Raw genomic sequence first — 72089 nt, forward strand, 5'->3', positions numbered from 1 at the left:
AAAAAAGAAAAAAACTGATGTGGAACTGAAGTGTAAGAGCAAGAACTAAGCTCAGATTGAAAGGTCACTGGGGGTATTTCAAAACAACTCTTACGTCACTAGCAAGCAAGCAAAGGTAATTTAGATGACCTTCTGGACTTACATGGTGAGACACTAACTCAAGGCTCCCAGTTCTCATCATTATATAATGCTATCTTCATCGGTGGCTTACACATGATAATAAGCATGGAAGATGCATAGAGAATCCCATATTTCCACATACAAATCCAGTTGCTATGAATACATTTGACACCATGCGTTTGGTGCCTGAGGTTGCCTGGGTCTGGATTCTCCCTGCTTATGAATAAAAAGGTAAGACCCTGGAGATTCCCTCACAACAGGGAAATGAAAAATAAATGCAGCAATATGCTGTTTCATTCCCAATTTCCCCCAAATGAAAAAGAAGAAAACCTATTGTTGCCTTCAGTGTTAGGAGTGTTCATGGTTGCAATCTTTTAGGCAGTGTCTTGGTTTCAGAAAGTTTCAGAAAGCAAGCTGGAAGTGATGGGCTAGCCAAGGGATTATGACTGTATAGTGAGACCTTGACTCAACACCCCCCCCTCCACTCTCTGTCTTTTAAAAAATGGCAAATAGAATGACCCACCAGAATGTACATCTATCCATTCAATTTCTCGTTACACAGAGAAACCCCAACTCCCTTCTCCTCCTTTTCACTCTCCTCCCTAAGTTTGGATTGAAGCTACAGAGCTGACGTCCTGGGCCTCCAGCTTGGAGGCAGCAGACTGTGCGATGTCTTACTCTCCACAATTGTGAGAGCTGATGTCTCCTAGCAATTCTCTTTGGAGATTCTCCTATGTCTCCTTTTGGTTGGTTCCCCTGGAGAGCCCCAACACTACTCATTGCAGCATGCTTGCAAAGACAGAAAGAAGCCTGAAACAAAGTTGAATCGATGGAACAGTGATTAACACTGTGATTGCTGAAGAGAACAGGACTGTGCCTGGATCCCCGGTGTACGGGCTTCTGATTTAACATCAAGCCAACTTAAAGAACAGTGTTTTATGTAATCTAATATGTGAGATAAAACATACAAAACAGGGACTGGTGAGATGGCTCAGCAAGGAAAGGCACTTGCTCCGGAGCTTGATGACCTGAGTTCAATTCTCAGATCCCATGTAGAGGAAGGAGAGAACTGACTTTCACAAGTTGTCCTTTGACTGCCATACCTGCTCCCTGGCACTCTCATATCCACATACACATACCCAATAAATAAAATAAAATAGAACAAACAGCATTCAAAACACTTATACAGCTGGGCCATGGTGGCACATGCCTTTGCCCCAGCAGGTGTGGGGGTGGGGTGGGGTAGGGGTGTGGAAGGTGGGACAGGGAGTGGGCCAGAAGCAGGGGGATCTCTGACTTGGAGGCCAGCCTGTTCTACAGAGTGAGTTCCAGGACAGCCATCGTTACACAGAGAAACCCTGTCTCAAAAAAACCAAAACCAAAACCAAACAAAAACCACTTCTGCATGTTCATGTATGCAGAAAATTGTCTGGTAGAATCCACTGTGAGCTGGAAACCATGCTCTCTCCTGATACAGGATGTGGTGAGCCTCACTTCTGTGAGTTCTGAGGACGGTTGAAAAGGGAATTTGTATTTGCATTCTAGATGCCCCTGTAAGGCATTACTTTCTCCCCCCCCAACTCCCTTCTCCTCCTTTTCACTCTCCTCCCTAAGTTTGGATTGAAGCTACAGAGCTGACGTCCTGGGCTTCCAGCTTGGAGGCAGCAGACTGTGCGATGTCTTACTCTCCACAATTGTGAGAGCTGATGTCTCCTAGCAATTCTCTTTGGAGATTCTCCTATGTCTCCTTTTGGTTGGTTCCCCTGGAGAGCCCCAACACTTCCCCTCTCTTCAGAATGCTTGGTCCTGGGCTGGAGAAAGGATGGAAGGCAAAGAAATTCAAGTGATGTAACTGAGACCCAGAAGTACAAGGTCAGAGGCCAGTTGCCCAGTGGACTTCTGTACCTTTGGATTTCTAGTGCCTGGAGAGGCACTACAGTAACCTCAGCCAAAGTCCGGGCAGCTAGCCAAGAGGTAAAGTGAAACTGGACAGGAGACAGGGACATCACCTGGCTAAAGAAAGGGCCTACTGGAGATATCTAGATGGTCACATTATAGGGCTCAGAATGAAGAGGTGGTATGGAGCCTATCCACAAGTATAATGATGCCCATGTCAGGGAACTACAGAGCAGGGATGTAACTTACTATCCCTGTGGCTGAGGGTGCCTGAGGGTTGCTTGGTCTGAGGACCACAGCTGAGCAGACTTGGGACTAAACAGAAATCTCCAAGTTTCTATGAAGGCACTAGAGCCGTATCTAGATACCTGCTCTATAGATAGATGCCTGATGTCCAGGTCTTCTGCTGAGCATATCAGAAACCAGACAACCAATGTTGACTGGCTTGGGCTTCAAGTGAAGCTCTGTGTTGCAGTGTTGCTTAGCTTGTACAAGGCCCTAGGTTCAGTTTTCTCCAAAGGAGGAAAGATCAAAACAAAGCAACAGAGAATTTGAAATTCTCCTCAAGTGGTAGCCCAAAGCCACTCAGGCAGTCAGCTGTGGATGAGACTGACACTCTTGAAAGTGACCAGGGTCTGGGGTCAGCACAGTTATTGCCTCAGACCTTCTCCAAGGTAAAGACAGAACATTTCATTTGTTTCATACACGGAAATGAAACTCCACATCTGCGTCCATTCCTAAGAAATACTTTTTTAAAAATAGCATTTCCCTCCCTCCCTCCCTTCCCTCCTGCCCTGCCCTTCTTTCTTCTTTGCTTTTTCTTCCTTTTTCTTATTTGAGACAGGGCCTTAAGAAGCCAAGATTGGCCTCAGACTTCTCCATAGGTGAGGGTGACCTTGGACTTCTGATCCCCTGCTTCTACCTCTCGAGAGCTGGGTTTACATGTGTGCACCACCACCCTGGTTTATTTATGCTGGGAATGGACCCAGGGCTTTGATCATGCTAGGCAAGCAAGCACTCTCCTGATCCACATCGTAGTCCTAAAATAGTACTTTGAATGATTTCTCCAGAATATTGTTGGTCAGCTTTTAATGTTAAGGTCCTTGTTGCTGCTTAGGCTTTTTTGTAGGTTACAAGCTTCCATTAAGGGAGACAGGCCATTGTCTTGTGAACCTCAGAGTTTTTTGTTCTATAACACTGTAACATTAGTCTCTCTCCTAGCTCAAGCTTCACAACACCCCTCTCTAGGTACGTCTGCTCCCTCGACACTCCATTTCCCCATTTCCCATACATCTAAGGATTCTGGGAGTGAGCTGTGACACCTAGTAGGATCTATTTCTAATCACACAGGGCTGGCAGAGCTGGTGAAATACTGCTAGAACAATATTGAGATATAAATCTCACTCCCTGCACTGTCAAGTACATTGACAGCATTTACTATCGACCAGAGGTCAGTTGGTTCTGTCCAGCCTGGAGCTTTTAGTACTGTATGTGACTTTGGCCTTACTACATTGGCTGCTGGAGGAGGAGGTGTCCTGGGATCTGCAGATACATGGGCCAGGTTATTCATAACTCTTTCTTACTTCAGCACTGGCTGCATTAAGTTTTGTTTGCTTTCTTTACGAAAGTGTCATATTGACCTTTGGCTGGAAGGTGAGTCCTTCCTTTCTGATTGCCGTTGCTCAGTGTTTTCTCATAAGCTCTGTACACAGAACCACTCTGTACACAGTTCGAACTCTACATACACTTGTCAAACTCTGAGTTGCCAGTTCTGAGATTCTGAGTTTCCTCCTTGAAAAGTCCTTGTCTTTTGGGGAGCTGAGGATGTGGCTCAGTTGTTAAAGTCCTTGCTTAGCATGCACAAAAACCTGGGGTTAAAGCTCAGCACTTGGCAAGGCAAGCAGGGGGATCAGAAGTTCAAGGTCACCCTTGGCTTTATTTGGAGTCCTGCATTATAGCATGGGCTACTTGAAACTCGGCCTTAAAGCAAAACTTTGTCTCCTTCACAGGGGAAGAGGGTTTGGGTCCAATTCCCTTCCTTAGAGACAGGAGGGAGGGTGGACTGACATTTGCTTCCTTTTGTGTGCAATTGTGGGCGGCATGAGGTCACCCTCACTGCGGAGTGCTGCTGCTTTCTCTGTGACCAAACCTGTTTTCTTGGGAAGATGGCTTTGGCACATCAGCTGCTTTCTCTTTGGCATTCAAAGCCACAAGAGAAGCCGAGTTAACTTAGGGTGGAAGCTCCTTTGGTTGTATATATATGAATTGCTGAATTCTATTCACTAGAAACAAAACATATCCACATAAAAAAATGTATACTGGACATTCACAGAAGTGTTATTCATAATAGCTCAAAAATAGAAAGAGTTCAAATGTCTGTCAGTTAGTGAATGGAAAATGGGCTTTGTCCTTACAACAGGACATTATTAAGCTGGCCACAAAAACTGATATGCGTTATAATATGAATGAGCCTTGAAAGCATTATGCTAGGTGGAAGAAGTTAGACACGAAAGTCACATATTACACAATTCTATTTATGTGAAATGTCTCAAATCTGCAAATCCATAGAGACAGGAAACAGATTAGTAGTTCTTTAGGATGACAGAACTAAATTACTAGAACAGGTCAGGGGGCAGACCTTTCAAAAACAGTAAGGCAGACATTTCAAAAACAGTGTCTTAAGGTGTGTGTGTGTGTGTGTGTGTGTGTGTGTGTGTGTGTGTGTAGGTGAAAGAATAAAGAGCTTGAGGACTACATAGTGAAACTGTCTCCCCAAAACCGAAGCAGTTTCTGTCTCTGTCTGTCTGTCTGTCTGTCTGTCTGTCTGTCTGTCTGTCTGTCTCTCTCTCTCTCTCTCTCTCTCTCTCTCTCACACACACACACACACACACCTGCTAGCTTGAATGTGCCAAAGTGCAGAAATGTAGATGTTTTTCTTAACTGAATTCAACCAGATTTTGGGTCATCGTTTCTGTGGACAGAAGGAAGCCATTCCTCAGGACAAAGACTCACTGAACTGTAGGGATCTTCCCATTCTTCCCTGTCTTTTTCTTCTGTTCTCATTCTAATCCACCCTGCACACAGTTGGTTTAGAGAGGGTTAGCCTTTATAGAATGCAGATGGTGCTGGACATAGTGGTGCACACCTTTAATCCCAGTACTGGGGAGGCAGAGACAGGTGGATCTCTGTGAGTTTGAGGCCAGCCTGGTCTACATAGAGAGTTCCAGGACAGCCAGGGCTACGTATGGTGACCCTGTATCCTCCCACCCTCAAAGTGCAGATGGTACTGCTAGCTTGATGGAGACAGGGTTGTATATAACCCAGGCTGGCCTCAAATTCAATATGTATCTGAGGATGACTTTTGAACTTTTTAATATTTCTTTGTTGTTGTTTTGTTTTTGAGACAGGATTTCTCTGTATAGCCCTGGCTGTCCTGGAACACTCTCTGTAGATCAGGCTGGCCTTAAACTCTGAGATGCTCCTACCTCTGCCTCCAGAGTGCTAGGATTTTCAGTGCATGGATTAAATGTGATCACCTGGGGAGGGTGTCCCTTGACCCACTTGTACAGGCACCCTTCCTTTAATGGGTTTAACTAGCACTTCCCTCATTCCTCTGTCACACAGAGGCCCTGCGGTGCAGCTGAATCTGTGGCTTTGTTCCCTCTGAGATGGGAAATAACCCAAGCTTGTTCTTTCATGAGTACACTGCCTAGAACATGGAAGATGCAAAGAGCAGTTGAAAAATTAAAGGAAATGATAGCTCTCACCACACAGTTATGAACTGATTAAACAATTCCAGAATAGAAAAGACACAAAGGGAAGTGTGTCTGTTATAGGGTGCTCCTCACAAGTTCACAGTTAAATGACTGTCCCTTTACAATGCCATGTTAATCTGACCTCACATAGACTCTACTGGCAAGAGACCACTACAGCATATCCCACAAAATATGTAAGCCAGGCTGGCCTTGAACCCACAGATATTTGCTTGTCTCTGTCTTCTCAGTGTTAGGATTAAGGGTATGTGTCACCATACCCAGCGATACACATTTATTTTAAATTAAAAGAAAATATGTACAGGGCTGGAGAGACAGCTCAGCTGTAAAGATACCCATGGCAAGTTTGGGGACCTCAGTTTCACACTAAGATCCACACAGAGGAAAGACAGGACTACTGAAAATTCTCTTTCCTACAGGCATTCACACACCAAATAAATGTAAGGAAACTACATGCAGTTAGATCAATGGGTGAATGGATAAACAACTGTGATGTATACATACTAAGGAATTTTACTAAAGATGAAAGGAATTCCAACATATGTTACACCATGGATGAATCTTGGAAATTAACCATCCGGAAAGTAAAGACTGTACATGGTCCCACTCAATAAAGAGCTTCCTAGGGTGGGCAGAGGCAGAGTGGACTAGAATGGTAGTTTCCAGAGCTTAGGGAAGGGGAATGGGGATGGCTAGTGATTAATGTTTGTAGGGTATCAGTTTCACCTTGCATCAGTAGGTATGCAAGGTGAAAAGTTGCAAGTGGATGGCACATACATACTTGAAGGCTGGGTTTGGATTAGAGCCTAGTGCATACTTGATTATTAGTGATGTCTTTATTTTTTCTGCAAAAAGTAACCGTGCCTTCTGTCTCATCGAAGCATATTTTTATCTGTAAGGCTGCAGGAAACAAAACCAAGCCAGGATTTGTGTGTGAATTTACTATTATTTTATTTTAAAGATTTAGTCATTTATTTTAACTATGAATACAAGTGCTCATGGAGGTCAGAGGTCCTGGATCCCATGGAGCTGGAGTTATGGGCAGTTGTGAGGTACACATTGTGGGTGCTGGCCACCAAATTTGGGTCCTCTAGAGGAACAGTGTGTGCTTTTAACCACTGGGCTATCTTTCCAGCCCCTATTATTACTTTTCTTTCTCCCCTAAGACAGGGCTTCTCTGTGTAACATCCCTTACTATCCTGGAACTCACTCTGTAGACCAGGCTGGCCTTGTATTCACAGAGATCCACCTGCCTCTGCCTCTTGAGTGCTGACATTAAAGGTGTGCATCACCCCACCTGGCTATACTTTTTTATTTTAAAGATTTATTTATCATGTATACAGTGCATGCCAGAAAAGGGCACCAGATCATATTACAGATGGTTGTGAGCCACCATGTGGTTGCTGGGAATTGAACTCAGAACCTCTGGAAGAACAGTCAAGTGCTCTTAACCCCTGAGCCACTTCTCCAGCCCCCTGGCTATACTTTTTATACATGTGTCTTTGAGTACTTCCTCAGTAAGACTGGTATGTTTAAATTGGTTGTCAGCCTTTTGGCTATAGGTTAGGAGCAGCAAAAGGAAAAAAAAACCAAAAAAACAAACAAACAAAAAAACAAGAATAAATGATTTTCAGTAAACATCCTTTTGGTAGAAAAAGCAGTGTGGTGTGGTGGGGTGATTAACACATCCCCTCTGGAAAAGGAAGCCAGGGCCTCATGATATTTCTCTTGAACCAGTCCTCCATCTGGGAGCCCTGGGTGAGCCAGGGGACGGCTGGGTGGTGCTGGAGGCAGCAGAGATCAGCACCCAGGGTGCCAGTGAAGGAACCGGCTTCCCTTTTGGCAGCCATAATGGTCGAACATGTGCTTCTATGACCTTGACCTAGACACTAGAAAGTCAGATGCCTGTCTCGTGACAAGGAACCAATCAGAAGTTAGCTGGTGGCGCTATGCTTTATGGCTCTGGGTGTGCTTTACGGACAAGCACACAGCAATGACGTAGAGAGCATAGCAACCGCCCTGGGAGGGCCTATGGGCCATAACAACCAGTTGACCAATCAACACAGGGCAAGCCCTCCAAGCCTGGAGGCACACCAATCGTGAGCCTGTGCGTACCCCTAGACACTCCCCTTACGCTGCCCTATAAGATCTTTTGGGAGACCCAAGGAGCCGTCTTTTTCTAGCCATCTGCCATGGCGGGTGGGTGAAAGACCCGAGCTAACATGGGGTTAGCTCGTAAAACTACAATAAAGCCTCATGCAGTTTGTATCAAGCTTTCGCCTCCATTCTGTGTTTTGGGTGGCCGCCGTCCTGGACTAAGATTCTGAAAGCCTCAGCTTTCTGAGGGTCTAACATTTTGGGGGCTCGTCCTGGATTTGCGACCACCCCTCACCTGAGTGGAGTCGATCTTGGAGGTAAGTGGGTACCCTGTATTGTCTGTGTCTTTGTGTTTTTGTGCCGGCTGAAATCTGGTTCTGTGCTTTGCAGTCGCTCGTGTCTCGGGAAGAGACAAGAGCTCTGGTCTCGGGAGGAGACAGAGTGTGATCAGTAGACGTGCTTGGGAGATCACCGACTGCCACCCTGGAAGACGTTCCAGGAAGTCTGTGGGAACCTCAGGGACGCTTGGGAGATTCCCGTCTGGGAGCCGGTGAGGGTACGGTAGTTCTCCTGGATTGGGGAAGTTATCCGTCCTCCCGGCCGTCTGTATTTCTGGAATGGTTTTGTCTGTCTAGGTGGAGACAGACATCTGATAGTTTTTGTCTGTGTCTTGGGTGTTGTTTTGTCTTATCTGTGACTTTGATGATGGGACTGACTGTAACCAACCCCCCTCAGTCTGACTTTTGACCATTGGATGGACGTTAAGGACCATAGTCAGTCAGTTAAAGTTACAGCACCCTCTTTCGTTGAGTCATGTGGCGCCACACTAGGTAACTTTATCTTCCAGTCTTTGTTTCTGTATGGTTTCTGTACAAGAATTGTTTAGGGCAGAGGTTCGGATGACAGCTTCTGCAGTCTGTAGGAGTGGGACTTGGTAGGACCAAGTTGCTTGGTCCATCTGTAAGGGGACCCAAGCGGGTCGCCCAATTTGTAGGACAGGGGCTTGCTGGGAGCAAGTCGCCTGGTCCGTCTGTAAGGGGACCCAAGCGGGTCGCCCAATCTGTAAGGACAGGGACTTGGTGGGAGCAAGTTGCCTGCTCCATCTGTAAGGGGACCCAAGCGGGTCGCCCAATCTGTAAGGACAGGGACTTGGTGGGAGCAAATTGCCTGCTCCATCTGTAAGGGGATCCAAGCGGGTCGCCCAATCTGTAAAAGAGGTACTTGTTGGAATCAAGTCATCTAAAATTCCGAATAGGACCCTAGTCTGTTACTGTACTGTCTGTCCATGTTTCACATTTGTGTTATATGTTTCTTAAGCATCTCTTTCTGTCCCTGCTCTCCCTACGCACATGGCATGCATGGGTCAGGGGTCTTTTCTTGATTCTCTGAGCACGTGGCGCCACCTCAACTATGATCGGCAGATGCACCCGGAGGACAGACTGCCACTCTGAGGACACCCAGGACCCAGGAGGTACGGACTCGGGCCAAGGACACTTGGCCCGCCACCGAGTTCTGCCGCCGTCTTCCCGGCGCCATTGCCTTATGAGCAGCCCGGGCGGATTGGGTTGGCGTCTGTTCTTTCCTGTCTATTCTGTGTTATCATCATTGGTTTTCAATTCAGGATCCACCACGCCACCCCCTTTCTATCCCCACCTGCGGGTCTGAGGCATGCCCAGTAGGGCTGTTTCTGCCCCAGCTGCCGTTGTGGCTGTTTCCCTGCTCTGAGGGAATATGGCTACAAGGCCGCGATCTGCTACCCGTCTTTCTGTGCTCCACACACATGGTATGCAGGGGGGCCGCAGGAGTCTTTTTCCCACCCCTGGATTGGCCAAGGGTCTGGGTTTACCAGCAGCACCCCCACCCCAGGTCTCTCTGCCTTGAGCACATGGAGCTAGCTCAGGCAGGTGAACCATCTGTCCTGATCCGGATATTCTAAAAAAAAAAAAAAAAGGGGGCCTTAAAGTTATTAAGAATTGTAAAAGGGACTTTGACAATTTTTATGTTGACTGAGAAATGAGGAAAAAAAATGTAGGAGGCGTAAATAATAAAGAGAAAAAAGAAAAAAAATTTGTCTAAGAATGTCTAAGAAAGTCAGAGAAATAAACTAAAAGATTATAGAGGGTTAAAGCGAGGTGTAGGTCAGAGAAAAGTTGTTAAAAAGATTGTTACAGAAAGTTATAGAGGGATAAAGTAAGTTGTAGAAGGTCAGAGAAAAGTTGTCGAAGGTCAGAGAAAAGGTTGTTACAAAGCAAGAAAAAAAAATGTAAACTGCTATGGTTTCTCATGTCTACAAATAATAAAATTTTAAAAATGATAATATAAGTTAAAATTTTGTCATGTTAAGCTGATTTTGTTTTTAAAAAAGTCCTGTTTATTTCTCAAGTAAATTATGTATACTTGTTTTAAAAATGTTCTATTTCCTGGTATAAACTTAAGCATGTTAAGCAAAGCAAGTTACGGCCATTTTGTAACTGGTCACATGACTTGACTGGTCGCCATTTTGCTAAAAGGTGACCGCATGGAAATTAGAGGTACCATCTTAGAAACAAGTTTTTCAGTTAAGATTTAAAATGTTAATGCTTCTATATATTACAGAAAGACCTTAAGGGAATTTAAATTTCTTTTAAAACCAGTTTTCAAATGTTTGTTTTTATTAATGTTTGTACTTAAAGAGCTTCAATTTAGAATTATTTCTAAGCAAAGCCTGACAATGTAAAGTTCTTGTTTTATAAAAGATACTGATCTATATAAGACGGTACAGTTTGTGTTTTCAGAAGTTAAGTTTAGAATGTTGGTGACACACACCTTTAAGCTCAGGGTGTTGATGGCACACGCCTTTAAGTTGAGGGCGTTGGTGGCATACGCCTTTAATCCCACCACTCGGGAGTAAGAGGCAGATGGATCTTTGAGTTCAAGGCCTGCCTGGTCCGGCAGATCGAATTCCAGGACAGGCTCCAAAGTCACAGAAAAACCCTACCTCAAAAAGAAGTTAAGCTACTATTTAAAAAATATAAGGTAGCTCTATATAGTTTTAAGTTCAGCTGTATTACAGAAATAAGACATTACCTAGCCACCTATATGCTTAATGTGTGCTTAAGAAAAGTAACTAAAACAGACAAACAGACCTCTAATGCTTCAGAGATCTTCAGAATATGGCATTTAAATTGTTATCTTTAAAGTTTATAATGTCAGACAGACTGCCAGATCCGGACAGTGACCCAAAGTCTCCAAAGAAGATTACGAGGCACCTCAGTTCCTGCACCTGGACCAGTGAGCGAGATGCTCAGATGTGATACCTGCCGCCTGCCAGAACCTGGCCGAGACTGTGGACAAAGCTGCTGGACACTGGAAAATTGATTGCACCCCTTTGCCTAGACAAAACAAGGTCAGTCTTTTCCATGTCCGTCTTCCACAGAGAGAAAAAAACTCTCACAGTATAGGCTTGGCGAGGATTGCTGGTCTTTGAGACACCTGCCTCCAGCGGTAATGGAGAAACTTGGGTTTGGCTAACTGTATATGGACTTGCTTCTGACTGGCTTCTGTCACTTTTTAGTAGATTTGGATAAAGTATACCCTTCTCAGATCTCTGAAATATTACTGGTTGTCAGCTTGACAGCATCAGGCAGTCAGATCCACTATAGACTAGTAAGTGTGTTAGCTGATAAAATAATAACTACTGTTCAGGCACAAGCTCAAGATTTTTAAGTTTATTTTGGTTGTCATCTAAGTACAAACTTAAAGGACTTTTCATCAGGCCAAAGGCACCTCTGTCCAATCCATACCTGGCTCTCTGGACAGAAGAAAAATGTACATGCTTATAGCCCAAATCTGTAGTTTTTGCTAAATATGTTCCTGCTGTTTAAACAGATATCCAAATATCTGCTTTTTCTACACTGTGGGCTTCAGAAAATAAGTTTTAACCTCTGTTCCTAGTTTAAACATGTCTTAAACAGGTTTCTGCTTCTGGCTGACATCTGAGTATCAGTTGCTGACTACAGGCTGTTCTAAGTAGACTGCGAGCCCTGGACTTGCTGTGGATGTGAACCAGTCAGCTGATGTGGACACCCCCTGTCTCTGCAACAGTGTCTGCTAACCAGAAGCCCCTGATGGATTCCCCATTGCCTAAATTCCTTTTTGCTTTTGACTAGCATTTCAACCTTCTGGGGTCCCTAACTTCGTCCCAAAGTCAGCAGGAAGCAGTTTGGAAAAGAATATCAGCGTCCATTTTCCCTGGTTAAAATGCTAAGTCAAAGGGAACTCCCTTACATGGGGATGCCAGTACCTATCACTCCCTGATGGGGATACTAGAGAGACAGCAATTCCATGATTGGAATTTCCAAAAAAGAAAATGGGGGAATGAAGGAACCGGCTTCCCTTTTGGCAGCCATAATGGTCGAACATGTGCTTCTATGACCTTGACCTAGACACTAGAAAGTCAGATGCCTGTCTCGTGACAAGGAACCAATCAGAAGTTAGCTGGTGGCGCTATGCTTTATGGCTCTGGGTGTGCTTTACGGACAAGCACACAGCAATGACGTAGAGAGCATAGCAACCGCCCTGGGAGGGCCTATGGGCCATAACAACCAGTTGACCAATCAACACAGGGCAAGCCCTCCAAGCCTGGAAGCACACCAATCGTGAGCCTGTGCGTACCCCTAGACACTCCCCTTACGCTGCCCTATAAGATCTTTTGGGAGACCCAAGGAGCCGTCTTTTTCTAGCCATCTGCCATGGCGGGTGGGTGAAAGACCCGAGCTAACATGGGGTTAGCTCGTAAAACTACAATAAAGCCTCATGCAGTTTGTATCAAGCTTTCGCCTCCATTCTGTGTTTGGGGTGGCCGCCGTCCTGGACTAAGATTCTGAAAGCCTCAGCTTTCTGAGGGTCTAACACCAGCAGTTCCCGGTCTTCTGGGCTTATTTTCAGCTGCAGAGAATTCCCCAGAAGATGACCAGCTCAAATATGCAGGGGGGAGTTCCTTCTCAGGATTTCTGGGAAGAGAAGCATTCCATTTTCCTTAACACTGTCTCAGCTGTTGAGCTTCTTCCTCTGACTCACTTAGAATTGCAGCAGCAGCAGCAGATCGGAACTTGATGGCTATTCTTAAAACTGTTTGTGGGTTACATTTATTCTTGGATTCTGTGTAAACTACAAAGCATAGTTTGGAAATGTTGAAAAAGGTCATGATGTAATTTTTATAGAGTTATTTAACCCAAAGACTGTGGCCTGAAGGAAATGGAGCAGAGCGAGGGTGAAATGTTATTGCAGCAGCTGGCTGTTATTTCCACACCCCCTCCCCCCCCAGCTGAGGAAGGAGTATGGCTGACGTTCAGGTCAACATAGACTACATGATATCCTGTCTCAAAACAATAACTACAACCTCCCAAACAATAACAATTAAAAAAAAAAAACTCTACCCTCCTTGGAAAACAAACAAGCAAACAATTTCTATGCCCAGAGTTCTCATGTATACCTGTAATCCCAGCTCTTGTGAGTCTAAGGCAGAAGTATTGCTGTAGAGCCAGCCCAGACCACAGAATGAAGCTTTGTCCCAGTAAGTACAGACAGAAGATAAACAGACAGCAATTAGATCTCATCACCTCTCCCTTCAGTTCCTGTGGGTTGTGGCTGACTGACTCCCTTCACTAATGGGTGAATGATGCAGTTAGAAGGCTGGCCTCCTGCAATCATTGTTTTCTCTGAGTACAGAACCACTGTGTACACATTGAAGGAATCTCACCCACAGAAAAGAATGAAAAAACACGAAGAAGAATGTTCTGCACTTCTACGAGCCAGAAATAATCTTTCTGAAGTTATGGTTGATGTCTAAGTGCGTTTACCTTTAGTGCTTGACAGAGACAGTAATTTTGGTGTGAAACATGTAATTTGGACACTTAGACAGTGTGCTAAATGCTAAGTAGACTCTTTGCATTCAAGAGCATACCATTTAGAGCTGTGACTATTTTAGCAATCTGTAAGTTGCATGACGCTTCGAAACTCAGTTGCGCTGACAAGCTGCGGGTGGGAGTGAGTGAGTCATCAGGTGGATGACTCACACAGCTGACTAGGAGTTTGCTTTGCTGCTATTCTGGTGTTTTGGTGTGAGGATTTGTGGCTGAGATAGTTTAGTGCCGCCCACATTTCATTCTCTTCCAGCTCATTGGCTAGACATGTTGTCACCCAACTAAAAGAAGACATTCTTTATATCTTTTGGGGATAAATATGTGTCTAATTTTGGCCACTGAGATGTAAATAAAAGTATAGGCATCTCTCTGGATGTGTCCTTTTTCCTGTTTTTTTTTTTTTTTTTTTTCTTTTTGAGACAGGGTTTCTCTGTGTAGCTTTGGAGCCTATCCTGGCACTCACTCTGAAGACCAGGCTGGCCTCAAACTTACAGAGATCCGCCTGCCTCTGCCTCCAAGTGCTGGGATAAAAGGCATGCGCCAACAATGTCCAGCTTCCTTTTTTCCTGTTTCTTCTGAGATAAATACAATGGTAATGGCCAGGCTCATTACCCACCTCAGACCTTGAGGATGGGAGCTACTGACTAGAATGGCTGAGCTGAGTTCTGGCCCCTGACAACTTGGTGGAAACACTATCCTAATCCTAATTCAGTTTATTCCTGAATTTATTTATTTCTTTTTAAATTATGTGTGTATGTGTACATGAGTACAGATGCCTGAAGAGCCCAGAAGAAGTCAGATCTGGAGCAAGATGGTAAGCAGACTGTACATTAGAGTTATAGAGAGCCGTGGGCCACCTGACATGGGTGTTGGGAACTGAACCTGGGTCCTCTGCAAGAACAGTACTGATGAGCGATTTCTCCAGCCCCCGAATTTATTTTATATGAAAAAGAATTACTTTTTAAGTGAAAGAAAAATTTTATTTATGTGTGTGTATTTTGGCCTACATGTGTGCTTGTGTCCCAGGTGTGAGGAGACCAGAAGAGGGTTTCTGATCCTCTCAGGCTGGAGTTATAGATAGTTGTTAGCTGCTATGTGTGGATGCTGGGTACCAAACCTAGGTCGTCTGCAAGAGCAACCAATGCTCTTAACCACTGAGCCATCTCTATCCTTATGTCACTGTATATTTATTCTCTCTCTCTCTCTCTCTCTCCCTCCCTCCCTCCCTCCCTCCCTCTCTCTCTCTCTCTCTCTCTCTCTCTCTCTCTCTCCCTCCCTCACTTCTTCCTGTTTCCTGTTGATACAAGGTCTTCCTATGTAGCCCAGGCTACATATATAGGAATTTTAGCTGTGAGCCACAATGTCTGACTTTCATTTTCAGTCTAGGTAAGCAGAGAGATGTTTTGGGTTCTGATGTTTCCTGTTACCTGTGTGGGCAGTTGCTGACTGATGTGCAATGATCTCGTCTTAGAGGGCAGAGCCAGGAGCCTCCTGGCCTTGAAGTTGCATCTTCATGTCTGTTCTTTCCATGTGCTCTCTCCTGAGACCCAGCTGTTATGGATCTAACTTTGAGCAAGGCTCTGAAGAGTTGTTTCTTTCTCAGTGTCTCCAAGTGTGGAATGAGTCAAAATGTCCCTCCAGTCTGGAGAGGAAGCCAGCACCGGCCAGGGAGACAGAAGTGCAGAATGCTCGGCGATGAAGGCCTCCACACTGGGGTTTCCTCCAAACTGGCTCCACTTATGCACTTACAGGACTAGGGGTTCATTAAATTTGTGTGTCAGGGTCTAATATTGGCTTTATAACACTGATACATTGTTTTTTTTTCAGATTTATTTGTTTCTTAAATATACAGTATTCTGCCTGCATGTGTTCCTGCAGGCCAGAAGAAGGCACCAGATCTCATTACAGATGGTTGTGAGTCAGCATGTGGTTGCTGGGAATTGAACTCAGGACCTCTGGAAGAGCAGCCAGTACTCTTAACCTCTGAGCCATCTCTCCAGCCCTATAACACTGATACATTGTTTATCTTTCTAAAATATTTGAGAAGGGCTGTTTTATTATTTAAAAGATAAAATTATTTTATTATTAATTTATTAAACCAAGTTCACAGAAGAATGGATTTCATTATGACATTTTCAAACAATTTTCAAACTTGCAACTCTCTCTCTCTCTCTCTCTCTCTCTCTCTCTCTCTCTCTCTCTCTCTTTCTCTTGTTTTCTGAGACATGGTCTTACTATATAGCTCTGGCTGTCTTGAAACTCACTCTGTAGACCAGACTGGCCTCTAACTCTCTGCTTCCTGAGTGCTGGGATTAAAGGCCTGAGACAACATGCCCAGCTTTTCCCCATCACCTGGAGGCACTAACAGCATGAGAGGAGTCCTCTGCCATACTTTTGGGTGGGGCCAAAGACTTTGGAGAGTCTTCTTAGCTGAATGGGGTGGGGGTGGGGTATTTAGGGACACTGGCATGGTTAGTTTTGTCAGCTTGATACAAATTTAGAGTTGCCTGGGAAGAAGGAACCTCAGTTGAGGAATTGCCTCCATTAGATTGTCCTGTGGGCAAGTTTGTGAGGGCCTTCCTTCCTTCCTTCCTTCCTTCCTTCCTTCCTTCCTTCCTTCCTTCCTTCCTTCCTTCCTTCCTTCCTTCCTCCTTCCCTCCCTTCCCTCTTTTTCTTTTTTTCTTTTTTTTTTTTGTGTGTTTTTGAGACAGGGTCTTACTACAAAGCCCAGGCTAGTCGTCTTGAGCTCACTCTGTAGCTGAGGCTTAGACTCCTGATTCTTTTGCTTCTGCCTTCACTCACTTCCTATAACCAAGCAGGACTGGTGGTGGCAGCGATGGCTTCCTCCTCCTCCTCCTCCTCCTCCTCCTCCTCTTCCTCCTCCTCCTCCTCCTCTTCTTCTTCTTCTTCTTCTTCTTCTTCTTCTTCTTCTTCTTCTTCTTCTTCTTCTTCTTTCTCCTTGTCCTCCTCCTACTTCTCCTTCTCCTCCTCCTTCTCCTCCTCCTCTTCCTCCTCCTTCCCATTTTTCTTCTTTCTTTCTCCTCCTCCTTCTCTTCTTTTTTAATGGAATCTTTCTGTATTGTCTAGTTTAGGGTGGGACTCACTGTGTAGCTCAGGTTTTCCTTGAACCCAGATCACTTAAAGTGTTGGGACTACACATGAGAGCTTTCAGGCCCAACTTGGGGATAAAATTACAAGTAGGGTTTTGTTTAAATTTCTTTTTTTCTTAGCCAGGTGCATGCCTTTAATCCCACCACTCAGGAGCTAGAGACAGGTGGATCTCTGAGAGTTTGAGGCCAGCCTGATCTACAGAGGCTTTGCTCCTAGCTAGGGACCACCTAAACCTATTTCCCTGGTCTGAAGACTGTACTTCCAAGGACATTTAACATTTCATCATTCAATTCTTTTTCAGTCATTTTTTAAAAAAGATTTACTTTATTTATATGAGTGTTTTGCCTGAGTGTGTATCTGTACACCACATGCATGCAGATGCCCTAGAACTGAAGTTATAGATGGTTGAGAGCCATCATGTGGGTGTTAGGAATCAAATCCAGGTCTTCTGCAAGGGCAGCACTTAATGGCTAAGTTATCTCTCTAGCTCTTTATTTCATCTATTGTATGATGCACATTTTCCATGTTTAAAGATCTCTGACTAGTTAGTGACTTTCTTTTTTGAGAGTCTCATGTGACCTATACTACCCTTGAACTTACTCTGTAGCTGAGTATGACCCTGGATTTCTGATCCTCCCGTGTCTACTTCCTTGAGTGCTGAGATTATAGGCCCGAGCCACCATGCCTAGCTTATGTCATGCCAAGGATGGAACTCAACTTTGTGCATGATAGGCAAGCACTCCATCAAATGAACTATGTCCGCAGTCCTTAATGGCACATTATTTAATTTCAGTGCTCTGTGATTTATAAAATAATGGGATGTGTTGCAAATGATGCTGTCTTTGTTTCATTGACAAACAACATCTCCTTGACCTCTACCATAACAGAATGCCACAGCCTGGGAGGGTTAAGAAGCAAAAGGTAATTTTGTAATCTAGAGTCTAACAGATAAGATCATGCTTCCATGTGGTTGTGTTTCTGGATGGTCTTTCCATGCAATGTCTTCTAGAAGTCTCTCTTTCTCTGTCCCTCTCTCTGTGTAGCTAGGTTTTACAGAGTTTCTAGTCCTACATGAATACAGCCATGGTGGAGGTAAGGCATGCAACATGCCAATATGAATTTTGGGGACATGCAATCAATCTCTTTGACCATGCAGCTCTGTGTTTGAAATCATAGGATACAAACAAAACAGAAACTGAAGATGGCTGAGATCAACATGGCTGAACACTAGGTCCCTTTTATACAAAAGGATATTGTGTAAAGCAGGGCTTTCTGCCAGAGAACATGAGGCATTTGTAAGGCCCAACAGTCTTTTCTTAAAACTAATTTATTTTGTATATTTTGGAAACCAGACCTCTGTCAGATGTGGGGTTGGTGAATATCTTTTCCCATTCTGTGGGCTGCTGTTTTGTCTTGCTGACTGTGTCCTTACAAAAGCTTCTCAGTTTCAGGAGGTCACGTTTATTAATTGTCTATCTCAGTAGTCCCCCAAACACCAACTAATCGAATTAAAAAGTGGGGTGCAGACCTAAATAGAGAATTCTCAATAGAGGAATCTAAAATGGCTGGAAGACACTTAATGTGCTCAACATTGTTAGCCATCAGGGAAATGCAAATCAAAACAACTCTAAGATACCATCTTACTCCTGTCAGAATGGCTAAAATCAAAACCACCAATGACAGTTTATGCTGGAGAGGATGTGGAGAAAGGGGACCACTCCTCCACTGCTGGTGGGAGTGCAAACTTGTACAGTCACTTTGGAAATCAGTATGGCGGTTCATCAGGAAAATGGAACTCAGTCTACCTCAAGACCTAGCAATTCCACTCTTAGGCATATATCCAAAGGATGCACACTCATACAACAAGGACATCTGATCAACTATGTTCATAGCAGCACTATTTGTCATAGCCAGGCCCCCAACCAGGGCTCCACCAAGTCCACCAAATCTTCCTGTGCTGGGCCTAGGCCCCTCCCCATGTGTTCAGAGACAGAGCAAATCTCTTCAAGTGGGATGGGCTCTCGAAGTCCCTCCCACCCACCAGGGCAAAACGCCAGTCCACCTCCAGAGGCTCCCAGGAGTGCAGGGGCCTCCCCATTGGCATCCATGATCAGGGGGCTGGATTAGTCCTGTACTGTCCTCCCAAAGAGCATCTGGGGTCGATATGCTTTCCCTTTTTCAGGCCAACTGTTTCTGTGGGTTTCTCCAACCAGGTACAGACCCCTTCGTTCTTCATTCCTCCCTCTCTTCAACTGAGTTCCAGATTTCAGCTCAGTGTATTTCTGTGGATGTCTGTCTCTGCTCTCATCAGCCACTGGATGAGGACTCTAGAATAGCATAGAGAGTATTCATCAATCTCATTCTAGGGGAAGGGTTTCTAGGCCAACTCTCCTCCACTGCCCAGACTGTCAGATCGTGTCATCCTTATAGGTCTCTGGAGATCTTCCTAGTTCCAGATCTCTTCTCGGACCTATAGTGACTCCCTCTGATATGGTATCTCTCATCCTGCTCTCTCTCCTCTATTCTTCCCCCAACTCAATATATCTGCTCCTCCATTTCTTCTCCTCTACTCTTCATCTTGTGCTCTTATTGTGGCAGCACCCACTTCCCTACCCTCATGCTCTCAATTAGCTCGGGAGTTCATGCCATTTCCCATTCCTGGGGTCCATTTATCCCTTAGAGTCATTCATGATTTCTAGTTTCCTTGGGGTAGAGGATTATAGGCTGGTAAACCTTTGCTCTATGTCTAAAAATCATATATGAGTGAGTACATACCATGTTTGTCTTTTTGTGATTGGGTTACCTCACTCAGGATGGTTTCTTCTAGTTCCATCCATTTGCCTGCGAATTTCAAGATTCCATTGCTTTTTTCTGCTGAGTAGTACTCCATTGTATAAATGTACCACATTTTCTCTTTCCATTCTTCAGTTGAGGGGCATCTAGGTTGTTTCCAGGTTCTGGCTATTACAAACAATGCTGCTATGAACATGGTTGAACATATGTCCTTGTTGTATGGACAAGCAGTATTTGGGTATATACCCAAGAGAGGAATGGCTGGATCTTGAGGTAGATTGATTCCCATTTTTCTGAGCAACCGCCATACTGATTTCCAAAGTGGTCTTACAAGTTCACACTCCCACCAGCAATGGAGGAGTGTTCCTTCTTCTCCACAACCTCTCCAGCATAGGTTGTCATTGGTATTTTTGATTTTAGCCATTCTGACAGGTGTGAGGTGGTATCTCAGAGTTGTTTTGAGTTGCATTTCTCTGATGGCCAAGGATTTTGAGCACTTTCTTAAGTGTCTTTCAGCCATTTCAGATTCCTCTGTTGAAAAATCTCTGTTTAGTTCTGCACCCCACTTTTTAATTTCATTGTATGGTGTTTTGGTGGCTAGCTTCTTGAGCTCCTTGTATATTTTGGAAATCAGTCCTCTGTCAGATGTGGGGCTGGTGAAGATTTTTTCCCATTCTGTGGGTGGTCGTTTTGTCTTACTGACTGTGTCCTTTGCCTTACAGAAGCTTCTCAGTTTCAAGAGGTCCCATTTATTAATTGCAGACCTCAGTGTCTGTGCTTCTGGCGTGATGTTCAGGAATCGTTCTCCTGTGCCAATTTGTTCAAGGGTTGTTCCCACTTTCTCTTCTAAAAGATTCAGTGTGGCTGGGTTTATGGAGAGATCTTTGATCCATTTGCACTTAAGTTTCGTGCATGGTGACAAGTATGGATCTATCTGCAATTTTCTGCATGTTCGAATCCAATTGTGCCAGCACCATTTGTTGAAGATGCTATCTTTTTTCCATTGTATGGATTTAGCACCTTTGTCAAAAATAAGGTGTTCGTAGGTGCGTGGGTTAATATCTGGGTCTTCAATTCGATTCCATTGGTCTATCTGTCTATTCTTGTGCCAATACCAAGCTGTTTTCAGAACTATGGCTCTATAGTAGACCTTGAAGTCAGGGATGGTGATGCCTCCAGAGGATCTTTTATTGTAAAGAGTTGTTTTGGCTATCCTAGGTTTTTTATTTTTCCATATAAAGTTGAGTATTGTTCTTTCAATGTCTGTGAAAAACTGTGTTGGGATTTTGATGGGGATTGCATTAAATCTGTAGATTGCTTTTGGTAGAATTGCCATTTTTACTATGTTAATTCTGCCTATCCAAGAGCACGGGAGATCTTTCCACTTTCTGGTATCTTCTTTAATTTCTTTCTTTAAAGTCTCAAAGTTCTTATTGTACAGGTCTTTCACTTTTTTGGTTAGTGTTACCCCCAGATATTTAATGTTGCTTGTGGATATTGTGAAAGGTGATGTTTCCATGATTTCTTTCTCATTGAGTTTATCATCTGTATACAGTAGGGCTACAGATTTATTTAAGTTAATTTTGTATCCTGCTACCTTGCTGAAGGTGTTTATCAGCTGTAGGAGTTTCCTGGTAGAGTTTTTCGGGTCACTTATGTAGACTATCATGTCATCTGCAAATAGTGAAAGTTTGACTTCGTCCTTTCCAATTTGTATCCCTTTGATATCCTGATCTTGTCTTATTGCTCTAGCTAGAACTTCAAGAACAATATTGAAGAGATATGGAGAGAGTGGACATCCTTGTCTTGTTCCTGATTTTAGAGGAAATGCTTTGAGTTTCTCTCCATTTAGTTTGATGTTGGCTATTGGTTTGGTGTATATCGCATTTATCATGTTTAGATATGTTCCTGTTATTCCTGTTCTCTCCAAGATCTTTGTCATGAAGGGATGTTGGATTTTGTCAAAGGCCTTTTCAGCATCTAGTGAGATGATCATGTGGTTTTTCTTTTTCAGTTTGTTTATATGGTGGATTACATTGATGGTTTTTCGTATATTGAACCATCCTTGCATCCCTGGGATGAAGCCCACTTGATCGTGGTGGATGATTTTTCTGATATGTTCTTGGATTCGATTAGCCAATATTTTATTGAGTATTTTAGCATCAATGTTCATGAGAGATATTGGTCTGTAGTTCTCTTTCTTATTCTTATCTTTGTGTGGCTTGGGTATCAAAGTGATTGTAGCCTCATAGAAGGAGTTTGGCAATATCCCATCTGCTTCTATTGTGCGGAACAGTTTGAGGAGTATTGGTATCAGCTCTTGTTTGAATTTCTGGTAGAATTCTGCAGTGAAGCCATCTGGTCCTGGGCTTTTTTTGGTTGGGAGGCTTTTGATGACTGCTTCTATTTCATTAGGGGTTATGGGTCGATTTAAATTGTTTATCTGATCTTGATTTAATTTTGGTAAGTGATATTTATCCAGGAAACTGTCCATTTCCATTAGATTTTCGAATTTTGTGGAGTACAGATTTTCAAAGTATGACCTAAAGATTCTCTGGATTTCCACAGTGTCCGTTGTTATATCCCCCTTTTCGTTTCTGATTTTGTTAATTAGTGTGCTCTCTCTCTGCCTTTTGGTTAGTTTGGCTAGAGGTTTGTCTATCTTGTTGATCTTCTCAAAGAACCAACTCTTTGTTTCATTGATTCTTTGTAATGTTTTCCTAGTTTCTACTTTATTGATTTCAGCTCTCAGGTTGATTATTTCCTGGCGTCTACTCCTCCTTGGTGAGTTTGCTTCTTTTTGCTCTAGTGTTTTCAGTTGTTCTGTCAGTTCTCTAATGTGACTTTTTTCTAGTTTCTTCATGTGGGCACTTAGTGCTATGAACTTCCCTCTTAGGACTGCTTTCAGAGTGTCCCATAAGTTTGGGTATGTTGTGTCTGCATTTTCATTAGAATCTAGGAAGTCTTTAATTTGTTTTTTTATTTCTTCCTCAACCCAGGAATGGTGCAATTGGGTGTTATTCATTTTCCAAAAGTTTGCAGGTTTCCTGCCATTTGTATTGTTGCTGAATTCTAGCTTTAATGCATGGTGGTCTGATAAGATACAGGGGGTTATTTCAATTCTTTTGTAATTGTGGAGGTTTGCTTTGTTGCCTACTATGTGGTCAATTTTGGAGAAGGTGCCATGTGGTGCTGAGAAGAAGGTATATTCTTTTGAGTTTGGATGGAATGCTCTATAGATATCCGTTAACCCCAGTTGGGCCATGACTTCTTTCAGATCCTCTGTTTCTTTGTTAAGTTTTTGTCTGGTGGTCCTGTCTAGTGGTGTAAGGGGGGTGTTGAAGTCTCCTACTATAAGTGTGTGTGGTTTTATGTGTGGTTTGAGCTTTAGTAATGTTTCTTTCACAAATGTGGGTGCCTTCGTATTTGGAGCATAGATGTTCAGGATTGAGATTTCATCTTGATGGACTTTTCCTGTGATGAGTATGAAATGCCCTTCTTCATCTCTTTTGATTGATTTTAGTTTAAAGTCCATTTTGTTAGATATTAGGATTGCTACACCTGCTTGTTTCTTGAGGCCATTTGATTGGAAAATCTTTTCCCATCCTTTTACTCTGAGGTATCGCCTGTCTTTGAAGTTGAGGTGTGTTTCTTGTAAACAGCAGAAAGATGGATTCTGTCTTCGTATCCATTCTGTTAGCCTATATCTTTTTACGGGTAAGTTAAGGCCATTGACATTTAGGGATATTAATGTCCATTGTTCATTGGTTCTTGTTTGGTTTGGATTTATTGTTGGTGGTGTCATTGTGTGTGGATTTTGCTCTCCTGCTTCTTTTTGTGTTTGGCAATATTAGATTATCTATTGCCTGTGTTTTTGTGCATGTAGTTATGTTCCTTGGGTTGGAGTTTTCCTTCCAGAACCTTCTGTAGTGCTGGATTTGTGGATATGTATTGTTTAAATCTGTTTTTGTCATGGAAAATCTTGTTTTCTCCATCTATAGTGATTGAAAGTTTTGCTGGGTACAGTAGTCTGGGTTGACATCCATGCTCCCTTAGTGCTTGTAGTGTATCTATCCAAGACCTTCTGGCTTTCATAGTTTCCATTGAGAAGTCGGGTGTGATTCTGATTGGTTTGCCTTTATATGTTACTTGGCCTTTTTCCTTTGCAGCTCTTAATATTTTTTCTTTATTCTGTAGATTTGGAGTTTTGATTATTATGTGTCGGGGGGACTTCTTTTTGTGGTCCAGTCTGTTTGGTGTCCTATAAGCTTCTTGTACTTTCATAGGCATATCTTTCTGTAGGTTGGGGAAGTTTTCTTCTATGATTTTATTGAATATGTTTTCTGTACCTTTGAGCAGTGTTTCTTCACCTTCTTCTACACCTATTATTCTTAGGTTTGGTCTTTTCACGGTGTCCCATATTTCCTGTATATTTTGTGTTAGGGATTTGTTGGTCTTGAGGTTTTCTTTGGTTGATGAATGTATATCCTCTAGCGAGTCTTCAATAGCTGAGATTCTCTCTTCTGTCTCTTGAATTCTATTAGTTATACTCACATCTTTAGATCCTGATCGTTTATCCAACCTTTCCATTTCCAGCATCGCTTCATTCTGTGTTTTCTTTAATGTGTCTAATTCAGCTTTCATGTTTTGAACTGTTTCAAGAGCTTCCTTCACTTGTTTGGTTGTTTTATCTTGGGTTTCTTTAGCTTCTTTAAGAGATTTGTTTATTTCTTGAATATTTTGGTTTGTCTTTTCCTCCATATCGTGTAATTTTTTGCTTACTTTTTCTTCTATTTCTTTAAGGGATTTTCTTGTTTCCTCTTTGAAGGTCTCTATCATCTTGCTCAGATAATTTTTGAGGTCCATCTCTTCTTCATGCACTGTGTTGGGCTTTTCAGATCTTGCTGGAGTGGAGTCCCTAGATTCTGGTGGTGTCATATTGGTCTTTCTGTTGTTGAGCGGGTTCTTATTCTGTCTTCTTCCCATATCTTTTTCCAGTGAGTGCAGGTAGGATCTCTCTATCTCCTCTTGTTACTCTGTAGTGTGTGTGGGCCAGGAATTCAATGTCCGAAGCTCTGGATGGTTTTGCCTCTCCTCGTAGCCTCCTCACTCTGATGGCGTTAGGCCTCTTGGTGGATCGGTCGCCGGGAATGGAATGAAGAGTGGCCTGTACCCAGATTCGGGGAGCTCCTCCCTGCCTGGACGTGTCTGTTTCAAGCAGGGACGAGCCTGGAGGGATCTGGGTGGATGGCGCTTAGGACAAGAATTGGGTAAAAGCAGGGGGTGGCTCACCTGGTCTGCGATGAGTCCACGGAAAGGGAAGGAAGAGTGTCCTGAACCAAGCCAGATTCAGGAAGCTCCACCCTGCCTGGGCGTGTCTGTTTCAAGCAGGGACGAGCCTGGAGGGACCTGGGTGGATGGCGCTTAGGACAAGAGTTGGGTAAAAGCAGGGGGTGGCTCACCTGGTCTGCAATGAGTCCACGGAAAGGGAAGGAAGAGTGTCCTGAACCAAGCCAGATTCAGGAAGCTCCACCCTGCCTGGGCTTGTCTGTTTCAAGCAGGGACGAGCCTGGAGGGATCTGGGTGGATGGCGCTTAGGACAAGAATTGGGTAAAAGCAGGGGGTGGCTCACCTGATCTGCGATGAGTCCACGGAAAGGGCAAACAATGGAATCTTGAAATTTTCAGGAACATGGATGGAACTCGAAGAAACATTCTGAGTGAGGTAACCCAATCACAAAAAGACAAACATGATATGTACTCACTCATATGTGGATTTTAAACATAGAGTAAGGGATTACCAGCCTACAATACACAGTGCCAGAGAAACTAGTAAACAAGGAGGACCCTAAAAGAGACAAACTTTGTCCCCTGGAGAAGGGGAAAGGGACATGATCCCCTGAGCAAATTGAGAGCATGGGAAGAGGGGGGAGGAAGCTATGAGAATGAGAAGGGAAGAAGAGGAAGGATGCAGAGGTCATGAGGGAGCAGAAAGGTTGAGTCAGGTATAGATTAGAAGAAAGGATATGTGATAGGCAGGGTTTTAGTTGTGGGGGTGGTAAGGGTGGAAGGGAGGGAAAAGGGAACTGGGATTGTCATGTAATTCAATCGTGTTTGTAACTCAAATAAAAAAAATGGTATGCACTTACTTATATATGGATTTTAGACCTAGAGCAAAGGAGTAGCAGCCTACAATCCATACCGCCAGAGAAACTAGGAAACAAGGAGGACCCTAAGAGAGACATACTTTGTCCCCCAGAGAAGGGGAAAGGGACAAGATTTCCTGAGCTAATTGGGAACATGTGGGGAGGTGAGAGGGAGTTAGAAGAAAGAGAAGGGGAGAAGGGGAGGGGAGAGGAAGACATGAGGGAACAGGAAAATCCAGTCAGGGGAAGAATAGATGAGAGCAAGAAAAGAGATACCATCATAGAGGGAACCACTATAGGTTTAAAGAGAATTCTGGCACTAGGGAAATGTCCAAAGATCTACAAGGTTGACTCCAACTAACAATCTAAGCAATAGTCGAGAGGCTACCATAAAAGCCTTTCTCTGATGATGAGATTGATGACTACCTTATATGCCATCCTAGAGCCTTCATCCAGTAGCTGATGGAAGCAGAAGCAGACACCTACAGCTAAACACTGAGCTGAACCCTGGAACCCAGTTGCAGAGAGGGAGGAGTGATGAGTAAAGGGGTCAAGACCAGGCTGGAGAAACTCACAGAAACAGCTGACCTGAACAAGGGGTTGCTCATGGACCCCAGACTGATAGCTGGGAAACCAGCATAGGACTGTTCCAGACCCTCTGAATGAGGATGTCAGTTTGGAGGTCTGGTTAATCTATGGGGCCTCTGGAAGTGCATCAGTATTTATTCCTAGTACATAAATGGACTTTGGGATCCCACTCCACATAGAGGGTACTCTCTCAGCCTAGACACACGGGGGAGGGTCTAGGCCCTGCTCCAAATGATTATGACAGACTTTGAAGATCCTCCATGGAAGGCCTCACCCTCCCTGGGGAGCAGAAAGGGGGTGGGATAGGGTGTTGGTGAGGGGCAGGGGAAGAGGGGAGGGTGAGGGAACTGTGATTGACATGTAAATGAAGCTTGTTTCTAATTTAAATAAAACAGGAAAAATAATTTAATTTAATTTTATTGGTGTTTTGCCTGCATATATGTCTGAGTGAGCCTGTTGGATCATGCAGTTACAGACAGTTGTGAGCTGTCATGTGGGTGCTGGGAATTGAACCAGGGTCCTCTGGAAGAGCAGCCAGTGCCCTTAATCATGAGCCATCTCTCTAGCCCTTCTTGACAATATTATATAAACCTGTATTGCTGTTCATTTCCTGAGTGACCTTTGCTTTTCTGTCTCACCACTTCCTCTCTTATGATATCTGGATTCCCCCCTCATGCTGTTTAAAAATAGTTTATTAAAAAACTTAAAATTGGGGACTGGAGAGATGGCTCAGAGGTTAAGAGCACTGACTGCTCTTTCAGAGGTCCTGAGTTCAATTCCCAGCAACCACTTGGTGGCTCACAACCATCCGTTATGAGATCTGGTGCCCTCTTCTGGTGTGCAGATATACATGGAAGCAGAATGTTGTATACATAATAAATAAATAAAATCTTAGGAAAAAAAACCCTTAAAATTGCTGGGTGGTGGCACACAAATTTAATCCAAGCATTCAAGAGGCAGATGCAGGTGGATCTCTGTGAGTTCAAAGCCAGCCTGGTCTACTAAGTGAGTTCCTGGACAGTTAGAACTATTACACAGAGAAACCTTGCCCCCTAAACATCATGTTTGTTTGTTTAATTTTTGTTCATGGCATACACGGGGAGGCCAGAGGACAACTTGCAGGAATCAATTCTCACTTCTATAGTGAGAGCTCCAGGGATCAAGCTTAGGTTGTTAGGACAGGCGACAACAACTTTAGCCACTGAGCCGTCTTGTCCACACTTGTCCACTATTTTTTTTTAAAGATTTATTTGTTTATTATGAATACAGTGTTCTGCCTGCATGTACTTCTGCATGCCAGAAGAGGACGCCAGATCTCATTACAGATGGTTGTGAGCCACCATGTGGTTGCTGGGAATTGAACTCAGGACCTCTAGAAGAGCAGCCAGTGCTTCTAATTTCTGAGCCATGTCTCTAGCCCTCATTCCACTTTTTAAGTCAGAAGGGAAACTTTATAACACTCAATTATTGGGCTATACCGTGTTATCTTTCCTGTTTAATAATTACCACAGTGTGTATGTGACACCAAATTCTGTTATGATTTCTAACATATATCTTGAATTTGATTTTTAAAATTATTTATTTTGGTTTGTGATAGGTTACTCCAAATTCATCCTTAGAGGGATATGAATGTACAGTGGTTTCTTTTTACTCAAGTCTTAAAATCTGTGAGTTCTAGCTGGTTATGCATGAGCCTTGGGGGGTGGGGTGTGTGTGGGAGAGGGGGAGTGGAGTGTTGGGTGGTGGGGGGAGGAGGAACTGAGCCTGTAAATTAGAGTAGAAGTAGAGCCACACTAGAGTATCGTGATATTATCCCGGTGTTACAAACACTGTGTTGCTGCTTGGTATGATAAAACATCCAGGTGTATCTGCTTTGAAAGGATCAGTCAAGTGCTAGTAAGAGGTGAGCAGGGAGCCAGCCCTGTCTCTAATGGACTTAGTGCTGCTATTGAGGTAACTCATTGCCCTTGACCAGCCACAATATCTGATTATTATTATTATTATTATTATTATTATTATTATTATTTTTTTTTTTTTGTCAATTTGACGCAAGAGAGAACCTCAATTAAGGAGATCCCTTTGTTCTGTAAGCAAGTATGTGGAGGCATTACCTAGATGCAACAGCTGTAGGAGGGCCCTGCCCCTTGTGTGAGAATGGGTTGAGCAAGCCGTGGGAAGCAAGCCAATAAGAAGCTTTCCTGGGTGTCCCTGCCTCTGCTCCTGTTCAGCTCTCTCCCTGGCTTCGCTTAGTGATAGACTGTGATGAGAACACATAGGCTAAATCACTCTCTCCTTCCAAAGTTGTTTTTGGCTGGAATGTTTTATTACGGCAAGAGAGAAGCAAATGGGGACACATTTATTTATGGTTTGTGTGCACTTGCTGTAGTAGCGGACATGTGGAGGTCAGAAGACATCTTGTGGGAGACTGTTTTCTCCTTCCACCACATGGGTGGATCCAATTCAGATTGTCAGGCTTGGCCACCAGTGCCATTACCCAGATGATGAGCCAACTCACTGGTTTCTTTTCTTTTTTTCCTTTCTTCTTTTTTGAGACAGGGTCTGGCTATGCAGCTCAGGCTGGCTCAAATTCTTTGTTTTTCTTTGTTTGATTTTTTGAGACAGAGTTCCTCTGTGTAGCCCTGGCTGTCCTGGAACCTGTTCTGTACATCAGGTTTGTAGCCAGTCTTTCTCTGTCCCACCAGCCAGCTTCCAAATCATGACACAGAGACTTCTTTTTTTAAATTTTTTTTTTATTAGTTCAAATTAGAAACAAGCTTGCTTCACATGTCAATCCCTTCTCCCTCACCCTTCCCTCTCCCCTCCCCCCAACCTACCCTCCACCCCATCCACCCTCCACTTCCCAGGCAGGGTAGGGCCCTCGACGGGGGCTCCCCAAAGTCTACCACATCATCCTGGGCTGGGCCTAGGCTCTCCCCCATATGTCCAGGCCGAGAGTGCATCCCTTCACATGGGATGGGCTCTCAACATCCCTTCTTATACCAGGGTAAAAAAAAACTAATCCACTACCAGGGGCCCTCCAGAGTGAGGAGGCCTCCTAATTGACATCCATGTTCAGGGGTCTGCATCAGTCCTGTACTGACCTCCCAGGCCCTTGTTCAGGTCAGCTGTTTCTGTGGGTTTCACCACCCTGGTACCAACCCCTTTGATCTTCGTTCCTCCCTCTCTGCAACTAAGTTCCAGAGTTCAGTTCAGTGTATATTGACACAGAGACTTTTTTTGTTTTTTTACATTTTTAAAATTTGAATTAGAAAAAGATTGTTTTACATGACCCCCCCCCCGCCCCCGTCCTCCCCTACCACCACCCTAAACTCTAAAACTCTACCTATCACATATCCTTTCTGATCCTTTCTGCTCCCTCTGGATGATGAGGCCTTCCATAGGGTGTCATCAGAGTCTATTGTATCTTTTGGGATAGGGCCTAGGCCCACCCCTGTGTGTCTTGGCTCAGGGAGTATTCCTTTATGTGGAATGGGCTCCCAAAGTCCATACCTATGCTAGGGATAAGTACTGGATTACTACAGGAGGTCCTGTAGATTTCCGAGGTTTTCTCAATGAAACCCATGTTCCTGGGGTCTGGATCAGTCCCATGCTGGTATCCCAGTTATCAGACTGGGGAGCAAGAGTTCCCCAATGTTCAGGTCAGCTGTTTCTGTGGGTTTCACCAGCCTGGTCTATAGTAGGAAATTACCAATATGGAGTCAGGTAGAAATATAAGGGTATTTAATAGGGAAAAGCCTTACTTACAGAGCGAACCAGCCAGCCAGTGGTAGTCTGTACAGCAAGAAGCAAAGAGAAACCGAAAACGAAAACGCAGACCCCCTACTCACTCTGACCATGCCCTCACAAGCCTGCCCAGGTACTCCTGTAGCCAGCCCCTAAGAAGGCGTGGCTACAGCTTCCCCTACGCTGGTCTGGACCCCTTTGCTCTTCACTCATCCTTCTCTGCATCTGGATTCCAGTTCAGTTCAGTGATTAGTTGTGGCTGTCTGCTTCTACTTCCACCAGCTGCTGGATGAGGACTATCAGGTAGCATATAAGTCAGTCATCAATCTCATTATCAGGGGAGGGCATTTAAGGTAGCCTCTCCTTTGTTGCTTAGATTGTTAGCTGGTGTCATCTTTGTAGACACAGAGACTTCTTATTAATTATGAATGCTCAGCCAATAGCTTAGGCTTGTTTTTAGCTAGCTCTTATAAATTAAATTAACCTACGTGGCTTTTAACTCTATCCCATTTTGTGTGTCCGACTCATCCCTCATCTGTCTGGCTTCTCTGCCCTTCTTGCCAGCATTCTCTCTGTCCTGAAAATCTTGCCTAGCTATTGGCTGTTTAGCTTTTTGTTTTTGTTTTTTTTTTTTTTTTTTTTTTTTTTTTTTTTTTTTTTTGAGACGGGGTTTCTGTGTAGCTTTGGAGGTTGTCCTGGCACTAGCTCTGTAGACCAGGCTGGCCTTGAACTCACAGAGATCCGCCTGCCTCTGCGTCCCGAGTGCTGGGGAAAAGCCCGGCTGGCTGTTCAGCTTTTTATTAAGTCAATCTGAGTGACACCTAGTCACAGTGTACAAAAAGTTTATTCTACAGCACAGGCTGGCCTCAAACTCAGAGATTCGCCCGCCTCTGCCTCCCAGGTGCTGGAATTAAAGGCACGTGCCACCATCACCAGGCTCTGGCACAATTTCTTGATCCTCCTCCTCAGCTTCCTGAATGCTGGGATGATAGGGGTGAACCCTCATAGGTGACCCACACTGGTTCACACTGGACTCTGTTTGTACCGGCCCCACCTCAGCTGCAATCCCTGGTCTCTCCTCTTTAAGTCCTGTCTCGTTCCCACCTTCTAATCCCAGTCCCCTTAGAGCAGTCACAGGTATCTCAGGTACCTTTAGGACTCTGGTACTGGGAATTGTTGCTGAGGCAGTAGCAGGGACTTGGGTGTTTCCTGGACGAGGTCATTTGCCTGGGAATTTAATTATATTCATTGTTTTGTTTTGTGTAGGAAGCTGAGCTGGGCATGGTGGTGCACATCTGTAATTCCAGCACTAGGTTAGTTGGAGACAGGTGGATCAGGAGTTTCAGATCATCCTCAGGTATACAGTGAGTTTAAGGCCAGCCTGCCACACATGCTACCCTGTATTTTAAAAAAAAAAAAAGCTGCTGGTGGTGGTGCATGCTTTTGATTCCAGTGTTCAGGAGACAGAGGCAGGAGGATCAATCTCTATGAGTTTGAGGCCAGCCTGGTTCTAGCACAACGAGTTCTAGCACAACCAAGGCTACACAGAGAAACCCTGTCTGAAAAAACAAAAACAAAAACAAAAAAAAAGCCAGTATTACTGGTTGAGGGAAGAGGGACATAGAAGAGGGAGTACACATGTGAGTTTTCTAAGGTCCAAGCATATATGTCTAGAAGAGGCATATATCACTTAGGCTCATGTTGCATTGGTGACAAATTATCTGGCTTCATCTACATGAGAAGGGCCTGGAAATGCAGTCTGTACATTATAACATGGTCATATAGCCAGGTAGAGAGAATGGATTTGTGGAGACAATCAGTTATCTTTGATTCATTGGGTCTGTATGATTTTACTTGTCTGTAATCAGATGGTTTTGATATGGCTTAGCCATCCTGATCCTGCATGAAGAACTGAAGTGGTGTTAGGTCTTGCATTCAGGATTATGTTTAGAGTCCTGCCCCATCCATGATGGTATCAGTAAATTGCTACCAAGATTGAATGGAAAACTCACATTAATGTCTCTATGGAATGCTTGGACATATTAATCCCACATCTGTGGGTTCAAAAAATAGCTTGGGAAACATTTGACCAAGTATTTGTATTAACCTATATAGACTTTTCTCCTTACTGTTTTTGAAATAATAGAGCATAACAACTCAATAAGCATTTACATTATGTATTATAGCAATCTAGAGATGATTTAAAGAACACAGGTTGGGGCTGGAGAGATGGATCAGTGGTTAAGACTGCTGGTTGCTCTTCCAGTGGACCTGGGTTCAATTCCTAGCACCAACATAACAACTCACAACTCTCTCGAACTCTAGATCCAAGAGATCTGGTGCATTATTCTGTCTTCCAGGGGCACCAGGTAATTGTGTAGCACACAGACATACCTGCAGGCAAAGCACCTCACACATAAAATGAACATAGGTGGATGTTTGTAGGTTATATGGAAGCCCTTTTATTTTATCCATTTTAAAATATATTTTTACTCTTTGAGAACTGCATACAATATAATGTAATTATCCTCAACTCCTGCAAGATCCACTTCCTGTCCCTTCCAACTTCATGTCTTCTTAAAAAAAAAATAACCCACAGAGTCCAGTTTTCTGCTACCCATTTTTCTATGGGTATGGGGCCATCCACTGGATGGTGGTCAAACCACCAGAGGCCACACTCTTACAGAAAACTGTCTTTGTCTCCCCCAGGAGCCATCAGTTATTAATAGCTCCTCACCCAGGGGTGGTTTTATTTTGCTTTTCTATTGAGACAGAGACCCATGTGTCCTTGGCTAGCCTCAGAGACTGAACTTTATCCTCTACCTCCTAAGTCCTGGGATAACATGTGTGGGCTGCCCACTTTATATGGCAGTGGGGAAGGAAACCAGGCCTTCTTGTTTGCTGTGCTAGTGCTCTCCTGGCTGAGTCATGTGCCGAGTCACTATTCATTAAGAGGAACTTGGGTATCCCAGGATTTTGGGAAGTCTGAGAACCAATCCTCCATAGCTGTGTAAAGATGACTGTTTGTGGGGGGCAGACTCACAGAACAGACACTCAGTGCCTCAAAGATGAAGTAATATTCACATGTAGCCTCATTGATGCTCCTTGGTAGCTGAAGTCTGGGATTCCAAGAATTTGAGGATTTGGTGTGTGTGTGTGTGTGTGTGTGTGTGTGTGTGTGTGTGTGTGTGTGTGTAAGGAAAGACTTCTTGCTGCAGAACAAAGTTGTTCTTTTCCACAGCATTCAGCACTGTCTTGCAGACCGCCTGGAACCAACCGATCCAACCTGGTTCTTTCTCACCAGTGCGTGTCCTGGCTTCGTTGGCTGTTCTTCAGGCATAACAGGTATGCCTTTGTGCCTTTGTACTTTCTATTTCTTATGCCTGGCACATACTCCAGGATTAAGTTTACCCATCCCCCAGGAGTCATACCAGGTAATGCCAGTGATGAGTGTTGACACTTAACTACTTGCTATGTTTCTAGTAGTGTTCTATGCACTTTACCACTTTAAGCGTCACAGCTGAGATGAGGCAGGTCCTGTTATTTTACTGTTGATGCAGTTAAGACATAGGAAGGCCAAGGAAGCAGCATAGGTGGGCTCCTGACTCAGGTTGCACGAAGTTCTCCACCTCTCACTCCATCCCTACAGTGGAACTCTCTATTCTGTGCTTTGCTAGCCAAACTGGGTCAAAGGTAGTTAGTTTTCATCTTTGCAATCTGCTTGTTAGCACACTGAACAACACTAGCAATTTGTTAATAATTTTTGGTAGCCAACTTGACTAGACTATAATCCATATTTGTTCAGCCCCCCACTAACTTAGGTGTCGCTGTGAGGTAATTTTGTACTTATACAATCCATCAGTTTTGGGAAAAGGGAATGATGGTCACTGATCTGGAAGGCAGACTTAGTCTGCCTTAAAAACAGAACTGGAAGTTTCCATGAGGTCTGCAGCTTCCAGCCTGCCATCTGCCCTATGGATTTTGGACCTGCTTAGCTGATCCACAGTTACATAAGCCAAGTCCTTGCAATAAATCTCTCTTTCAGTCTGGCAAATCTGTCTGGTAAAATCCTGGCGGGTGCAGTATGTTACGGCTACTGACTTGGCTGGCTTCTAATAGGTCAGTGTCTTTCTCATTTCCCTCAGACTAGTCCACCCTTGACTTTCTTCAGCATACATTTAAGAACCTTTCATAATTCCCAGAGTTCTGAATGTGATCACTCTTGGATGAGGTCCAGTTTTCGCTTGGATCACGTACCCCGTGAGAATGAAGGCATTCTTACATGATCTGCAGAACTTCATTCAGACTGGCTCTCATTAAAACAAAAGTGGATTTACTAGGAAAATAAAAAAGCCTGTGTCGCAGAACTGTTCTCTCTAACCTTTGTTCTTTTTAAATTTAACTCCTCCCTATAGGGTTTCTCTGGGTATCCCTGGTTGTCCTAGAACTTGCTCTGTAGATAAGGCTGGCCTCAGACTCAGAGATCTGCCTGCTTTTGTCTTCCAGGTGCTGGAATCAAAGCTGTGTGCTACCACTGCTTGGCCTTAGCAAACGGTTTTTATATAACACACTTGGTCATGTTTTTCCTCCCCTCACGGCTCTCGGGTCTTCCCTACTATCCTATGCACCCAACTTTATATTCTTTCTCTCTCTTTCAAAGCAGAAATAAACAATCCCCCCTACAAAAACACCAAAACAAAAACTAAAACAACGAATAAGCCAAAGACCAGTAAGATAAGAAAATACCAAACAAAACAAAACAAAAAAATCCACAAAAATACAGTTGAGTTTGTTTTGTGTTGGCCATCTACTCCTAGAGTGTGGTTGCTCTATCCAGTAACACTCCATCATATTAAACATCATATATTTAATATTATGCTTTAGTGAAATTTACTTTACAATATAGTTCATCTTTTCTAAAGCCTGCCTAACTCAGTTGTATTACTCTTTTATCAAGGATGAAGAGACCTATCATTCTGTTGATCATTATTAATACTTAAGTTTGCCTATTAACAAAAAGTACTAGTGAAGGGGTGTAGGGAAAGACCCTGGTTACCTATACTGCTGACCACACCCATTTGAGTATGTAGAGGGTAGGATAAAGAGAGAGCACCAGAGGCGCTTAGCGCTCTCTCTCAGGGTTCAGCCAGCTCCTGGAAGCATCTGGGTCCTGACTTCTCGGAGTGCCAAATCTGGTTACTGATTCCTCATGTGAGTATATATTCCCAATGAATTACCAGTTAATAACCTATCTCGGGTTCGATTTTGTTCCTCATGAAATCGGCAAGTCTGGGTTTTGCATACAAATGGCTGATCATGAACACTGATGTGCAAACACCTCTGAGATGTATGCCATGGGTATGCCATGGATAACTGGGTCATATGGAAGAGGACCCTCCTTACTAATTCCCATAGTGGCTGGACTAATTTACATTGCCATCAGTGGAGTGTAAGTGTTCCTTTTGGTCTGTGTTCATTCCTGCCACTTTTTTCTTTTAGATTTATTTTATTTTATATATGTGAGAATATTTGTTCTCTCCTTTCCCCTTTCCAGGGGTTCCAGGGTTCCAACTCAGATTATCAGGGTGGTGCAGCAATTACCTTTACCCAATGAGTCATCTCAGTGGCCTATCTGGGAGGTTTCTAACTTACTGTTCCACCCAGAAGTCACTACAGTATTTAGAACAGGGGTGTTTTAAGTGAGGAGTCTTGACTTCAGCAAGCAGAGGTGACCTGGCTTTGATAGGTCTGTTTAGAAAGTCTCTTTTCCCAGAAGCAGGACAGATTAGGTCATAGATAGTGACTTTCACCATGAACAATTTTTCTCCTTCAGTCTGAAGAGGGAGAGACTCTTGCATAGAGCTCACTCAATGATGGACGAGGACAGAGATGGATGGCTCTGCTCTGCCACAACCGTAATGGCCATTGTCCAGTCCTGTGCTATGACAGTGACACGTTTGCCCTACCTCCTTAGCTGTCATAGGTGATTGCTAACCACTATTCTTTTTTGCCTTCATGTTCTGTTATCAGCCCAGCAAGCTATGGAATGCAACCATACAGCCATGTCACAGGCACCAAGGAGCCCCTGGGGATCTTCTGTAGGCATTTGAGGGACTGTGAGATGATACCATTGATTCCATCTTCTGAGCTGGGCAAGGTGGCTCATGCCTGAAATTCCAGCACTATGGAGGCAGAAGCAGCAGGACTGTTACCAGTTCCAGGCTATCCAGGACTGTATAGTGAGTTCCAGGCTATCCTGAGCTACACTGAGACCTTGTCTCAAGAAAGCAAACCCAAAACAGACAGAAAGAAGCCCCCATCACTATCTGCCTCTCCCCTTTAGTTACCTAACACTGGCATTGGTGTCAACTTATTTGTGCTCTTTGATCAGAGCAGTCCTTAGATCTTTTCACCATCTGTGATTTTCGTGTGTATGTGTGTGTGTGTGTGTGTGAGAGAGAGAGAGAGAGAGAGAGAGAGAGAGAAACAGAGAGAGACAGAGAGAGACAGAGAGATAGACAGAGAGAGAGACAGAGAGAGATATTTTCCTTACCCCAAATTCCTTTTCTTTCTATCCATACATGTCTTTTTAAAATTATTATTATCTTATTTTTATTTAAAACAGGGTTGCAATTATAGGCCAGGCTAGTCTGAAACTTACTACATGGCATAGGCTGGAAAGCACCCTGTTTCAGCCTGGTAAGTACTAGGCTTTGAGCCCTCATGCCTGGCTTGTTCTTATTTCTAAGACACGGTCTCATTATGTAGCCCATGCTGGCCTGGAATTCAGGTTCCCTGCCTGTCCTAATTTGCTTTCCATTGTTGTGATAAAATATTTTAACCCAAAAGCAATTTGGGGAGGAAAGATTTATTTGGCTTACACATTGAGATCACAGTTTCTCATTGAGGGAAGTCAGGGCAGGAACTCAAGGTAGGAGCCCGGAGGCAGGCACTGAAGCAGTCTGTGGAGGAATGCTTCCTGGCTTGCTCCTCATGGTTTGTTGCACCTGTTTTCTTATACCCCCAGGACCATTTGCCTGGGGGTGACACTGCTCACAATTGCTCACATCAATCATCAGACAAGAAAATGCCCTACAGACTTGCCTACCGGCCAATCTCACAGGTATCTTCTCAATTGAGACATCTCCTTCCTATATAACCCTAACTTGTGTCAAACTGACAAAAAGAAGCAAACAAAAACCAAACCAGTACAAAGCCTTAACCTTCTATATGCTGGGTTTGGAGGTGTGTGCCACCCTGCCAGGCTTTTGTTTGTAATTTGATCCATCTCATTTAAAAAGTTCTTATTTTTTTATTTTTTATGTTTTTGTAAGACCCCCTCCTCTATGTACCTCCCATGTTTATATTTGGAAGCAGGGATTTCCATGATTCACCACAGTACATATGACCTGTGTTGGCCATTTGTGCTTGCTAAGTTGGCAGTGACAGTGATCTTCTGTTATACAATAGGTAAGTAAATAAATAAAAAATATATTTAATTTAATGGGGAAAGGGAGATGGCCAGATATGGTTAAAAGCACTTACTGGTCATCCAAAATACTAGGGTTCGATTCCCAGCACCCAGGTCAGGTGGCTCACAACCACCTGGAACTTGATCTCCAAGGGATCTGGCATCTTCTGGCCTCCTTAGCCACCCTTGTACATGTGGTATTCACTCACACAATCACAAACACATAAAAAGAAAATAGGTCTTTAAAATTCAATTTAACTAAGAACTAGGTTTAATTATGGTGGTTGCATGCACTTGCTATGGGTTTATTTACTGGATTACTGGCTTTACCCCTAGAGAAAAATGTCTCTGTCTCTGTCAGTGACCAGTAACTGCAGTAGTCCTTCAGCTAGTTCATGTGCTTCCTTCATGCATGACAAAGTATGACTGGGCTCAGTGTTATGCAAGTGTTGTCCAGGTAACCACAGTTGCTGTGAGTTAATGAGCATAATGGCCATGCATGTCCGGAAGACAGCTGTTTACAGTGCCCTCCCACTCCCCTGGCTCTTGCGTTCTCTCTACTCCCTTTTCCAAAATATTCCCAGAGCCTTGGATGATGCTGGTGTTCTGTTTAGGGGTGAGTACCCAGCAATCACCAATTTGAATCTGAGCATTAACTGCTGCCTAATGTAAAACTAAACTTCTCTGACCAAGGTTGAGACCAGCACTGTCTAAAGTTATGATCATAATTATTGAGAAATCAGTTTGACTTTTAGCAAAACAACGACCTTCCCAGCCATGGCCTTTAGACCACATTACAGAACTAGGCATGAATTTTCTCATGTAGTCAGAGAGCAGTTGGTTATTCCCTTGAACATTCATTCTGCTGTTGCATCAGTGGGCACACCCTGCCCGGAAGTCACTGCCGGATAAGACCATTGATGTCTTTTCTGCCTCCGCAGCCTGCACAGAGCCTTCCTTTGGTGCTGTGAAAGCTAGCTGTCAGAAAAGAAATGTCCAGGTCAGTTGCAGAATGTTTTCTTTTCTTTTCTTTTCTTTTCTTTTCTTTTCTTTTCTTTCTTTCTTTTTTTTTTAAATGTGGGTCTCATTTAGCCAAAGCTGACCTTGAACTCCCTATGTTGCCAAGCATGACCTTGAACTTCGGACTCTCCTGTTTATATTACTGAGTGTTCACCTACAGGCCTGTATTGTCATGGCTGGTTTTTGTGGTATTGGAGTTCTAATGCAAGGCTCTGTGCATGCTGGCAAATACTCTCTCAATTGAGCTAGATGTCCAGCCCCCTACTAAAGGTTTTCTCTGTATACCTGCAAAGCTTGGAAATTCCTGTAACATCCAGGGGCAGCTGATCACCCACAATCCTTTTCATTTTCACTTTCAAGTGAAAGTTCCTTTCTGAACTCAGGGAAAAGTTATATTTCATCTCTCAAGTGTAATGACTTCATCATATCCTCAAACTACTTTTTTTTTAGGTCATTTATTTCTTTAGATAAAATGTGGCTCTTTTTGTTTGTGTTTTGAAGCAGGGTCTTATGTAGCCCAAGATGGCTTTGAATTCCCCAGTGTAGCTGCTGCCCTTGAACTCCTGCGCCTCCTGCCTTTTATCTCCCAAGTGCTGGGGTGATAGGAATGCTGGGCTAAAATGTACCTTAAAACATCCAGATTTTTCTAAGTGTCTAAAGAGAAAACACTCCTTTGATAATTTCAAGTGCTTACAAACCTGTATGATGCCAAATTTGCATTTTGACAATCCCCCCGCATTGGAATAGAGGTATCGTTTTTTTTTTTTTTTTTTTTTTTTTTTTTTTTTTTTTTTTTTTGGTTGTTCTTACAAATCTGTGTCTAAGGCGTTCTCCCAACTCTGTCTGTACACACTAGATGTCACTGTCTACCCGGTGAATCACGGAGCTAAGCATTGTGAGTTAATTAGAAAGGAAAGCTGTTTGGAAAATGGTTCAGAAGCGGCTGCAAAAACATATTTTCAATTACCTCCAAACAGAACGTTTTCCCCGACAGTTTGCAAAGAGGCATTCATTATTTCTTTGGGAAAAAGAGACCCTTCAAAAACCATTACAGCAAAGAGGAGTAAGGTTGGTGGCAGCCTTTCTATCCCTGCCCTAAAGCCTGGGAATACAGGCAGGTGTGTGAGAGGTGCTGAAAGGAGGCGTGCCCTCCAGGTTTCCTCAGCCACTGATGAAGACATAAGGGGATGCTGCCACCTGGGACTCTCACCACCAGCCCAAAGGGGGCCCCCTCTTTTTCTCCATTAATTAGCATTTTCCAACAGGAAAGCTATGTATGAATCTTCCAACTGGATGACAAAGGAGAAAGAAGCCCAAAGAATGACACTTTCAGAGAGAAAATTCTTTATTTGCAGGGATTTGATGACAAAAGCAATAAGTGTTTCATGAATGATGAGCCTGCTGTCTTTTATTCCCAAGGCCAATGGAAGAGACTTAAAACCAACTTAAATTAAATCTTGTTTCTAGTGTTGTCAGAAGAACCTGTTTGTTGGAGGTCTCTAGGCTAACTATGCCTATTACAGGGGTGTGTGTAGCAAAGACAAGCTGGAGTAACCTTGAGGTCTGCTCTGTAGCTGCATGTGTGCACTCGAATGCATGCTTGTGTGTGTGCTCACACATCCTACTGAATTTGGGGTCATTAGGTGCTTTGAATTTAGACCATTCAGGTGCGTCTCAATCTTTAGTGAGACCGAATTGCTTTTTACTGATCCCAATTGACCTCCATCCATCTCTTGTCTCACTGTGAAGCCTAGGATTGCCTTGTACTTTAGCTTCTCCTCCTTTGGTCTAAGTGCTGGGATTGTAGGCCTGTGTCATCGCCTTGTTCTCAACCTTATGTCTTCCTTTTACAGTTTTATTAGTTATTTGTGGGTCTTTGTGTGGAGGTCAGAGGAGAGCCTTCAGGAGTCAGCTCTTTTCTTTTACCATACATACGTGTGTCTGGGATTGAACTCACTGGGTTTTGCAGCAAGTGCCTTTACCCACTGAGTCATCTTTCCAGCTCAGCATTCATGTTCTGGTGATTTACTAATATTGCTTGATAAAATTCTAGTTTTTCACGTGTGTGTGTGTGTGTGTGTGTGTGTGTGTGTGTGTGTGTGTGTATGTATGTATCTATCTATCTATCTTTGTTTTTTGTTTTTTTTTTTCTTCGAGAAAGGGTCTCATGTAGCCTATGCTGGCCACAAATTAGCTATGAGGTCAAGGAGGACCTTGAGCTGGTTTTCTTGCTTCTACCTCTTAAGTAATGAGATTATAGGTGTGCACTGCCATATCTAGTTTTTTTATTTTAAGTTTTTAATTATTTAATTAAAAAAATTAAAAACAATCTTATTTAAAATACCAATCCCAGTTCCTTCTCCCTCCCATCCTCCCACCATCTCCCCATCCGTCCCCCCATTCACTCCTCAGGGAGGGTGAGGCCTCCCATGGGAAATCAACAAACTTTGTCACATCATTTGGGGCAGGACCTAGGCCCTCCCCTCTGTATCTAGACTGAGAGAGTATCTTTCCATAGGGAATGGGATCCAAAAATCCAGTTCATGCACTAGGAATAAATCCTGGTTCCACTGCCAGAGGCCCCATAGACTGCTCAAGCTCTGCAATTGACACCCACTTTGAGGGGGCCTAGTTCGGTCTTATACTGGTTCCCCAGCTGTTAGACTGGGGTCCATAAGCTCCCACTTGCTCAGGTCAGCTGTTTCTGTGGGTTTCCCCAACATGGTCTTGACCCCTTTGCTCATCACTCCTCCTTCTCTGAAACTGGACCCCACAAGTTCAGCCCAGTGCTTAGCTGTGGATCTCTGCTTCTTCTTCCATTAGCTACTGGATGAAGGCTCTAGGATGGCAATCTCATTATAGGGGAAGGGCATTTAAGGTAGCCTCTCCACTATTGCTTAGATTCTTATTTGGGGGTCATCCTTGTGGATCACTGGAGATTTCCCTAGTGATAGCCTTCTCCTTAAACCTGTAATGGCTCCTTCTATCAAGGTATCTTTTTCCTTGTTGTTCTTCTCTGTCCTTCCCTCAATTAGACCTTCCTGGTCCCTCATGTTCTCCTCTTCCCTCACCTTCTCTCCTCCTCTCTCTCTTCGCTCCCACCCCTCCCCCCACACCCCGAATTTACTTAGGAGATCTTGTCTCTTTCCATTTCTTGGGGGTCTGTATGTCTCTCTTAGGACCCTTGTTTCCTAGCTTCTCTGGGTTTGTGGATTGTAGGCTGGTAATCCTTTGCTCTATGTCTAATATTCACTTATAAGTGAGTACATACTGTGTTTGTCTTGCTGTCTGGGTTACCTCACTCAGGATGGTTTCTTCTAGTCCCATCCATTGCCTGTGAATTTCAAGATATCATTGCTTTTTTAAACTGCTGCTCCATTTCTTTATCTATTCTTTAGTTGAGGGGCATCTACATATCTAGATTTAAAAAAAATAAATTTAAAGCCTCATTCTGTGTCGCAGAATGATGACCAGGAATTTACTTTGTATTATGGACTATCTTTGAACTTATGGTGATCCCCTGCCTCAGTCTCTCAATTCCAGGGATTAAAGGTGTATGCTACCATGCTAAGGTCATGAGTAACTATTTTCTTTCTTTCTTTCCCCTTCTTTCCCTCCCCTCTTCTCTTCTTTGTCTTATTTTGAGACAGAGTCTCTCTATGTAGCCCTGGCTGGCTTGAACTCACTATAGAGACTAGGCTGGCCTCAAACTTAGGAAGATCTGTCTGCCTGTTTTACACCGCTACAGTTACTGGGAGCTACCATGCCTGAGTCTGATTAGTTAGGAAAAAGACTAGTGGAAGTTTTAGGCTGAAAGGTGTGAATATTTGTGCCGTGTGCAAATTGCCTTCTTATTTTCTTCTTCCTCTTCCTCCTCCTTTTTCTATCTGTTTTTTTTTTTTTTTTTTTTTTTTTTTTTTTTTTTTTTTTTTTTTGAGACTAGGTTTCTTTGTGTAGCCTTGGCTGGAACAAGCTCTGTAGACCAGGTTGGCCTTGAACTCACAGAGATCTGCCAGCCTCTGCTTTCCGAGTGCTGGGATTAAAGACCTGTGCCACCACTGCCTGGCTTGCCTTCTTTTTTTTTCTTAAAGAAAATCTATATTTATATCTATCAGCAGTATAGACACAGAGTTCTATGCATTGCTACCTTGGAACTCTTTTAATAGTGACTTTGTATATGTTATGGGTCTTCCTTGTGGGAAACAGATTTGTGTAACATCAGCCTTAAGATAAATGCCTTAGCAACTTAGTGAAGGAGTTTTTATATTAGATTACAGGAAGAGCAAATACACAATAAAAAGTAACAGCATTATCTCTGGCTCTGCGTTTACTCCATTTGTGATAGCTTAGTTTTAATTACCATTATAAATACTTCATAGTCTACTAATAAATGTCTTGCAGTATGTTCAGAAAAATGCAGTAAACTCTGTCAGGTGAGAATTCACTGGAGTTCTTTGCTTCAAAATTTCTGCCAGGAAGAAGGATAAAACTGCCTTTTTTTGCAGGTGAGAATTATTGGAAAAACTGATAAGGGAGTGAGTCTTGGCTGGGTCTATAATAATTATTGCCACCAGGAAAGAATGTGGAGAATAAGCCTGCATATTAATGTGTTGTAAACATGAGGTCATGCCAGAGCTTAGCAAGAACTGTAGACACAACATTTAATGGAAGGATAAAGCCTATCTTAGACCTTGCTTTTGAGGAGAGGGGATTTAGACACTGTTTTTAGTACAGTGAGCAAAACTAGGACAATAATATTCAAATTTGGAAACTGAACAGGTTTAGCAAATGGCCATGGTGGCATATAACTGTAATCTTGGAATTTAGGAGACTGAGGTAGGATTTTGAGTTTGAGACCAATCTACAAAGAATGGCTGTCTTAAAATAAAAGCCCAGGACTCTAGGTTATAATCCTTATTCATACTGACTTGAGGGATGCTGCTGGAGTCATGAGGAGATTTATTTATTTATTTATTTATTTATTTATTTATTTATTTATTTATTTATTATTTTTTTCCCTCAAGCCTGAGTCTTGTGTAGTCCACACTGGCCTTGAACCCCCTGTGTAGTCTGAACTCCCCTGTAGGTTCAAACACAAAGCTAGCCCCGTGGAGAACTTCTGTACTAGGTTTTTCTGGTGACTAGGCCCAGAGTTGTGGGTTAAGCACGGATTCTGAGGAGACTGATTCTGCCAGCTGGGCTGATAAAGAATCTGGGGCTTCTACCTCTAACAGACCTCACCATCTTACAACTCCCAGAAAATGTGGCCTCTGTCACCTAGCCCTGACTCTGGCAGATGCACACACTTCTGGCTAGCTGGGACACTTATTTGACCTGTTTATTTTGGATCTTGTCATTAGGAAGGGTGAAGAGTGTGTGGCAGCTTCTTTAATACCCATCCTGTTCCTTAAGACAATAGTCCTGTGCTGTGTCCACTAGCTTAAATCCTCCCCTCATGACCTGAAAAAGGAAAAATCAGAAGATTTTACAGCTACACTTTCAAAACGGCCTTTTTCTTTAACTTAAAAAAAATTATATTAAGCCGGGCAGTGATGGTACACACCTTTAATCCCAGCACTCGGGAGGCAAAGGTAGATGGATCTCTGTGAGTTCAAATTTATCCTGGTCTACAGAGTGAGTTCCAGGACAGCCAGGGCTACACAAAGGAATCCTGTCTCGGAACCCAAACAGACACACACACACACACACACACACACACACACACACACACACACACACACACACACACAATTTGTGTGTATGCATTGTGTGGGTCATCTGTGTGGATGTCAGAAGACAGCTTGTAGGAGTTGATTCTCTCCTTTAACCAACCAAATGAGTCCTGGGGATTGAATGGGGATCGAATTCAGGTCGTCGGACTTGGTATCAGGTGCCAAAGAGCCATCTCACCAGCCTACAAAACAACTTTTCTTGAAAGCATGTTCATTTTCTGGCAGAGCCGTTGCCTTTATTCTGCCCTAGATGCAACTGCATCCCAATGACTGGTGAGGGACCCTTTATACAAGTTTGTAAAATGCTTGGAGAAGCTTCTAGACAAAAAGACACTGTGCAAGCATAAGGCACTGTGATCACTTGTTTGGGAGTTTGTTTTGTTACTAAGCATCCTCCCTGGTGACACTCGGATCAGCACAGTTTATTATAAGCATGGCCATATGTGGCTTCTCATAGCTCCATTACTGGCCTGTGGAGGGTCTGAGCCTTACCGACTTTCCAGATCAGAACAAAAGCATCCATAAAAGCGCAATGAAACAGTCACAGAGGCATGGGGGATTGGAGCATTCGTTTTCCCCTACCAACAGTGAAGAATCTAACACCCTAATCCATCAGATCTTGCAGACAAAAGCCACAAATCTTTTTTTGTTGTTGTTTTGTTTTGTTCCACATATTGGGACTGTGACAAGATCATATTATACTCTTTCTAGAATCTCTCTTGCAACCTCACTAAGTCCCAGCAAGTTCACAAAAAGGGCTGAGGCAAATGACCCTGGAATGCAGGGTGATCGTTTATTTATGTGCTTACCTTGTTCCACGTCTGCCTATACCAAGGGCCTTTGCAGAAGAACTTCATAAAAAGTAATGTTAAGTGACATCCATCACACGCACTGCCTCTCTTTCCATTTCCTGCTTCTTTAATAGATCCCTACAGAGGGTGGGGAAGAAAGCAGCCTCTGCCAGACAATCGTATTACTGCACTCTCTCCAAGCTTATAAAAAATTCCTTTGCTGTGGAGTGAGTGAAATGTAGTTTTGAAAAGATGACATGGGTATTGTTTGTAGATGTCTGTACCAACATTTGCCTACCATTTTCCTTGACCCCCACATCATTATAATACCTTCCCAACATCTGAAAGTCTCCTGAAGGCCCTGAGGAAGGATGCAGGGGACATAATAGCAACATCTTGCACTTAGCATCATCATTCAGGAAATTTCAAAGCACTTATATTTCAAAGCATAAATATCCTCCATTCCTCTGATACAGATCATGAGAAGTGCTGGGGTTCATGGTGATTTGCTCTCTGTCAGTGCTGATCAGGGTGGAATTGCATTATGGGAAGAGACAGTCTCTGTATAAAAGTGAATTTGGGGTTTCTATGTGGGGGACCAGTTCAGTCTTCCTCCTGCTCCTCTTTCTTCATCTATGCCTCCCCCTTGCCCTCCACTTCTCACTCTTCTCCTTTAATCCCTCATTGCTTTGAAGAAATACAAATAATCTCAAACCTGATTATTTCGATCATTTACTTTGCTTGCAGGTGACTTCGGTTCTTAGATGTGTAACAATGTGCTCTTTGAAGTGTGTTTTTTTTTTTTGGGGGGGGGTGCTCCATTACAAACCCTTAGTCAGGTTTGGACACATTTGTGCCAGATTTATTACAAGTTGAGATGAAGGCTGAGCTGAAGGAAGATTCAGGGCTCAGCTGAGTCTCTCGGGAAGGTTGCCTTGCTTCCTTCTTCCCTTTCAGCCCTTCAGCCAGGACAGGGATTCCTCTCTGCTACTCCCATAATTTTATGCACACGTCTTCATCATTTCATTGACCATTTAAAAACTAGCTGTCTCTGTTGCTCGTTGTTACTTGGGTAATTATTAGTCATTGTTAGAGCTTAATGGAAAGACTAAACATTTCAATTGTAGTGCAATGCTAAGATTAGAACAATTCTGTTATAATGATTTCTAACTTAGCATTTAAGTTTCTTCACTTTAGTTCTTGTTTTATTAGCTTGAACAAATAGAAACCAATACTGGTGAAGAATTCCCTAGTGGGGAGCTATTTGACAGAAAAAAAAGATCACTGACTGCAGGGCTGGAGTTGTGCTTGCCTGGAATGAGAGAAGCCCTGGGTTCCACCCCTGGCTTTTGTGGGTTGGTGGTGGGGAGTGATCTGTGAAGGCAGTTTGAGTACCTGCCTTGGTCTTTTAGAGAGAACACACCTGTTCACTGCAGACACTGGCAGGCAAATGGTTAATCAATCCAGGAGAAATCGATGGGCCTAGGAAGTAATGACTGTTTCCTTCTTTAATGTTAGGATCTCTCTCCTCTACCCCTCCCCATCTATTTTTGTTTTCTTGTTTTTGTTTTTGTTTTTTGAGACAGAGTCTCACCGTGTAGACTGGTTGGCCTGGAACATGCTGTATAAACCAGGCTGGCCTTGAACTCACAGAGATCCATATGCTTCTGCCTTCCTTATGCTGGGACTAAAGGTGTGCCTCACCATGCCTGGCCCAAAGACTCCCCCTTTCTTGAGTATGGCTTCTGGGACAGAAAGAAGGTAGAAAGTGAAGGCTCTGCACATATATCAAGTATGGCTGATGGTCCTAATTGTGTTAGATATTTATTTGCACGACTGGATGAACTCCCATTTGATTTTATGAAGGAAGAAACACCAGCTTAATTTACCAACAAGGAAATTGAAGCTTCACATGTGACACGTTCAAGTCACACATCTGGAGAACCCACAACTGGAACCCAAGCCAGAGCATCAGATTCACTTCAAGTTCAGGGCTCTTGGCTACTAAAATGATTTTTCTCTTACGAACTTTCTGGACTATTTGGCATAAGCCGAGGCTGTCCAACCTTTTGACATTGTGACATGGCATTGATCCTACAAAGATGCTCAAGCCTCATTCCTAGACATCAGAGGTACATGTAGCAGGCAGACTGAAGGCTGGGCATATGTTCTCATCAGAAAGATCTTTCCCTGGCCCTGTTCTGAGTTTTCCCTCAGCTTTCTGGATGCAAAGCCTGTAAACGCTCAGTGCTAAGAGAGAAAAATGCCAAAGTGTAAACCATACTTTAAAGTCATATTTAATTTGAGGGAGGGAATATAGTTTGATGACATTTCTAATTTTATTTACTGTTAACTTTTTCAAACATCTGATAATATAATTTTTCTCATACCGATGTAGATCTCTATTGAGTTATTCAGAAATGGCTCAACTTATTTTATGAGAGAGAGAGAGAGAGAGAGAGAGAGGAGAGAGAGAGAGAGAGAGAGAGAGAGAGAGACTTTCTTTTTTTTCTTTTTTCTGAGACAGAATTTCTCTGTAGCTTTGAAGGCTGTCCTGGAACTTGCTCTGTAGGCTCGAACTCACAGAGATCCATCTGCCTCTGCCTCTGAGTTCTGGGATTAAACACTTCCGATGCCACCACCGCCTGTCCGGCGAGAGAGACTTTCTTATGCTTGTGAGTAGCTTCAGTACCGCCATTACCAACTGGGATTTCCATTTTCTCCTTAAAAATTATTTATTGTTATTAATAGTTTGTGATGGGATTTGGATTTGGGCTTTGAAAGTCAGAGAAGTTGGTTCGTTCCTTTCGATGTGGACTCCTGAGGCACGCGGGGCGAGCACCTTTCCCCACTGAACCGCCTCACTTGGTCTGGTTCGTTTTAAAATTCGGGTTTGTAGAATGACATTTATTAATCTCTGCTCTGTTCTTTGACTCGAGGTTCACTTATTTATTTATTATTATTTTGGGAGCGCCACACTCTCTCACACACACGTTTTGGAACTCCTGCATGGTAAAACTGAGGAAGAGGTTGGAGGAGCTGAGAGAGGGGAGAAGTAGGGTCAGAACATATTGTATAAAAACCAAACCAAACAAGTTTGTCCTTTAGAAGCAAGGACTCCCTGGTACAGAATAGCATATCTCTTCAAATCTGGAGATTTTCTTCTTGGGATGTGCTCCTCCATTGTAGCCTGTTGTTTTTGACCTTGACCTACTTCAAGGTGAAAGGTGATGACTAGTGTAATTAATTACCTAAGGTATATATTGTTGACTTTCTTCAGAAAAGAGTGTCACACACACACACACACACACACACACACACACACACACACACACACACACACGCTCACATTCCTTCCCTTATCTTTTTGATTTGGAAGGACAGTCCAGGATGGATGTCAGCTAGTCTTCGATGTGGCGGACAGAGACTAACTAATAAAAGGCATTAAAAACATCTTTTCCCTATTTCACTTGACTCCCTGCGTCTGTCGCAGACCCTGCTCGATTGACAGAACATTACACAGATAACCCCCTTCTTAAGTGGCTGCGAGGCAGCAGCGGGCAGTTTTTCATTTAGAGTCTATCAACTGAGAATTGATAAAGTCATCATGGAACAACTGTAGTTTGACCCCGACCTGACAAAAGAGATCGAAAATGTCTTGGGTAGGGAGAAGCAAGGGACTGGCAACATCTCCGCCTGGGAAAAAGGCTTGGAGTGGGCCAAGGGCTGACACCCAGATGCTTCACGGGTATGTTTAATAACTGAAAAGTAAATAATGAAAGGCCGGTCAATAAACAATCGCGATTTAATAAATTATTCATTTTAACAATCCTTCCAGTGTTTGCCTTGAGATGTAGTTTTTTTCCCATCTGCCAAATTGGTTGGAACCTGCCTGGATGCGGAGCTATTCACCATTCTTGACAGCAGGGGGCACTCATGTTACGCCTGAAACACAGATGCCAACCCTCTCTCGGGTTTATGTAGGAGGAAAAGATTGAAAAGACAGGAAAACATTGAGAGATGGTGGAGGGGCAGATAGAAAATGAGTGGATAGATACTGAAATGAAAAAAAAAATCCGCAGGCAGATCAAATTCACCCTTGCACCGAAGCAAAGCATAAGGAAATAAATAGAAGACAGTCGCTCTATATTTCGTTGGTTAAAATAACTTATTTATTTGAAACTCATAGGATGACAGATTTGGAACAGTCAGGGCAAGGCCAGAGAGATATTCAAAAATTTAACAGATTTATTTCCATCTTAAAAATCCCATTGTGATTTTCAGGAAACACTCCCAGAAAACAACTGATTCTCTTGAGCTGATGAGAAATAAAAAAAAATATTAATAATTAAAAAAAACCCCAACAAACCAAAACAAACTCCAAACAGATGTTGAGCTGTAGGTTGTGTAGTTCCTTCCTATTACTCCTCCTCCTGCTCCTCTTCCTTTCTTCTTCTTTGGCAAGGTATCACTGTGGATCTCAGGCCTCGAACTTGTGGTCCTTCTGAGTGTTGGGATCACAAGTTTCCAGGCCTGTATCCATCTGCCCAGGCCTTTGGAACAGAACTTCAGCATGGTTTAAAGCTAACCCTTCTTGGAAATGAATTCCTAGGGTCATTCCAACTCTGTGTATGTTTTCTGTTCTCATGGAGTTGTGTGACAGCCTTAATTTATGAAACTGTCTCATGTGAAACAATGTCCCTCTTATATACTGAAGAAGGCCATTGTGGTCCCTGGGATATTTACTGTGCACCTAGGGCATCAAGAGGAGAATCTGTTCTCGATAGCCGTGCAGATGCTAAAGGGAGTGGTATTTATTTATAATAATGCGTGAGGCAGCCCACAGGGAAATGTCATCTTGTTTGTAATCAATCCCAGTGTGAGGCGCCTGCTGCAGCACTAGCAGGCTCTGCATTAAGTGACAAATTGGCTCCTTCTTCTCGCTCTGACTGTCATTTCTCTTCAGTGGGGATACATCATCTCTGTTACAAGGCCTTGGAGCTTGTACCACACACAGATACGGATGCATATGCAGGCCCTGTGAATGTACTCAGGATAAAAACACCTAGTGATAGTGGGTATGACAAGAAACAGGCAAACCAGAAGGGCCCTCCAGTGCTCATGGTGTCTTGCTGCCTGGTGATGTCGCTGTGTGGTGAAGGCATGTCATTGTTAGGGATTGAACTGTCTCTCAAAATCTGTATGTTGAAGCTCTAACTGCCAATGTGACAGTATTTAAACAGAGGGTCAGGCCTGGTGTGTGCCAAGACAGAGGGTCAGGCCTGGTGTGTGCCATGACAGAAGAATTGCAACTTCATAGTCTCAATCTTCAGCAATACCTTCCAGTCTAAAATAGAGTGATTATGGGGGGATAATTAAGGTTAAATGAGGTCCTAAGGATGGCACCTTAATCCAGCATAGCTGGTCCTTTTCCCCCTCCTCTTTTGGATATTCTGAAACAGTGATGCATTCAGTAGCCAATGTTGGCTTGGAATTCACTAGGCCCAGGCCGGTCTTGATTTCATGTTTTATGTATCGAAGATGGTCTTAGACTCACAATCCTCCTGTCCAGTCACCTGCGTTATAGGCTTCATGCCCAACTTTCAATAGGCCAATATTCTTTGAAGGTGAGGAAGAGATACCAGATGTGGAAAAGGGCTGTTCTCTGAGAACAGAGCATTAGGGTAGCCATGTTCAAGGCAAGGAGAAAATCAAACAGCTTGATCTTGGCCTACCAGCTTCAAGGACTGCAAGAGAAAACATGTCTGTGGTTTAAGCTGCCTTGTTTGTGATTTTGTGGTAGGTGCCTACACAGACTGTGAACATTATTGCATTCACATTGAGGGTAGTCCAAATGTCTGTATGTCCCCAGAAGCACTGTTTTGTAAACAGACTTTTGGAAGCGTAGTAGGTTGCTTTTTGTCGCTATAAGAAAATACTGGCTGGGCAGTGGTGGCACACGCCTTTAATCCAAACTGTGGAGGCAGAGGCAGGCGGATCTCTGTGAGTTTGAAACCAGCCTGGTTCCAGGACAGCCTCTAAAGCCACAGAGAAACCCTGTCTTGAAACACGAGACGAGAGAGAGAGAGAGAGAAGAGAGAAGAGAGAGAGAGAGAGAGAGAAGGAGAGGGAGGAGGAGGGAGGGAGAGGAGAGAGGAGAGGAGAGAGAGAGAGAGAAGAGAGAGAGAGAGAGAGAGAGAGAAAATACTGACACAGGCCACGTATGAAGACAGAAGAGGTCTATTTAGATCAGTTTTAGTGGATGAAAGTCCCACTGGCACAATGCAGGCTTTGTATGGAGGGTGGTTCCTTGAGTACATTGCCTCCTGGTGCAGACGGGGCTATGGGAACAAGCCAAGTAGTCACAGAACTCGGCAGAATAATCCCAATGGCCCAAGGAACATCTTTTAGGTCCGAAGGGGTCCCCTACATCCCAATAGAATGTGGTGGACCAAGCCTTCATCACATAGACCTTGAGGTAGATACTCTGAAACCCTATCCCAACCTAGCTGGAAGCAATTAGGCTTAGGTGAAATGAGGAGGGTGGGGCTTTTATGAGGAAGGGCTTTATGTGCCTTTGTAAGAGTTGCCATGGTCATGGTGTATCTTTCTAGCAATCGAACCCCAATTAAGACAGAAATTGATACCAGGAGTGGGGTATTGCTGTGACAAGCCTGACCATGCTGATTGTTGGTAGAATGTGGACTTTGGAATTTTGGATTAGGAAAGCAGTTGAATGCTTTAAGCTTGGCTTAATGGTCTATGGTAGTTTGAATGTAATTGTTTCCCATAACCTCATATGTGTGGCACTATTAGGAGGTGTGGCTTTGTTGGAATATGTATGGCCTTGTTGGAGGAAGTGTGTCACTGTGGGTGTGGGCTTTGAGGTTTCCCATATTCAGGGTACACTCAGTGTCTCAGTTCACTTACTGTTGCTTTCAGATCAAGATGTGGAATTTTCAGCTCTTTCTCCAGCACCACAACTGCCTTCATGCTACCCTGTTGTACCATGATTATAATGGACTACACCTCTGAACTCTAAGCCACCCAATTAAATGTTCTCCTTTATAAGATTTGTTGTGGTCATGGTGTCTCTTCACAGTAACAGAAACTCTAACTAAGACATGGTCCATACTAGTTGGAATGTGGGAGACAGTGGTGCTGAGAGCAATGTAGATTATGATGGCATGGCTGAAGAGGCTTCAGAGGAGAAGAATATTTATAAGTGACTTAGAGATCATTCTTGTGACATTTTGACAAAAAAAGTGGCTTGTTTTCTGCCTTTGCCCAAAAAATCTGCCCGAGGCGGAATTGGAGAGTTTTGGACTAATGGCATTGGAGAGGAGATTTCAAGATGGTCTAGCACTGAGACTCTACCATGTGTGTTTTTTTTGTTTTTGTTTTTTTTTTTTTTTGAGACAGGGTTTCTCTGTGTAGCTTTGGAGCCTATCCTGGCACTCACTCTGGAGAGCAGGCTGGCCTTGAACTCACAGAGATCCTCCTGCCTCTGCCTCTCGAGTGCTGGGATTAAAGGCATGCGCCAGCAACACCTGGCACCATGTGGTTGTTAATGGCCACTCATATGCAGATCTATAATAAAAAGGAACGAGCTGAGCAAGTAAAAACACGAATGTACAATAGAAAGAGGAAAGGAGCACCCGGAAGTCTAATGGAACCAAGCCCAGTGCTCAAGGAGATAAAAAGTTTAAAGAAAAGCCTGATGCTAAGTGGCATAAGAGGAGTAGTGACCTCAGGTCAATACCCCACCTAGCTGAGCTTCCATCTTGTGAAAAGAAATGAAGAAAAAAGCAGTGGAAGAAACCATCAAAGACAGAAATTGGGTGAAAATGTACTTGAACATGGGCTGGGGTGGGGGCAAATTCCAGCCCCAGGAAGCAGCAGAACTTGGCAGCTTTGGCCACATGATTCCAGCCTTACAGTCATGGATATGAGAAAGGGGGTGGGGGAATCTCCCCTCATCGCTAAGGAAAGCAGGTGAGGCCAGGCATGTGTCAGGGTCGTCTCTGTATGGAGTCCCTGAGAGGCTAGTTTGTGAAGCTATGAAGGTGAAGCCTGGGTTGCCTTGGAGACCCCAAGATGTTGGAGGTGCCAGAGTGCTGGGATACCTGCTGGGGTGAGCTAACAGGAGTGGAAGCAGCCCAAGAGAGAGAAGCATGTTGTTAGTCAACAAGGTTGAAAGGAGTTAGATAGAGATCTGGAGTGCTCTGACAAGACATGAGGTGCAGAGTCTGGAATTTGCTCAGCTGGTTTTCAGTCTTGTTTTGTCCCAGTATTTCCTCACTATGCTTCCTTTCCCCCCTTTTGGAATGGTAATGTATATGCTATAGTGGAAGCATGTGATCTGCCTTTTTGATCTTATAGGGAGTATAGTTAAGAGATTGCCATGAGTCTCAGAAGAGACTTTGAACTTTTGACTTTTAAACAGTGTTGAGATTGTTTATAGACTATGGGGACTTTTGAAGTTGGACTGAATCCATTTTTACAAAATGATATGGCTACAAGCCTATGGGGGACAAGGAGTGGAATGTGGTGGTTTGAATAAGAATGACCCCATAAGCTCATATATTTGAGTGCTTAGTCATCAGGGAATGGCATTACTTAGAAGGATTAGGAGGCCTGTCCTTGTTGGAGGAAGGGTGTCACTGGGGTAGGCTTTGAGATTTCAAGAGACCAAACCAGGCCTAGTAACTTTCTCTCTTCCTGCTGCCCACAGATCCAGATGTAGAACTCTCAGCTACTTCTCTAGCACCACCTCTGCCTGCATGCTGCCATGTTCCCTGACATGATGAGAACGGACTAAACTTCTGAAACTGTAAACAAGCCCCAATTAAAGCTTTTCTTTATAAGAGTGGGCATGGATATGGTGTCTCTTCACACTGGCTAAGACAGATCCAAACTTGCTTTCTGCTTCATATGAGGATGAAGGGGCTGGATAAAAGTTAGGGAACTGGCATCTGATCTTAGACTTCAATTTTCTAGAGCTGTGAAAAGGTATTTCTGCTATCTTAACTACTCAGTTTATTGGCTTTTAAATTTAAATTAAAAATTTTTTATATTGCTATGTGTGTGTGTGTGTGTGTGTGTGTGTGTGTGTGTGTGTCTGTGTCTGTGTCTGTGTCTGTGTGTGTCTGTGTGTGTCTGTGTGTGTCTGTGTGTGTCTGTGTGTGTCTGTGCAGATGCCATGGTGCAGATAATGGAGGTCAGAGGACAACTTGCAGGAGTCATGTCTCCCCTTCTCCCATTGTTGTGGGATAATCTTTTTGTACACTGTGATGATGTGTCTCTTCAAGGCACTTTCTGATTAGTTTAATAAAGAGCTGAATAGCCAATAGCTAGGCAGGAGGAGATAGGTGGGATTTCCAGGAAAAGATAGGAACTCTGGGAAGAATCTGAGAGGCAGAGAATATGCCAGGGAGACACAGAGGAAGTTGAGGTAATGAACCACATGGCAGAATGTGGGTTAATATAAACAGGTTAATTTGATTTATCAGAGCTAGTTGGGAACAAGCCTAAGCTAAGGCCAAGCTTTCATACTCAGGAAGAAGTCTCTGTCATTCTTTTGGAGCTGTCAGTCCAAAGAAAGTCTGACGACATCTGGTGTGGTTGGACTTTCTGGGGATAGAACTCAGGTTGTCAGGCTTGGAGACAAGCAGCTTTACCTGCTAAACCATATCATTTTGTTGTGATAGTCTAGGCAGACTGAAGCAAAATCAGAAACAAGAAGTGTGGTTCTTACAAATACCTGAACTTGTGGAAGAGGCCTTGAACTGAGAGCAAGGCATATGCTCAGAAAAGCCGAGATTGCTGGGTATCTTTGGCTGCTAAATGGTGTTTGGCAAGGGCTCAGAAAGACAGGAAGTTATCTCTGAAGAAAGCTTCAATTTTCCTGGAAAATGCATAAGTAATCATGAATAGGGTGTTGGAAAGAATAAGAAGGGAAAGATCATTCTGGTGACGTCTCAGATGGGCGAAAGGAGCAGTATGCCACTGGAAGTGGAGGGGACACCTTTGCAGTTCTTTCATGTTCTGGCATTTGGTGGAAGGCAGTAAAGTTAGATATTTAGCTGAGGAGCCTGTTTTATTTTTTTTTTTTTAAGTGAGCGTATATAGATTCAAGTGTGTGTGTGTGTGTGTGTGTGACTTTATTTTCTTATTCATTTCCCTCACTCACTGCCTTCCTCCTTTGCAATTATCCATCCCTTGCTGGTTCCCTAGCTCCTCTCCAAGAGTTCTTTCTCTTTTTGTTTTTAAAGATTAGCTATTATTTTGTGTATGTGTGTGGAAGTCAGAGGACGTCTTTGGAGTTGGCTGTCTCCTTCCACTGGCTCTGGGCTTTGAACTGAGGACCCCGCTGGGTTCTTTGCTGGATCTTGGCCAGAGGTATCAGCCCTTAGCATCTCTGGGTCAGTTGCAGATGCTTGCCTCACACAGTTCTTCAGTGTGGCTTCCTGTTGTCTTTAAAGCCAGTAGTGAAGAAGGAGGAGTACAGCAAAATGAGTGCTCCAGGCAACTCTGCTTCTGCTGCTCCCAGAGTGCATTGCAGCCTGTGGAAACCTAGGTGATGGATGTCACCCCTATCTACTTCCACAGTCACCCATCCCCATATATTTTGAAACCAAAGAGGCAACCCTTCCTATGGAGAACAGCACACAGCTCTGTGGTCCAGTCTTGGTCTCCAGGAGTCTCTCAGCCTTCCCTCATTTCATCCCATCTACACTCCTCAGTGTTTCAGTTGGAGGGCTTGCTTCAAAGTTGTATTCATCTCCACTTAATGGCCATGTAACCACACTTTTGGGGCTCTTTCCTGAGGAGGTTTCTCAGCTTTTTCTTTATTATTACTATTATTTAGAGTAAGAAGACCCTGAGATTTTTTCTGAATCTTTAAGTTCCATCTTCTTTTTCCTTAGCAATTCTTTCTTCATTTCTCTTCTTAAGCTTTGCTACAAGTCTGTAGGAAGCGGCACATTTGTTCAATAGTTTGGTTAGAACTCCCCTCAGCTAGAACCTTTATCCACAACTGTCAGGAATGTAAACTGGTGCAGCCCCTGTGAAAGTCTCTGTAGAGATTCTCCAGGAACTAAAAATTGAACTACATGTGACCAACTATGTTATACCTGTGTATAAACAGAAGAACAACTAGTTAACACACCATAGAGATATTCACATATCTGTGCTTATTGCTGCCTTGGTCACAAGGGCTAAAAAATGGAACCAGCTTAGCTGTCACATCAACAGATGAATGGATAAATAAAACGCACAAGCATATGTGTATTTTGTTTAGCTGTAAAGAAAAAATGGAATCATAACATTTACATTTGCAGGAAAATGGATGCTACTGAAGACTCAGGAAGACAAATGGTGTTCTCTCTGTTAAATTAACTAGTTTTGTTTTTTTGAGACAGGGTTTCTTTGTGTAGCCTTGGCTGTCCTCTGTTCAAATTTATTGTTTATTTTTGTGCTTGTGTGTCCCTTAGTACCTGCATGGAGGTCAGAGGACAGCTCAAAGCAGTTATTTCCTCCCAGTGTGGGTTTCAGGAATTGAACTTAGGTTGTTAGGCTTGGCAGCAAGCACCTTTACTTGCTTGATGGCTATTGTTGGTTGTCAAGTTGACTACATCTGGAATTAACTAAAACCCAAGTTGATGGGCACAACTGTGAGGGATTTTAGTCTGAAGACCCATCCTAAATCTGGGTCACAACTTCCTTTGGCAGCCTATATAAAGGACATGGAAGAAAGTAGCTTTTGCCTTTGCTTTCTCTTCAGTGGCCCCAGAGCCTGCTTTTTGAGGATTCCAATGTATTCTGAAGACCAGCTGAGACATCCAGTCTTTAGAACTGAAAAACTGATGGACTCTTGGGCTTTCTGTTGGGAGGCAGCCCTTGTTGGATTATCTGGACCACAGCCTATAAAGTACTCTACTAAATCCCATTGTTTGCCTGTGAGATATGAGGAGAAAGTAGCGAAAGCAGTGGCGCACATGAAATCGGGGAGACAACCGCTTGTCATGTGATAACCAGGAGCTACCTTCTGCCGACTGTCTACAGAGAGTAGAACCTTTTTCAGGTAGATTAGGATGAGAGCAAAGGCTCAGTCAACTCTTAAAGTTTTGGAGAAATGGTCTCAATATGTAGACCAGGCTGGCCTTGATGCCCCATCTTTATGCCCCAGCCTCTGAAGTGCTAGGATTAGATGTGTGTGTATACACCTTGACAGTGTGGTGAAACCATGCCCAGATTCTTGGCCCACAGAAGCTGAGATGGCATGTGTTCTTTTAGGCTCCTAACTTTGTGGCAGTATTGTTTCACAGGAAAAGACAATAGGAAAAGCTGTACCTCCCTTTCCTTCCATCTTTTCCTTCTCATATTCTCCAGAAATGGGATGACTTCTAAGGTGAGCTGAAGGAAATTCTCTCTTTAATCAGTATCAGCTAAGGTCTATTTTTCCTTCAGTACTGGGCACAGAACCCAGGGCCTTGTGCATTCCAGGCAAACATTCCACCACTTGGATCATAACCCTAAGCCCTAGCTAAGGTCTTAAAGACAAATTGTCAGAGTACTTACAACAGAACTTTCTTTCTAATTGGAATGCATTCAAATCTCAGAAAGGGAAAAAAGAATTGCAATGGAACTGAATTCACCCAGGCTATTGCAACAAGCTTTAGGATTAGGTTGGTTGTACATCAGAGTGAGAAGGATGGGTAGAAGCAGAAGGCAGGCTCCGTAAAACCAGTGGGAAGAGCTGCAGGCCATTCTTGCCTTTGCACAGATGGTTGTGTCTTGGAAACATTGTCACCGACGGCTTTCTCTATCACCCAGTTTCTTAGTGTCCCCCAGGTTCATCACCCGCTCTGAGTGGACAACTCTCTTGGCCAGTTCAAAAACAATATGGGCATGGTGTCACATGTCTGTAATCTTAGCTCTTGGAAGATGGAGACTGGAGGATCAAGTGTTCAAGGCCAGTCTCAGCTATATGGTGGGTTTAAGGTCAGCCTGGGCTGTTCTTGACTTTGTCTCAAAAACTAAAACTTAAACAATAATAGGGATAAATAATACAAAGAATATACGTGTTAATGGCTAAACTCTCAGGGTCTGGAGGAGATAGACCTGGATTTCAGTCCTGGTCCTATCAGGTAAGACTGTTCCATCACATGCTTTCATATACTCTAAGCCTCAGTGCTATTTTTTCTTTCTTTCTTTCTTTCTTTCTTTCTTTCTTTCTTTCTTTCTTTCCTTCCTTTCTTTCCCCCTTCCTTCCTACCTTCCTTCCTTCCTTCCTTCCTTCCTTCCTTCCTTCCTTCCTTCCTTCCTTATTTCTTTCTTTCTTCCTGTAAAATAAGGGAAATTACAGAACAGAAAAGAAAGGGGTGAAGGCACACGAAAATAGAGTTCTTCAAAAGGAAATACAAGGCCCCTTAATGTAAATTAATACCACATGGATTAGGAAAGTGGTCTAGCTCAGGGATGATAGGATCTCAAAGCCTTGACATACCCTTGCTATTAAGGGCTCTGGGAAGCAGGCACTATGCTATACTGCTAACAAAATGCCTGTTGGTACCTCTCTTATGGGGGTAACTGCCAATGGCCATCTTTAGCAAAACACAGTCACTTTTTTATCTAGTCATCCATGTGTGAAGTTTCTTGTATGGGTATGCTGGTGTATGTGTGGAATAGTATATTAATATAATGTAATGGCAAAAGGTTGGAATGGAAAAAGGCTCATCACTTTGGAACAGATTAAGCTATAGTGCATCAGTACAGTGGGCATCAGAGCAACAGAACAGTGTGGAATGGAAGATAATGCAAGTCTCTGTGACTTGGCATGGGAGGACTTTGGTCTTTGGTTAAGCGAAACAGCAAATGGGGAAAACCAGCAAGTTATAGAACAATATTGGGATGCATTACATTTTGTGAAAAACAAGAAAGTTAAATGTATATTCAGATGTGTGTGGTGGCACATGCTTACAATCCTACCACTTGGAGGATGGAGGCAGGAGATCAAGGTCAGTCTCAGCTATGGTGAATTCAGAGAGAGTCTCGGCTATGTGAGATTCTGTCTACACACACACACACACACACACACACACACACACACTTACATATACTCATACACATACACATTTTCACACACACACTCACACACACACTTGCACTCAACACATACTCATTCATATGCACTGTATTTGCATAAAGGAAGGCTGGAAGATACTTGAAGATCAGATGAAGATCCTTACCTTTCAAGAGAACTGCTTGAGGACTAGGTAGAATAAGTTGTTTTATTCTAGCCTTGTAGTTTTTTTTTTCTTCCTGTAAATGTTTTGCCTATCCAAAAACATTAAAAAAGATTGCCAGCATTTCCAATACTATTTCCCCTCCTGCCTGTCTGGAAGTGGCAGTTGCAACACTTCTGTGGACTCATTTGTCATTTCTACAGTGAGTAGTGTCTCTTGCCTTAGGCTGGAGGGGACAGCCTAATGTAATGGGAAAGAGCCCGGCTGGAATCCAGTCAGCCAAACCTCATTTCAAATTTGGCTCTAGCTCTTGCTAGCTGTGTGATCCAGGGCAAGCTACTTTGCCTCTCTGAACTTCGTACATTTTATAAGAATGAATAATAAATTAGATGTTAATGACATGCTTAGTGTAGTACATAGAAGTTATTAAACTCTTACATGATGGCTAATGTTGAATTGTCAAAACCTAGAGGTTAGAAGCTTTTTGTTAGACTTTATTTTTGTCTACTGAATCAATCTTGAATGTGCTTTGTGCAAACTCAGACCCAGGGCTGCACATGAACATGAAGTGGTGTGGATGGCGACAGGTTTGTTTCCTGAGGGATTGCAGGGACAGAAGCAGTCCAGTTTTCAACTCATAATTAGCAAAAATAAGTCCTCGCCTAGTTTTAGAACAAAGGGTAGAAATTGTTGATTCTTCCCCCCTCAAGGTGTGACCTGCCTTTTTTTCTAGCCTCAGCTGCAGCAACAGGACAACAAACCTTGAAATCAGGGTGCTTAGAGGCTGGACTCCCTCCCTGGACTCTGCAGGAGGGGTCAGAGGCCAAGCAGTGTGAGCCTCAGGTGCTAAGCTACATTCCAGACCCTTTATTCTGATGCTGAGCTCAGGGCACATCATTAATTCAACACATAATTATAAGTACCTATGGTGTGCCTGGCAACTGCTCGTGATTTGGAGAAACAAAGATCAATGAAGTCTGACTTTTGATCAAAGCTAAAATCAATTCTTCAGACATCTGTCCTGTGTTTACCTTGCTGGGTTTAATAAGAGGGTTTTGCAACTCCTTCCATATCGGCTCTGTCTTCCAATCCCTTTTAATTTTGACATTTAGACCTAGCTGCATACATACATATATACATACATACGTGCATACAGTCTGTGTTACCAGAATAAAAAGCACTTAAGGCTGTTAACCTGAACACACACACATATTCACATAGGGAACGGCTTTGAGTTCTGTGGCTATATCTAGTTTTACCCACAAGCTGCAGTAACATTACAACAGCCCTGTCTTAGAACAGGGAGGAGGCAGGCAGCCAGTCTATTTGCAGTAAGTCCTTCCTGCAATGATCAGGAAAAAAGGCAGTTACCAGACTCATGGGTTTAGTTTGTGGCTGGGGTTTGGAGCTTGTGACATCTCATCCTTAATCTGACATGATCTTTCACAAATGCAAAGTTTAATGGAACTCTAAATTTGTCTTATTTGTCAGTGTGAAGTCATGACCCTGACAGAGAATGAAGGCGTAACCATCACTAGGCGTCCTTAAAGTAGGGGCTGGTGAGATGTCTCAGGAGGTCAGTACAGGACCTGGGTATGGTTCCCCTGCACGCACATAAAAATCTGGGTGTGAGGTTGGTTAGTGGGGAGGCAAAGGCAGGTAGATCTCTGTGAGTTCAAGGCCAGCCTGATCCACAGAGAGAGTTCCAGGACAGGCTAAAGATACACAAAGAAACCTTGTCAAAAAACAAACAAACAAACAAACAAAAACCAAAAAAGAAAACAACAACAACAACAAAAAAACCAAAACCAAAAAACCAAAACCAAAAAACTAAACAAAACAAACAAAAAAATCTGGGTGTAATGGAGAGGCAGGGACAGGAGGATCAATTTAGCTATCTGCTGAACTGCACACATGCACACCCACACACGAATGAAATAAAATGAAATTTTAACATTTAAGAAATTTCTAGGCGTCCTTGATGCTAGAGATAAATCTACTCTCTATTCTAAGATAACTAATTTAATGTCTATCCAATAGACCATAAGTAAAATGGAAGCCAATTAGACTGATTTTGAACTATGTGGGTAATGCATAGACTGGGATCAAGACTTTGCTCGTCTTAGCAATAGTAGCTTTATATAGGCAGGTTTGGTGACACAGGCCTTTAATCCCAGCACTCAGGAGGCAGAGGCTGACAGATCTCTAAGTTCAAGGTCAACTTGGTCTATATAGTGAGTTCCAGAACAGCCAGGGCTACAGAGAAAACCTCTTTTGAAAAACAAAAATAAAACAAACAAAAAATTACTAGTTCTATGTCCAGCAAATATCATATCTGAGCATCCTCTGTTCTCATGGGCCCTCCCTTTTGGTCTCCAGCAAAAGTGGTAGAGAAGTTGGTTCACTTGCCACCCATCACATCAGTGACCAGGACTCAGGGGAACCTCACTGGCTAGCTGAGAGAGGAGAAAGTCTTCAAAAATTCCAGATAGGAGATGGCAGTGGGGCTCTTCTGCCTGTGCAGGGCTTTCTCCCATGTTAATGACACCGAGTACTTTCCAGAGTTTTGGGAAATGAGGTAGAGAGTATCATAGTGGTGGCCTTGGATGGATGGCAGTGCTCAGCCAGCTGCTGAGCTTGATTGAAGAAGCTGTTAGTTTCCAGTCATCTCTTGGAGCATCCATCTTCACCCCCATGGCTTACTCAAAAAGGGCAAAGCCTGCTGAGAGATCCGAGGCTCAGGACTCAGGTTGTTCGTGTCATTTGCTGCAATGTTGATCCTGTCCTCTCTGTGTACTTTGCCAGCTAGAACAAAACAGCGCTGCTATGGAAACCGCAAACACCAGGCAATCCTGGCCCCTGCACTTGGCAGCCCAGCCAGGGAGAGATAATGGCTTTTGTTGCTATCTATTGGATGCTGATGCTCAGCCGCTTTTACCCTCAGGGCCCTAACTAGGGATGGGCTGATACTGTACCACAAGCGTTCTCGTGTCTGTTCCCTAGCCTCCTGATGCATGCCTAAGATAACCAATCCAGCCAGGGCACCCGCTCATTATTTCGATGACAACCTGGGGCTTTATACTGGCTGACAACTTCTGTGGTCCCTCATCTCAGGTGATTCTGAAGGCTAAAAACTATCCTGTAAACTGCTTGGCAAACCTACACCCTGTTTTCCAGAGCTAATGAACGCATTCTCCCGGAGATGGTTGCGACTGACATGTTTTATGGTGGGTTGGGAAGGGCAGCAATATCCCCTAGTGGAGCATTCTGTCACACTCAGAGCAGGTGGCTGGGCATCTCTGTCCTTGGAATGAATACAAATTACAGCCAACTGAAAACACATTTACTGTGAATTTCAAAAGATTATTAAAACCTGTTTGTTGGCTGCAACATTTAATAAGAGGTCAATTCACTATTTGCAACATCAACAATAATGATCGGAGAAGATAAGTCACAGGTTAGGTAAGCGGAGGCCTTTCGCCTCCCCATGAGTTGCCAGGTTAAATCAAACATGGCCTAGCAGGCAGGAGGCGTGGGCAAACACAGCTGTGTTTAGAATGCGCTCATGTCTTCGTCTATTTTCCCAATATTTGTGCTCTGGAAGGAGCGTTCTGCTTGAAATGTGCTTCTCCTGTGTTTGGAACTCCCATGTGTGGGAGGGAAAAATCATTCCACCTCTGTTTCCCAGATAGCTCAGAGTTGTTCTTGCCCTCTTAAAGCAGGTTCTTTTTCTTGGTAATGTCCATTTTCTGTGGTTTGAAACTGCCCTTTTCTGGAAGAGATATTCGTGGGAGAATCTTCTGACCCATTTGCTTGCAAATGAAAAGAAATGTTTGATATTCTTGGAGCTCTTGCCACATAAAGCAGGGTGATTTTCAAATTCTATTTGATCCTTCTGAAAGCTAGCTAGTCCTGTTCTCTGAAAAATTGTAGCACAGGTAGAGAAAATGGCTCTAATTTTTGACTATTACTTCACTGTTTTTTTTTTTTTTTTTAAACTGGAAGCACCTTTATTGATAGTTCAGGACAGTTACACACATATACAAAGACAAATAGAAGACAATGAAGTGTAGAATTGTTGCACATGGCCTACTATTCTTCACCCTCATCATCTCCTTTAGCACTATCTGCCCCAACTTCCTAATAATCCTCCTCTAGGGTAGCCGTGTCCTCATGGGCCTCAGAGAACTCCCCCTCCTCCCCACACACCAGTGCACAAAGGCATGCTTGGCATACATCAGATCAAACTTGTGATCTAGGTGAGCCCAGGCCTCAGCGATGGCTGTGGTGTTGCTTAGCATTCTCGCAGTTCTCTGGACCTTGGCTAGGTCTCCATCAGGTACTACAGTGGGAGGCTGTTAATTAATGCCAACCTTGAAGCCAGTAGGGCACCAGTCCACAAACTGGATGGTACACTTGGACTTGATGGTGGCAATGACAGCATTGACATCTTTGGGAACTACATCACCACAGCACAGCAGGCAGCAAGCCATGAATTTACCATGGCAAGGGTCACATTTCACCATCTGGTTGGCTGGCTCAAAGCAGGCTTTGGTGACTTCTGCTACTATAAGCTGTTTATGGTAGGCTTTCTCAGCAGAGACGACAGAGGCATATGTGGCTTAGAGGGAAGTGGATTTGAGGGTAGGGCACTAAGTAGGTCTGGAATTCTGTCAGGTCAACAGTTAGGGCTCCATCAAATATAAGGGAAGCAGTTATGGAAGACACAATCTGGCTAATAAGGTGGTCAAGTTTAGTGTAGGTTGGATGCTCAATGTCAAGGTTCTATGACAGATGTCATAGATGGCCTCATCTACCATGAAGGCACAATCAGAGTGCTCTAGTGTGTGTGGTGAGGATGGAATTGATGGGTTCAACCACAGTGGTGGAAACCTGGGGGACTGGGTAGATGGAGAACTCCAACTTGGACTTCTTTCATAATCAACAGAAAGCTGCTCCATCAGCAGGGGGGTGAACCCAGAGCCAGTTCCCCCTCCAAAGCTGTAGAAAACCAAGAAGCCCTGAAGACCTGTGCACTGGTCAGCCAGCTTGCAAATTCTGTCCAAGACAAGATCAGTTATCTTCTTGCCAGTGGTGTAGCGGCCATGGGCATAGTTATTGGCAGCATCTTCCTTGCCTGTGATGAACTGCTCAGGGTGGAAGAGCTGGTGGTGGGTACCTGTGCAAACTTCATCAATTACTGTGGGTTCCAGGTCTATAAACACTGTCTGGGGCACATGTTTGCCAGTGTCTGTCTCACTGAAGTAGGTGCTGAAGGAGTGAGTCATCTCCTCTCCCAATGATCTTGTCACTTGGCATCTGGCTATCAGGCTAGACACCATGTTCCAGGCACTAGAGTTCCCAGTAGGCATTGCTGATCTGGACACCAGTCTGGCCAACATGGATGGAGATGCTCTCATGAGTATTATCTTTGAAGTGGTCTGAAAAATCTGAGTAGGATAGGGTGACAAGGAGCTCCCTCTAGTAGACTACCAAGGGGTCCCAGGGAGAAGTAGTCCACTGTTTCTTTTCTTTTGGAGGTTGCTATTCACAGGAATATGTGGAAGGGAGAAGTGAGTCAGTGGGAGGCTTGCATCATTAATGGTTGTCTCTTTTCCCAGAAGGAGAGCCAGCAATGGTGGTATCTGACTAAGAAGCTAGTTGAATACTTGCATATGGTAACTGAAAAGCTGTGGACAGGCCTTGGCATAGCTGAGTCAATCAAGATATATATCATTAATCAGTGGCTCTGTTTCTTATGTCATGTCTCTGATGTTGTTCTTTTTATTCACCCAACTGGGAAATTTGGTAAACAACCTCGATAGTTTTGTGTTGAGTGAAGCAGACTGAAGAGAGAGCCCAGGGGCTGGGGACACAGTCCAGCAAGAAGCAGTGCTTTCCCACTAAGCATGAGGGACCTGCGTTTGGATCCCCAGAACTCTATAAAGTCAAGTGTGGCAGGGCATGACTATAATCTCAGAGCCGGGGAGGCAGAGACAGTAATGGGAAAATCCCTTGGACTTGTTTCTGGTCTAGCCAAATCAGTTCTGGGTTCAGTGAGAGATCCTGTCTTAAAAAAAAAATGGGGAGAGTAATTGAGAAAGACACCTGATGTCCACATTTGCCCATACTTGCCTCCATACACAATAGCTCTCTCTCTCTCTCTCTCTCTCTCTCTCTCTCTCTCTCTCTCTCTCTCTCTCACACACACACACACACACACACACACACACACACACTCAGCTTGTTCTGTGAGGTGTGTTAAAAGCCTTGATGTCCTAGAATTCTGGGGGAGCCTAGACAGGCACTTCCAAGCCTCTTTTGATAGAGTCTTAGAGATTACACTTGAAGTAGACTGGGAAAGAAAGATACAAATAACACACAAAAAATGTACACACATGCACATACACATACATGTGTATGTATGGACAATGCTCATATTTGTTTTACAAAAGGATGCTCAACTGTGACACTGTTTTGTGCCAGGTTTTGCCTGTAGTATGACTGAGTGTGAGCACAACAGTGGGAACCAGAGGGGTGGCTTGGGTGGCAGAGTGCCCATCAAGACAAGCGGTTGCATGCTAAGAATCCCAAGAGCCCCTGTGGGACATCAAGGCCCAACCACACAGCATGGTTGTGGGCCTGACCCCAGAATATTACAAACTTAGCTGGGTAGGAGGCCACAGAGCGACCTCATTGGATCTATAAATAGTCTACTGCAAAGAGACTTTAAAAAAAAAAAAACACCTGGGATGGTGTTAGTTAATGTTAGTCCCTTTCTCTCTGTGAGAGATGCCCGATTAGGGCATGTTTCATTAAAGAGCGAGAGAGAAATAAAAGAAACAAAAGCACACGTTTGCTGGGCTGGAGTCCTACAGAGGGACCAGAGGTGGCAGGATTCTTCCTTTTCAGCTAGAGGCCTGGATGCTGAGCAGGACACAGAACTGATGCTGTCCTTCCTTCCTTTAGCTCCCGGCTCCTCTCCTTTCTTCTTTCTTCTGGTTTTAAGTCTTATGTCTTTAAAAAACTTACAGTTTATCTTGTTTTTAAAAATGTGTGTGTGTGTGTGAGAGAGTCGGGCGTTGGTGGCACACACCTTTAATCCCAGCACTCAGGAGGCATACACAGGCAGATCTCTGTGAGTTTGAGACCATCCTGGTCTACAAGAGCTAGTTCCAGGTCAGGCTCCAAAACCATAGAGAAACCATGACTCAGAACACCCCTCCCCACCAAAAAAGAAATGTGTGTGTGTGTGTGTGTGTGTGTGTGTGTGTGTGTGTGTGTGTGTGTGTGTGTGTGTGTGTGTGTATGTATGTATGTATTCCACACAGCACATGTGGAGGCCACAGGACAACTTTGTGTAGTTGGTTCTCTCCTTCTGCCTTTATGTAGATTCTGGGAATAGAACTCAGATCTCCAGGTTTGCTCAGTGAGCATCAGTGCTGACTTGAGATCTCATGTCTTTTTTTTTTTTTTAAATTTTTTAACGATTCATTTTTATTTATTATGCATACAGTATTCTGCCTGCATGTATGCTGCAGCCCAGAAGAAGGCACCAGATCTCATTACAGATGGTTGTGAGCCACCATGTGGTTGCTGGGAATTGAACTCAGGACCTCTGGAAGAACAGCCAGTGCTCTTAACCTCTGAGCCACCTCTCCAGCCCCTGAGATCTCATGTCTTTTTAGTGAACAAATGTCTGCATTCAGGAAACTAGGGGGAGGGAGATTTTGGCTTTGTTGGCCTTGTATCTGAAGATTGTCTATCAGAGCAACACATGGGCCATAGTAATTTGTGAATGACTGAAAATCAATGAATGATTAAACTGATTGGAGAGGTTGAAAGTTAGGGGGATAAACTTCAAGTGTGACTTTGGGACCAGCTCACTTCAGGGCTTTAGCACAGTGCTTTTGAAGGTAGCATGAGAGTTGTTTAGGTAAGCCAGGAGGGTCCCTCCGTTGCTTTCTGGCTGTGGGGGAAGGGAACATTTCTGATAGTTAATGTGGAATCAATACCCATTTCTTCTCTGGACCCAAGTGTATTGTTTTAATTCTGGGTGTTGGGAGAACCTAGGCTTTCCAATTAACAACTCATTTTTTTTGGTCCTATATAGAGTGCAATAAGCTAACCATAGCAAACTTAAAAAGGAGAGAAAAAGGGGGAAAAAGCCATGAAAAACAGAAAGTGTCAAAAGGCAGAAATCCTGTCACCCTAAGGCAACGTTAGCTTTTTTTTTTTTTTTTTTTTTTTTTTTTTTTTTTTTTTTTTTTTTTTTTGAAGCACATAATAGGTAGGAATAGATGCTATCTAAAAGAGAGAGGTCTTTGAGGAGTGATGTGTGACTAGGACCAGGGGCCTCAAGCCACAAAACTCTCCTAAGTAGATCAGAACCCTTCATTGAGGAAGCTGAGGAGGGGCTGATCAGATCAATGGGCTTGTTATTTGAAGATCAATAGTTGTAACTTATTAACCAACTGGGTCCCAGTGACTTTCTCTAACACTGCAATTCTGTATGGCTGTGTTATGGTTAATCTTCATTGTCAGCTTGGTTGGATTTAGAAGCACCTGGGGGACAAACGTCTGGATGCATCTTTAGCTTTAAAAAAATTGCATTTATTTGTTTATTTTGTGTGTGTACATGCAAGTGCACTCTTATCATGGTACCCATGTGGAGGCCCGAAGATCACATGAGCACCAGCTTTCTTGCTCTGTTAACTTCCTGACTTGGCCAGTTCCCTCACTCCTACCACCATGTCTTCTTTGCCTAGATGGACCAATACCTTTAAATTCTGAGCCCAAAGAAGTCCTTCCTTCAGTGGCTTTTGTCAGGTATTTTGTTGTAGTCGTAAGGTGACAGAGGCAAGTGCCATTCTTCTCACTTTGTAGGATGGAGACAAAGTCTCACATGTCAGTGGAGAGAGACTACCTTCCTACTTAACTGTTAACATTAACTGAGCACTTACAGTGTTCCAGGCCAGATTCCAACCTCTTTATAAGAACTGAGGCTCATGCAAGGCCTCACCCTTTCTATGGAGCAGAAGAGGGATGGGATGGGGGCCAGTGTGGGGGGGCATGGGAGGATGGAGGGAGAGGGAGCTGGGATCAATATATAAATAAGATTGTTTCTAATTGAAATAAAAAAATGTAATAAAAAGGAACTGGGGCACAGTCAATCATCATGATATCAAGATGGTGTGGTCTACTCTCATGCATTCTGTTTTACAGTCAATGAGATGGAGTAAGAGACCAAGAAAATCTTCTAGAATCATACAGAAAATGGGCAGGCAAGAAGTTAAACCAAGTTTGTCTGACTCCCTAAGCTCTTTTGTTTTTTATGTTTCACCAAAGAACGTCTTTAAAAAAATCTGAAAAATACCCTGGATGTCACTCAACCCAGAAAACAGCAAAGGATTTTTAAAAAGGTTATATAATGGGGCATCTTTATATTTTCCCTTACTCTTTCTGGCATCATGTGTGCTGATTTGACTCTTTCCACCACAGTGAAGCTGTCATCCCAATTTTTATAGTGACAAGAATAAGATGGCCATGCCACAAGGCTGACAAAGACACAGAGGGGCCAAGAAACAGTACCACCCTCTGCTCTAACCCTGTCCTACATAGAATGTAGGAGACTCTTTAAGGAGATGATGAGATGTCAAGATTTAGTAACACAATCTGGCATGGAGATTTCCAGAGCTTGATATAAAGTCCTTCCGGTTTCTCCAATCCCTAGGGAGAGGCCAGTCATGGTGGCACCCCTTTAATCCCAATACTCAGGAGGCAGAGGCAGGTGGAACTCTATGAATTGGAGACCAGCCTGACCTATATAGCAGGTTTCAGTTCAGGGATACATAGCGAAACCTTGTTTCAAAACAAACAAAAACAAACAAACAAACAAAAACCCAGGCAAGGAACACTTGAGGAATGACTTGTGACATTGTCCTCTGGCCTCCTCATAGGCCCCACACAATCACACAGAGGTCTCCCTCAGTTTGAGAGCCTTAGCTGAAGGCCAAGTGGCCTAAAGCTTTCTCTTGTGGTTCATTTGTTCTTCGGAACTCTGGATGTCCTTGTTTAAAGGCAGAAAGGGGGAGAATTTGCCTGAAGGCACCATGCATGAATGCAGCTTTCCCTTCATGGAAGTGGCCACTTGGCTGAGGATGAATTCACCAGGATGGACCAGGCATTTAGGAGTGAGCACATAAAAAGCACTGCAGGCTATACTGATGAAGGCTTGCCTATTCTGCCTGGCTGAAGACTCCTTGGATTTTAGTTGATAATGTAGCAGTTTGGCAGCTCAGTGAAATTACTTTGAATCTGAATGATGAGAAGGAAGGGCAGAGAATTTGGGGAAGAGTTCCCCTCCCCCCACAAACACGGGCTGGCGGGAGGAAAGGAGGGAGAGACATACACATATACAGGCATACACACATATACACAGACACAGATACAGACACAGTCATTGAGACACAATAGACACACAGACACGTGAACACATACACTTGAATACACAAACATACACTCACAATACACATACAGATAGACATATACATCACACACACACACACACACACACACACACACACACACACACACACACACACACACACACCACTCAAACCTATACATCACACACATACTTTTTCTTTTTTGAGAGTTATGTAGCCTTAACCCCTGATCTTCCTGCTCAATCACCCCAGTGTGTCACGTGGTTCCTAACTTCCCAGTGGCTCTCTTTGGCTTTGCTTTGTGTACTTATTTTTTAGTGCTGGGGACTGACCTGGGGACCTTGAGTAGGTTGGGTGGAACCTACTGAGCTGAACCCTGGGTCTCCTGGAGCTTCAGTAAGAAGAGATGCTTGCTCTTCTAGAAATGTGTTTACAAGTTCTTGGGTCTTAGATTTTGAATGAGGTGGGACTGGGAAGGAGGTTCATTGTAAAATCAATACCTCTTAAAATTGCCTGGACACTGTGGCTTGAATATATCAAGATGATTGTCAATGAATGCCACTCTTTAGTGACTCGTACCATCAAGGAGGTTGTTGCCATTGCCCTTGGTTACCTCCCAGAACTTGAAGTTAAGCCTTTATTACTGAAGACACCACACACATTGGATACGGTACTTAGAGGAATGGAGATGATGTTGTTTTGGTTGACCAACAGCTCATCAGGAAGTCTAGATTGTTTACTCTTTTTCTCTAGACCTCCTCTTTACATATCCAGAACAGTTCAATCTCACTGCCAATTTTATTCTCTATGAAATGACTGAAAGGTTTTCAATTATAGATCTTCTAATTTAAGATAGGATCTGTGGGATATCTCGGTACATGTAAGTGGTTGCTGTGCAAACCTGACATCCTGAGTTTGGATTTCCAGAATTTATGTAAAGATGGATGGAGAGAACACATTCTACATAACTGTCCTCTGATCTCCACATGCACTCTTTGGAGTGTATTCTAGACCTTTTGGACTCTTCTTTCACTTGGGAAGAAAAGTCCCAACTCTAAAAGTAACTGGTTGCTGACAGCGTCACACTATGACGCATCTCTATCCCCTTAGATCTAGAATAAACACATGTATATCCTGCCCCGGGGCCAGTCAAGGGATTTGGATTTCAGCCACTGTACTCATCTGCATTCTCTACTAGGCTCCTGGAAATCTATGCAAACCATAGCTTGAGAAGAGTTTATTTTCATCAACAAAGCTCACATCTTGTGAGTTAGCTTCTGATTTGTCTAGAAACTATTCCTCCCAATTTTTCTCTGTGATTCTTGCATGTTAGTCTACACTGGACTCATCCAGAGGGTTTTAGAAATTACAGCCAAGGGCTAGCAAGATGGCTTAGCGGGCAAAGGTGCTTGTGGCCAAGTCTGATGGCCTTAGTTCAATCCCTGGGATCCACATGGTAGAAGGAGAAAACTGACTCCTGAGAGTTGTCCTCTGTCCGTTACACTTGCACTGTGACATGATTGCACCCCCTCATACTCATTGTTTTAAAAAAAAGAGAGCCAGATGGACCTCGAATTTGCTTAGTAGGTTTGGATTGGGTTTCTGGGAATTTTCACTGTTACTAAGTCTCTAAGTTAGTCTTTTGTTGACCCAGGGATAACACTTTGGGAAGCATTTCCCCAAACCAATTTTATTGATTCTGATTAGCTTCTGGACAGTGATAGGTTTTAAAGCAGCATTAAAAGTAGTTAAATAACATCAGGTGGAGATGATATTTAATTAAGTTAGATTAAGTAAATCAAATAAATTAGCCCAATTTAAAATGTGATCAGATAAATTTAAATACCATTGGGTAAATGCAAAAATACTGTCCATCAGAGATAACAGCACACCCACAGGTCCTGTGAAAATTGGGGGATAAAACCAAGAATGGGGGAAATTTGTGACTTTCTTGCTCCCGAAAACTTTCAAATTATATAGGAAGAAATTGAGGTAGTGAATTATGCATATTTGCATTGCTAATACTGCAGAACACGGTCATAGTAGGGTGCATCATTTTATTAGGCCAGTGCTATTATGAGCCAAAGTACAGTCCTTGTAGCCTGATGTGGGCTCAATGTGCTGACATGGCAGGGCTTAGTCCTGCCTCTCTTTGTTTTATTTTTTTGAGACAGGGTCTCACATTAGCCCAGACTAGGCTCAAACACC

The 72089-nt window shown here is 43.5% G+C and overlaps 1 long non-coding RNA gene and 1 pseudogene across 3 annotated transcripts; one reads left to right on the forward strand and one right to left on the reverse strand.

The window, feature by feature from the left end:
• Positions 1 to 14255: 14255 nt before the first annotated feature.
• Positions 14256 to 36869, forward strand: LOC113833412. Of its 3 annotated transcripts, none has more exons than XR_004772182.1 (3): positions 14256 to 14603; positions 33412 to 33515; positions 36796 to 36869. It is a non-coding gene; the product is annotated as an uncharacterized LOC113833412 (long non-coding RNA). The 3 variants fall into 3 exon arrangements; XR_004772183.1 differs by having other exon boundaries at positions 33432 to 33515; XR_004772184.1 differs by lacking the exon at positions 36796 to 36869 and adding an exon at positions 36201 to 36404.
• Positions 36870 to 63525: 26656 nt separating this feature from the next.
• LOC100765713 lies at positions 63526 to 64767 on the reverse strand (annotated as a pseudogene).
• Between the last annotated feature and the right edge of the window lie 7322 nt (positions 64768 to 72089).

This window comes from Cricetulus griseus (genome assembly GCF_003668045.3).
Source record: "Cricetulus griseus strain 17A/GY chromosome 1 unlocalized genomic scaffold, alternate assembly CriGri-PICRH-1.0 chr1_0, whole genome shotgun sequence".
Classification (NCBI taxonomy): Eukaryota; Metazoa; Chordata; class Mammalia; order Rodentia; family Cricetidae; genus Cricetulus; species Cricetulus griseus.